This window comes from Anas acuta, chromosome 14, assembly GCF_963932015.1.
Source record: "Anas acuta chromosome 14, bAnaAcu1.1, whole genome shotgun sequence".
Taxonomy (NCBI): Eukaryota; Metazoa; Chordata; class Aves; order Anseriformes; family Anatidae; genus Anas; species Anas acuta.
Genome location: NC_088992.1, coordinates 19,410,277 through 19,467,469, shown reverse-complemented (window position 1 = coordinate 19,467,469; position 57,193 = coordinate 19,410,277). Strand labels below are relative to the sequence as shown.

General features: G+C 43.4%; 1 long non-coding RNA gene across 5 annotated transcripts; it reads left to right on the top strand.

The window, feature by feature from the left end:
* Positions 1-4,917: 4,917 nt before the first annotated feature.
* LOC137864205 (uncharacterized) lies at positions 4,918-54,858 on the top strand. 5 transcript variants are annotated; one of them, XR_011101373.1, is made up of 6 exons: positions 11,540-11,992; positions 12,110-12,226; positions 13,218-15,857; positions 17,386-17,593; positions 47,652-47,778; positions 49,466-54,858. It is a non-coding gene; the product is annotated as an uncharacterized lncRNA (long non-coding RNA). The 5 variants fall into 5 exon arrangements; XR_011101372.1 differs by lacking the exon at positions 17,386-17,593; XR_011101369.1 differs by lacking the exon at positions 17,386-17,593 and having other exon boundaries at positions 47,652-54,858.
* Positions 54,859-57,193: the final 2,335 nt, after the last annotated feature.

Here is a 57,193-nt window from a genome sequence, read left to right as displayed (position 1 = left end):
GAGGCCGATGTGACAATGTTTTCAGAGAAATTTCTTCTCATCTTGGGTCTCAGGCAGAGAAGGATGGCAGCTGAGGAGGAGGTGTTGGCATTTCTATTTCTAGTAGCACAGTACTCATCTGAATGTGTGAGAAGCCTGTGTTCAAATTTCAAGATGCTTGATGGGCCCTTGAAATCCCAGTCCCAGCTGAGTTACTCTGGAGGACTTCGAGCTGCTTCTCCCCAGTGGAACTGCATAGGAGTTTGGAGGAGCCCTGGTGGTCCTGTGGTCAGGCTGCTTGTACAGGAAGGAAAGCTGTCTGGTTAGGTAACAGGCCCCTGCATGGAGAAAATATATCCTGTGGTCCTTTCCCTCCCTGTTCCTGCTCTGCTGGTGCTCCCTGGTCCAAGGTCCATTTACCTGGTTCTGGATGTCCGAGTGCCTGGTGCCTATGGTAGAGGGTTTTGCTGTTGGCTGTCCCTCCTGCTCAGGGCTGACTCACATCCTGCCTTCATAACTCATTTGAAACCTTCCTGTTTTTAATTTCTGACTGCAAAGCATCTAGCAAAGCCATATGTGAAGCTGGTTAGAGAAACTGTACTCTGCTGCCTCATCCTGCTTTGCATCACTTCTTCACTCAAGCTGGCTGGTAGGGCGGCAGGAGATATTTTATCAATTGAGTTGTGGCCCTCACGTCGGTGTGAGCTGTCTGAAGGAGCTGGGTGCATGCATTCCCTGTGCTTGGTGGTGCTGTGGCCAGGGCTGGGGCAGAAGCAGCGCTGTGGGTGTGCTGGAGTTCATGGGGCCTCTGACTGTGTGGTGCCTGGCTTTCACGGCCTTGCTTTCCTAGATGTAAAAGCCGCTCACTGCAAAATAATTAAGAGTGATAAACCTGAGTGGAATCACTTTGGCAAGGTTCAAGACACTAGGACGGATATGCTGCCTGTTGTAGGGGACCCTGCGCAAAGCTGTAGGACCTGCAGGCTGTTCTGGTAGCATTTGAGCCCTCTGTGCAGCTACAGAGCAAAATGCTTCCTTTAGGACAAGAAATATGGGCATGTTCGCACACGCATGTGCACAAACAAATTAAGGGTGGGCGGTGGGGGTTAATGGTGCTTCTGTATGAATCTCTGCAGGCATTTCCTACTCAGAATGCTTCCCAGTTCAGACAAGCATGTCATGGAGGGTAACTGCAGCTCTGCTGTCTTGGCACGTTACCCCTTTCGTGAGCTCTGTCTGCCAGCAGAGTCCTGTGACTTCTGGAGGCTGCACAGGCCACCAGAAGCCCATCAGGAGCATGTGGAAGGGCTGCTCCTACCATCCCCTTTCTTCTCTGCTCCCCAAACAAGCCTGATGGAGCTCTTTGCTGCTCACACAAGAATTGGGAGCACCATCTACTAGTCTATACATCTGTCACAGTGCAAAATAAGATTTTGTTAATCAAATTGTATCTGGTTTGTGTTATGCCTTTGCAAATGTTTGAAGTTTTCTATGAAAGGTGTGTGGTTTATAAAGAATTTTCTAGGTTTCTTTATCAGCCTACTCTCTTGGGCCCATGCTCTTAGATGGTTGTATTGGATATTAAAATAATGATACAGAAATCAGTAGGAGAACTCAAAATCTGTAACTTCTTTCAACTTTAAGAAAGTTGAAGAATTTTCTTAAAGATTTTTTTTTTTCAGTAATATATAGTATATATTTGTTTAAGGCTCTGTATCACAGAACAAGACCTGCAGAATTCATCACCTCTCAAGGGAAACCAAGTGAAAACTGGCTTTCTCAGTGTTGAGAGAGTTTCTCAATTCCAGTTTCTTCAAAGGTAATATAGATTTTCCACAGCAAGCTTCAGCTCCTCTTGGAATTCATAACTTAGTTTTATCTCACTATTTGCAACAAAAATATTATAAGCAGGAATGGAAGATTTATGAATAGAAGTGAATATATGTCTACTGTGCTTTCTGAAGGCTGTTTTTGTGAAAGATCTAACATACAAGACCTGATTTATCTCTGCCTGTATACTGCTGTAAAAGCTTTTGCTTAAATAGCTTTACTTGTGAGAGACCCTCCCTTCTGAGACGGCCTTCCTCCCTGGTGAAAGAGGGAAATCAGCACTCTCTGTTTAAGCTGAATACAGTGAACAGCAATAAATAAAGCAGAGAAGCTGGAGCTGCTGGGTGGTGATGACAGCAGCACTTGGGCTGTGCTTTGATAACCTTACAAAGCGCTGCCTCTCCGCATATTGTGTTTCTGAGAGTGCTGCACCCAGGGCTGTATTGTTATCTTGTTTGGTTTAACATAATATTGCCTCAAGAAATTCCAGCCACTGAATTAGAGTGAGGTCTAGACTTCCTGTCAAAAAATAAATTCTGCTAGTCAAAACTTTCCAGATGAGATGTGAAGATGATAGTAACCATCCTGACTGATGTCAGCTGTTGAGAACAATGCACAGTGTATTGTCTTCCTTTTCCCTTCTCAGACACTGTACAACATTTTTTTTCCCTTTACCTTTAGTATTTGCTTTAGCTTCACAGAGCAAACTGGAGAATCTGTCCTTTTCCCACGTAAATGTCCAGACTTTGCTGGTCACTCTTTTGCTTTTGTCTGGAAGATTGGCTGAGGACTGAGGAGGTGTGATTCTTTCCCTGAGGGGCTCTCTGCTGCTGCTGAGCTACTTTCTGCTGTTAGGTTAACCAGCTGACAAGCACATAGTGGTGAAATCTCCCTCTTGTTAACCAGGAAATCCAGATAATTTCTAACAGATTATACAAACCAATGAGGGTGTATTGGTTGGCTGGGAGCAGATGAATTTAGCTCAGTGTTGCTTACTATGACGTTTTTTAAACCTGGCGCTGGGGTGAGATGTATTTTGAAAGTTATATCAGTGAGCACTGCACATGCTGCCAAACTCCTGACTGAAATATAACTGTTCCTCTCTTGTGCAACAACTCATGCAAGTTCATTCAAGCATCCTTATTGATAAGTCCTACCAGGGTCTTTGCTTCTTCATGTCCAAACTTGACCATCACTGGAACTACACCAGAAAGTTCAGGGCAGCACCTGAGAATGTGGACATGATATTTCATTAGAGAATGCCAGACCTTCCATGCTGCTGAAACACAAAATCTTAGCTCTAGATGCTTTTGAAACTTTGAGATGTTTTCCGTCTGGGTCTGGACTCAGTGCCAATGGATCTCCCTTCTGTTGTTAACTACTGCTATTTATTTTGATAGAGGCATTAAAACAGTGAGTACTTTTGTGTCTGAAATCTCTCTGCTTCTGTGAACTATATTTTGTGCATTACCCAAGTTACAGGGCTAATGTTAGCCTAGTTAGCTTAATTATCCTAGTTACAGGGCAAATTTTGTGCATTAGCCTAGTTAGGTCTAGCTTACTAGGCCTTGGGATGAAACAAAAAATGATAGAAGCTTTTGTTTTGAATATGGACAACCTGAGACTTCCCAGAGACCAGCAGGAATGTGGAACAAGTATCTTTACAATTTTTCTCTTCTCCAGAGTAGCTGGTCCATACATGAGCTTAGTTTTTGTGGTAACCCTAAGGGTGAGCGCAGTAGCAAACATCAGAGATCTCATTGAAAGCATTAAAAATGTGTTTTATTATCAGGGAGAGGAACAAAGTGTAAGCCTGAACTGCTTGCGCACCTGCAATGCATGGGAAGATGTTCTCTGCTGCTTCTGGACTCATAGGCAGAGTGGGTTTCTCCAAGTTCATCAGAACTTGTGTGTGAAGGAGTACCTCCCGCAGTGTCCTAAAAGCTCTATGGCTAGCCTGAGATGAAGGACTGGTGGCAATGGAGTGGGAGTGATTTCCTTTGGTGAACCAGTGCTGATCTGAAGTGGAAACTATTGGGGATTCAGGCTGTGGAGCTAGAGGTTTAATCTTCCAGGGCTAAATCAGAGATCAGAGCCTGACCCTACTCTTCATGCTGCTACCCTGCAATGGGTGGCTGAGTTTGGAAATATCCCTCTAATGCCTGGTGTCTACATTGAACAAGCAAGCATTGCCACGCTTGCCAGCCTTAAGAGAAAAGCTTGTGGGATGAGTGGGCACCAGTTTCAAGTAATCCCTCTCTCAGAAACAATCTGTCTCGAGTCAATGGTGAGCAGCGTCAGGATGGGGTAAGCAATCCGTGCTGCTGCTTCTGCTGCATTGTTTGTGGATAAAAGGCATTTAGGTAACCAGACATATAATTCCAGTCCGTTTTTAATAAGCCTCAGTTACACACATACATATACATACATACACATACACATACCTGATGCAGGTATGGAAGCTTGGAGCTTAGCTGGTTTGCTTGCCAGCTTTAAATACCAGTTATGTTATTTTGGATACCAATGGTGTTAGACTATAAGTCTAATCTCTTCTTTGTCAGGGTCTCACTTTTTATTTAGATTTTAAAACTGTATTCAAATGAGGTTTTGACCGAAACTGAATCACTATGTACTTGAAAGCTAAAGAGTTTATCAGGCATCTGATAATGTTTTCAGGATTTCCCCAGATTAGACCGCGGAGTGTACAGACAGGAAGCTGAAGTATTGAGCGCCTGACCAGAGCTTCCTCCAGTGCAAGAGTGGGGGTTTCTCTGACTTGAATTTTTAGCTCTGCATGCATGGTCTGAGCCTTGAAGTCCAAAGGATAAAAAGCACTCAAATCTCCTAGCTGGGTCCTCCGAGCATGGAGAATGGAGCACTGCTCTTAAGGCCTGCTTGCAAGGTCAGCAAAATAGTTCTCACCTCTCCCTGCTGTTGCATTACCTTCCTGGCTCTTTATCAAGCTGGGAATCAGAAAGGGACTTTCCAGAGCTATAAACATATGAGCTGAAGAGATGGGATGAACCCTTATGCAAATGAGTCTTGATTCCCTTCCCTTTATAAAGTTAAAATGTTTTTGAGAGAGCAACAGATCATCCAGAATGTGGGTGTCCGAGGTTATTACCTTCAAGTGGCTGCATCTCTCTCCGTTCTGTCTGTCTGTCTGCCTTTTTTTTCTGACTGTCTTTCCATTGTAGAGAGCAAAGCGGAGTGATGTAAAATAGAAAATGAGAAATGCAAACCTGTGGTGATTGAAGAAGAGGAAGGAAAATGAAAGAGAAAAAGCTGAAGAGTGGGAAAAAGATAAAATAAAATGAATTTTGGGGATTCCGCTGTGAGTAAGAGCTGAAAAAAATGTAAGCTGATTTATTACATGCTTATCTTCTGCCTGAGAGCCCGTGTGCTTTGTGTATATGAAAGGTAAATTGCACGTTAAAGATTTAATCAAAACGCCAAATTCTTCCTCAATTCCTCCAACTGTAAACCAGAGTAATTCTGTCAACTTTGATGAATTTACATTTTGTAAACAGCAGCAGATTCAAGATAACTCAAAATAACTTAAATATTTTATGTTTATGCTAAAGTGATCAAAAAAAAAAATTAGAATGACTTTTAAATACTGCTCTGTCAGGGAAACTATATGTTTTCTAATCCTACTTTTCACCAGGCAGGAGTTTTTTTGCTATTGTCATTGCAGTGCTGTTATGACTTTATTGTGAATCCAGTGACAATATAGAAATAAGGTGTGATGATATTATGTACATATGTATTTTCCTTGCATTATGATTTATGTATATTCATTTTTATTTTAAACCTGTATCTTAACAACTTTTTAAATAGGGAGAAGGCATGAGTCAATTGATGTAAGTATTTTTCTCTCTCGCCATCAAGTGCCAATGATTTTGATGATGGCAAGTATATGACTGCAGCCAAAGGGTTTAACTGGCTATGCTTGGTTTTCTTTCACATTGATCCTTTACTCTTTTCAAGATGGTTTGTTTATTTTTTCTTTTATATGCTCTGAGCTTAGCTGGGCATCCAGAAGTTTGTTTTGTATTTTGGGAAAAGAGGCAAATGAAATGCCATGGGTTTCCTCAGAATATCCAGATTCTTTGTCGGGTTGGAAAGATGCAGAGACAGGTTTCTGGAGTTTGCAGGATAAGACATCTTCCATACCTCCCTCTCCTCACCTGATTAGTGCCAGTTACTCTTTTTTCTGAATAGTTTGAAAAATACAATTTTGAGTGAAATGAAATCATTTGCAAAGCTGAATGGAGCAGTACAAATAGTACTGGGTAAATAATCAGAATTGAACCTTATTTTTTTTTCTTTTAAAATACTATTTTAATTTTCTTATTTGTTCTTGTGAAAGAGTAATAGCAGAAAAGTATTTTGTTTTAGGCCCGCAAATAGCTTCTAGTGCACCTAAAATGATTGGGTTTTGTTTTCAGAAAATGATGATAATAAAAATCATTCCAGATTCAGCTAAATGACATTTTCTTTTGCCTTTTTCCATTTTGGCTAGTGGATGAAAACATGGCTAATTGCCATAGCCAAGGGTGCAGACCATTATGAGGACAGCTATATTTCACATTCATCTGGGAGAATACTGAGATTTTATATTCTGTGGGAAATGGTGATGCAAAAAATGAATTCTTTTGATGATTAAAATGTATCCTTTTATGTGTTTTTACTGGTCAGATCGAACACATTATCCAGCTTTTCCCACAATTACAAAAGAAAAGACAAAAGTCAGCTTTCATTATTGAAATAGATTTTGTGGAAGTTTTTGAACAAATTCCCTAGCGTCATGAGCAATGCTGCAGCTACTCTCTTTGCTGCAGTGTTTCAGGTATCAGTCCTCCATCTCAATTTGCTTCAGGTGCTCCGAGCAGTTTTGTGTTGGACAGCAGAGCCCAGAGCTTCGGAGGAACAGGATGTGAGGGCTGCTAGGACAGCAGGACAAGGCTGCAGTGGGGATATGTTGCCAGGACAGAGGTCGCAAATGTGTCCATGGTGGCCCACGGCCTTCTTGGGGGGATTCATTAAGCAGAAGCCTGGAAAATGCAGCTGCTAAAAACTGTTTCAAAGCTGCATATGGGGTTAGGAGGCTTTGATCATGCAGAATATCCAAGACTCCACTGGCAACTTGAGAGATTGGATGTTAAGTCTGTGTACACATCAAAGAACGTCTTTACTTTTCACTGTAATCCTTTGTAGTAGTCAACATACTTGGCTAAATATTCGAGAGACGATTATGCTGAATCTGAATGGCACCTAGAATTATTTTCTTTAAAACCAGCTCTGGTGAGTTCAAGGGGAGCCAGCCTTAAAATTCTGGCGAGCCAGCAAGCATATCCCAGAGGAGGGCAGCTTCGCTCCCCGGAGGCTGTCTGTATCAGTGGTTCTCAGCCTTTTCTAATGGAGCCTTTCTGAAAAAAAACACTCCTGGACCATTTCCCATGCCCAACAAGGAGCTGTCTGCACCTGCAGGCAGTCACTGGCAGCATCCAGAAACCGGCTCCCGGCTCTGTCTGCCAGCACTGCTGCCTCTGCCAGCAGGCTGGGAATAGAAGAATTTTTTTATTTTTTTTTTAATCTTCTAAATGAGCTCGTTCACAGAGCAGTTCCTGGTGTCTGACAGAAAGCAGTGGTCTGCAGCCCACAGGCTGCTTAACAGATCTACCTAGCCCGCAGTGGCTAGGGTGCCTTCACTGGGTGGTGATGCAGTGCTCTCAGGCTGTTTTATTAACTCTCGTGCACCTTTCTCTGAAATAACAGTTGCCAGTTTCCCCAGTAGTTGAGCTGTTTCATTGTTCTAATATTATACTAGTTGATTTCAGTGAATTAATATCAAAATGGGCTATGAATGAATTGAAAGCATGTTTGCTCTTCAGAGACTACTTTATTTTCAGTAACTATGGTATAGTTATAATAGGAAATATAAATACAGCAATCTTTTATATTTTAAGCATTTATATGCTGAACCTGTTTTAATCAAAAATTATCTCTGGCCACTAATGGATTGCTAACATAATTATTATAACGTGCTTTTCCGAATAAAATTCTTGCTGGATGATCATCACATTCCTTTTTGAAATAATGGGAGGGTTACTAAAAAGTTGATTAATGTTTGCCTGTTTTTTTAACTGTTTGCATAGAACCTAATCATTTTGGGTTAGTAATACATAGCATAGTAGTTATGCAGTGACAAAGATCTGTGCAATTTCAACAGTTGAATCATTGCCAGTTCTTTTTATTAAAAATGTGGCAACTGGAAGGGAGCGAGCAATGGCCATCTACTTTTTCCTGTTTACTTTTTCCCCCTCTTCCTATATTTTTGGATGTTTACGTGACGTCTGAAGTGTATGGCTTGACCAGTCATTTCAAGCTCTCGGTTCCGCTACTTTTATCAGGAATTGGTTCAGCAGAGCAGTTCATAGTACCACCCTGCATTTTCACGTGTTGGGAGACAGCATGCGTGTCACTTCCAGTGCCTGTGACATGCGTGTGTGGTGGTCAGATATCCAAACTGAGGAAGAAAGTGTTGTTGGATTTGGGAACAACTCCACATTCAAAGAGGTAGGCCTTTTCCTTCACCCTCACTGTCAGTCACTGACATGAAATGTTCTGCTGCTTTAGAGGAAAAACTTACTGCTGAAATTAGAAGAAATGAATAGGGATGGAGTTTCACAGATTTGCAAGGGCTTTTAACTTCTCAATTCTCATTACCCTTGTTAGCATGCTGAAAACTGCCTTTCTGGCAGGCCCTGCTGTTTCTTGCAACATCTGGGTAGTGTCAGTCAGTACAGCAGTTACTGCAGTTGTGTCAGTGTAAAACATGCATGTTTTAGAGTGTTTACATTCCCTGCGCTGTGTTTCCTCCTGTCATCTGAGAATATGTAAAAAGAATTTTGGACCACATAGATGTCTGCATTTTTCAGTACAAAAAACTTGCTGAAATTGTGTTCCATATAGAGCTGTGACCTACCGTGGCTTGCTATAAATGTAACTGTACGCTATACAGATAACTAAAATACCTACTTTTAGAAGGTTTTGTAATTATTGCTGATGGCAAGAAAGTTAAAAATATGAAATAATTTTTTTATGATATGATCCATATTATTGTTTTAAGCAGCTAAGTGGTCATACATGGCAGTCTTAAGTGTGAATATATGTTTTTCATAGTGATTTATGTGCTTTGCCATGTGCTTTCTCTTTAAATTACTGAAAAAATGCAAAAAATGTCAGTTTTAGGTCAAAAAAATGAAATGGAATATGCAATCATTTTTATCTTTCATAAAGGAAAATGGTCTGATGCACAAAGCACTGTGTTGTTGGAAAATGTGATTAAAATGGAGACAACAGAACTGAACCCCCAGATAAGCAGGGTGGAATAATTCTACAAGGGAGGAAATTGAATGTTTGTTTTTTGTGACTTGGGCATTGGCAGCAGAAATATAACTACTGCTTGAAATTAAAAATGCATCCAGAAAACAACTGGGAGTTTCAGAATGCATTTTGGGAACAAATGCAGTTCCTTTTGCCAAGACCAAAATATGTGTGTGGGCCAATACTGATTTCTTCATGAAACTGATTTTTTTGTTTGTTTGTTTCAAACACAAATTAACAATTTCCGATTTTTTTTAATTTTTTTTTTGTTTGGTTGGGGAACAATGAAAATGTCTCTATAGTTTCTGGGCTGTGAAGGCATGGTGGACCTGCATTTACCATCTTGAATGGTTCAAGAGAAGGAGTACCTACAGGGAGTTCCTCATCTGACATTGCTGATAGTCTTCACGAGCATGGTGAGAGTCCAGGAAGTAATCTTGGAGCAGGGTGTGTTTAGCACTAGTGTATCTCTTTGATGTGACCTGGTATTAGAACTGTTTAGCTCAAGAGCAAAGCTTAGGTGGGCCTTTTCTTTGCAATTGCACCAAAGGTTTGCTCTTGCATTTTTTCAGTATTGAACATGATTTTTATAAAACTAGGAAACACTTACGGCTTCTCTACATGTGAGCACTCTTTGCCTGCAAACATGGATATTAGCTTTACTGAAAAGGATTAACAAAACTGAAGGTGTATTAAGGTATAGGAGGTGTTTGCCTTGTACCTAAGCAGCTGTGCCAGGACCTCCTTGCTGATCCTTACTTCGTGAACAGAGCAGCTCCACGGGCAGTGTGAATGATGGAAGAAAACCCAGCCAGTGTAGAAAAGGCCTGATTGCTGTGGTGCCTGTCCTGTAACCTGAGAGGAGCCCAGCACGTCGTGCACCTCCTATGAAGCAGGCACGTGGGGAAGAAATCAGAATTACCACGGGAAGCATGGGGTCAGGGAACTCTTCCTCTCTGTGAAAGTTCAGGAAAGAGGAAAATTGAATAATGTATTGTTTTTTTTTTTTTTAAATGGAGAAGCCAGGAAGAGTCGGATCAGAGGTTTAAAGATTAACAGACGAGGTTTTAAATGTGAGGTCTAGGTTCATCATGCTGAGCAGTAGTTTCTTGCTGACCTGTGAACTACAAACAAACGTGCCAGCCAGTGTGAGGCTGCTACACAGCTGGGCTGTCATGCAGGCTGAGTGAGGTCTGCCCAGCGTTTTGCCCTCTTGCTTCAACTAGCCAGATGTCAGCATGGCTGTGAGATGCGTGTTTTTCCACTAGCTGTGGGAAAAATGTATTTAAGTAAGGGTCAAGAAGATGCATTATGTTCCTAATGAAATGTGACCATATTCATATTTTATTTCAAGTTCCCCATCAGTGTTAATTAATTAGCGCCCATGATGAGCTCATCTAAATAGTATCTGGATTTCATGAGAAGCTGTGGTAGGTCATTGGTTAAGCATTAAAATCTCACTCCTCAATGTTTGTTCAGACAAACGTAGATGTATTAGAAAGAAAGGTAGTAATGGCAACATGGAGAATAAAAATACAGGATGGTAAGGAAAATGCAGTGAATTTACACATTCCATTAACTTGATGGCTTTAGGATCATTATGTTCATTTCCTGTTAAAACATATTTAATACAAAAGGAAACTTATGGAAGAATAGTCTTCAGGCACTTAACATTACTTAATCACTCTAAAAAGATTTGCCTTTTGGTGTAGCAGTAAAACTTTATATGATGATTGCCTATTAAGTATCTGTCCTTTAGGGATGGTAATTTCTACTGTAATAAGATCTCCAAGTTGTAAGGTACTAAGTGACCCTGCTGGAATAGGAAACAATAATGTTTTTTCAAAAAAGTAGATTTATGGCCTGGTGAGAGACTCAGCTCCTTGCTGCTCTTGCAAAGGCAGAACTGTGTAATTTTTATGAGCTTTCTTCTTGTTTGCAAAAGCATGAATTTAATTCTTAAACAAATGAATTCTCAGAGGGTGGGCTACCCTCCAGGACTGACACTAAAATGACAGAGGATGGTGCACATGAAGTTGATAATGGGTCAAAGCAGAACGCGTTGACACTGGCATCATGTATTTTTAAGATCAAAGAGAACTAACGCAGTGTGACAGCATTAAATGCAGCAGGCAGACTAAAAGAGAATTTGACCTTTTCTCCTACTTAATTATAAAAACCCTTTTAAGTCAACTTACCTTGAAAATGACTGGAGTTGTGAAGATATACCTGTCCATACCTGCTGTTTAGGAATTTCAGTAGGACACAGGCAGTGCTGATAGGGAACCTGGCTGGGCTCTCCTCCCTGAGGATACCTTTGGGACGAGTCCCTCTGCAGAGCTTTGGGACAGAGTGGAGCTGCCCACCACAGCAGCAGGCATTGGAGGTTCCCAAGTCTGGGATGGTAATCTTAGAACAAGTACTCATCCCCAGCCCTGCTTTGGGGGTATCTGCTCTCCATGCTTGGCTCTCTAGGAAGGCAAGCCATTCACCTGAGGGCTGGGAGAGGTGATTTCAGCTTCGCCCGAGCATGGGGAACACCCAATGCCCAGCTGCCCTTACGGCCTGGGCCAGGGCTGCTGGGGCACAGCTGCAGGCAGTACTTGAATTTGCCTGCTTGGGGCTACCTCAGGTCCATTTACTGTGTTTTGAAGAGGATGATTTACCATTTTCCTGTCTTTAGTGTCTGATTGGTTAGTGCAATGCAAACAGGTGTGAAAGTTGGGTGTCTCCTGGCTCTGTGTGCTGACCACACCATGCCAACTTCTCCTGGGCGCTGCACAGAAATGCCGTGCGTTGAACACAGGCTCTGGAATCTGTCCCAAGGGCACTTCTTTTTGACCCTTTCTCTGTTTTACCATATTGTGTTTTTATTTATGGTCATTTTGTTATTTTTTTCTTGTTTTAGATTGGAAGAGTTACTACCACAGGAGGGCTGCTGGCAAATATCTTGCTTATCAGAACTGATCTTCTTAGCAAGCAGTGCCAATCACAAAAAAACAGACAAACAACATTTATCACTATGGTATCCTATTCCAAAGTTGCAGATAAATCAGCATAGTACTTGAGGGTCTTAACAAGAAGTTACTTTTGTTAATTTTTTTCTTTAATAAAGTCCCATGGAGTCACAGGGGGGCTGAACTGGTCTAAGGGTACCACAAGACACTTGCTTTGCAAAAATGTTTGCTCGGAGGTTTCCCTCTCAGAAAGACAAATGGTTAAGAAAACATTTTTAATTTCTGTTATTTGGTTGACTGGCTTAATAGACTAAGAAAACAATTAGAGCAGTAAAGACGCGGGCACACTGTTGGATGCCACAGAAGCTGAGCTGTTGGATGTGGTGCCAAGCACCATGCTCTGCGCTGAGGCTCTGCCCGTCAGGCTGCGGGTGGCACCAATTTAGCTGAAAAAGTGACACTGGGTGTTAGCAAGAATTATTAGCTTCAATTTTCTTAGATGTTTGTTGTTTATTTGAGGTGAAGGTTTTATAGATAAATTCAAGAGATGCTCCTAATTAAATTAAATGATTTAGGAAAGCCAATAGTGATTGCTGTAGGATGGGCTGTCAAAGAACAAGTTTTTCACATTTGTGCAGAGCTGGCTGCTCAGGCAGTTACATGGCAGTCATGGCCTGGCTGGTGAGCCTTCCTGGGAGCTTGGAATTCCTGTCACTGCTGGGCAAATTTTTTTTTTTTTTTTGGTTGGAAAAAGTTGGGCTTTTTCTAATCTAAAAATTGGAAATACTTTGCAGCTTTGAATCAAATTACTTTCTCAAGGAAAAGCTATAAATTCCTGGATACTTGATAAAATTTTGTTCCAATGTTCTTATTTCAAAAATTTGCACTTATAAAAATTATACTTATTTGTAATTTAAAAAAGCAGTACTAAAACAAAACAATTCATTTTCTTTGAATTTCTCTTTGAATCATTCTGTTAAGTAAATTTGCTTACATTTTGTTTTCAAGTGTAAGAGATTTAACCTGAAAACACCTTGACATCCAAATATTTTATCTCAGATGAAATATTGCTTTTCACTGAACCTAAGGAGATTTTTTGTGACACCTCATCTCACTGGAACATAAAAAAATAGGTTTAAAATGTTCCAAATAAATCTGAAATTGATTTTTTTTTTGTAATCTGAACAGTTTGTGTGTGGTGCTGTGCAGACATAGCATCTTAATGACAGCCTTTGAAGAGATGAGTACATTATCCAACATCTCACCCAATCTGTTTTTCCTGAAAAACTCTGTTTGGGGTATGAAGTTTGACACCAGTGACTTCTCCTACATTTGTATAGAAATAATGAGGTGTTTCAAGGCTGGGATGTCAGCTTTGATCTTCAGTGCACTTGAGCAGCATCTTAAATGCAGGCCAAAACTCCTGTTTTTGGGTGAGGCTGTCACCCTGGGACAAGGCTGTCACATCAGGCAAGGCTGTGTCACAGCACAATTGCACCGTGACAGCACTGAGGCCTCCTGCTTGCCTTTTTGCCACCCAGACATCGATGACTCTGCAGCGTTGCACCCGTGTCCGAGCTTGTTCTTCTGAACTTCTGGAAGGTTTATTTTATTAACAGAGATTTCTGTGTGACTCTGGACTTCTCTGTCTGTGTTGTCTTACTTTAATAAAAAAGGAAAAGGAAATGTGTAACTTACCCCTTTGAAATTCTCAAACAAAGGCTCCCAGAAAAGCGCTGGGTGTTGTATTGTTGTACTACTTAGCTATAAATTTCATTTTTTTATTACTAGGAATTCTGCTATGTGTTAGGGCACCTTCTGTCTATGTATGTGGCTGCTTCTGGTGCCAAAAGAAAACATAAAATAGCTCTTTTCTCGATATATATGTCCTCAAGCTATTATTCTGCATCTGACCTATTGTCTGGATAGAGTTAACTTTGGCTGCAGCGAAGATTTCACTCTTCTGTTTTACAGCACCTGGAGGAAAGCCAGGCACTGGGAAGAGAAAGCAGGAGTATGAGATACTGCTGCGTGTCAGAACGGCCTTGAAATGAATGTCGTGTATTCTCAGCTTTGAGAACTGAATTCCATGGGTTGTAATTGAATCCTCTGTCAGACCCATGGGGCTCAGTTCTTCAGCTTGGATATTTCTGTCTTCACATACACTGGAGATCAAAGAAGCACTTGATCATGCGCTGACTCTTCCGAACGGTGATAACAGCAAATAGGAAAGAGAAAGAATAACTGATGTGAATCATTCTGACAGGAGGTTTCACTGCAAAGGCCGGGCACTCTCATGTTAAGTAGCTGTATAATGACTGAACCCTTTCTTAGCTGATTGTGGTGCTGCTCGCTGCTTAATTTGATCATTTCTTCTCAGTTTAATCAAGGTTGCATACAAATTACTGAGATAATCTTGAACGAATTATGGTCCCCAAATATTGTGAGGTGGTGCAGTGATGCTAAAGGTGTCTCTGGTGTGCAGCAACATGCTGGACCCACCAGGTCTGCCAGCTGCTGGTCTGCTGTGGCCTCCTGCCTAGGCTCGCAGCTGTGCAGTTTGTTTCTTTTGTTTTGTCCTATGCCAAATACCCATTTCCAGCTAAAAATAAAATTAAATTGTCACAGCTGTGACAAAAGAATATTCATTTGCATCAGCACCCTTGCATAAACACAGTTTTTCTTTCCTGAGGATGGTTATATGCTCCCAAAGTGCTTGGGTTAGGGAGCTTCTACTGTAATCAGTGGTGGCAATGCATGTGCTGCTTGAAGGCTTGACAGTGCCAAGTATACCCTAGAAAGTACATTCACTCAAACCATGGGCTGGTAAACATAATGATTCTTTCTCGGGAGATCTACGTTCGATTTTTTTTTTTTCCTTTCAGGCACCAGAAAAATAACCTGTGGTCTCCAAACATGTGAAGTATAATTACCAATGAGCTTTCTACCTGTTTCCTGCAATAATAACCCCTTCCTAAATTATGTTTTCAAACTCAGTAAAATTGATCAGGTATAAAAAATGGATCAGGGATAAAAAGCACAGGGATATTAAAATCCCACAGGTGCAGGAGGAGCGCATTCAGCTAAGTAGTTTAAAACTGTCATGCGCCTTTTATTCAAAAAATGTATTTATGCTAAAAATAATCAGATATAATCACTGTTGCCTGTGGATACAGATGTACCTTTGTACTGATGTGCTTTTTGTTATAAATTTGTATTCTAGGGGTTGAAGAGTTTCTTTGTGTCTGCCTGAAATATACTATGCTCACCAGTCATGAGATGATGGTTCTTGGAAAAGCTTACCAGCTCCACCAGCTCCTGCTGGGACAATATCTATTAAACAAGAAGAGGGAGAAACGCACAAAGAAAAGGAGAATTTTGAAGTTTCATTTCTGCCATCTTCCCTGTCAGGAAGAGGAAATGAAATTGGAGGTCATAGTTAGCAGAATCTGCAAAAGATGAGAGAGCAAAGCAGCAGCTGCACAGAACTCAAAGCAGGCAGTGTGGTGGATGTTAGGCAGCTGCAGGCACAAAACTGCATTGGCTTCCCCACTGCAAAGCCCAGCCTCCAGGCAGTGATGCAGCAGAGGTGATGTATATGTGATGGCATCCTCGCAAGGCCCCTGCTGAAATCAAGATGGTCTTTGGTACGGGAGTTTTGCAGTTCTCTCTCTCCAAGGGCAGTCCTCAAAACACAGAGTAAGTAATGCTGTTTTTGCTCAAAAGTTTACAGTTGTGAACTAACAATAGTGCTGCCTGTGTCTAGCTGAAAGTCTTGAAACTTCTGTCCAGCTTTTGAACTCCAGCTCTCCGTGAATATTGGGCTTGTATGTAGGAAAGAGTTGTGCGGCCCATGTGGAATGAAAAATTCGTATTTGTGTTCTGAGCTAGAAGGTGTTCTGATCATACCTGTTCATGTGGCAACTGGGCAAGGGAAGAGCTGTTCCCAGAGTTAGTGACTCTCAAGCCTGTTTCTTCTCAAAGCTCTCAGGTGTTTTGTGTGCTCCACAGCTGCTGCCCAAGGGAGGACAGACTGCAGCAGTCATGGACAGGGCTGTTTTGAAAGCAGAAGCACGCCTGCTGTTCAGCGTTGGTGTGACCACTCAGTGTGCTCTTCCCTTGCTGCAGGCTACTGCAGTTACTTTTGCATCTTGCTTGCCCTACATGACAAGGCATTTTCTTTCTGGATATTTCTGCTTCTTTTTGTTAAACCAGACAATTAAGCTTTCAAGTCCCAAGCTGTGCTGACAGCACTGCATCTTTCCAGCAGAATTAAAAGTATTTTTAACATGCAGATCCAAGTCAATGTGCCTTATGCCTGTCTACCTGTGCTGTCTTGCAATGCATGCACTGATCCTGCTCTGCTGTAACCCAATGGACTGCAGGCAGCCCCAGGCTGCCCAGCTCCCCACAGTGCTGCTGCTGTGTCACAGTGCTGAAGGCGACTCGGATTCAGTTCCCGATATGCCCTCGTGTGTGTGAGCTGACTGAGGGGAATCCTTGCTGAATTTGCCACTTCTGAGCATGAACACCAGCAGCACCAGGTTCACGGCTCTCACAGTGGCATCTCTGCTGAAGGATTCTCTTAGCTTCCGCTCCCTGACTTAAGAAACTGATCTCTTCAATCTAGGCCTCTAAATATTTAATTTCAGAGTGAAATTTTGATTTTTCATTTTATTTTTTTTCTCTTTGCAGAATCATTCAGGTAAATTCAGTTGTATTTGTTACTACAGCTGTAGATTTGAAACTTGATTTGGGGGCAAGTAAAGCTTTTACTAAAGGCATTACCCCTCTCTGTATCTTTTTCAAGCTGATCTATGCCACCTTCTGGTGCATACTCACAGATCTTAGTCTGTGTATTTTGTTCTGAATAAAGCAATGGGCTGAGTTCTCCTGCTGCAGCTGTATCAGAGCAGCCTGACCACCTGCATTTTGCAGATGAATAAACGGAGAGTCCAGACCCTTAAAGTGAGGAACCCTAAATTCTGCTGCATGCCTGTTGCATTTCAGTTGTGGCTTTCTGCTTTCTATTCCCAACATACAAATTAAGACAAACACCTCCACCCTTCGTCTGCTATTCCGAGCATGCAAGGTCACATTATGCCTCCCTCTCCCTCAGCCAAAGCTCTGTCCCCACTTGGTGATCCCTGCCTTCTCTGGGGCATCTCTCCTGAGATTTCCCTCAAATATCTTGTGGGATTTTTATTTTATTTATTTATTTTTGTAGCTTATTCCTCAGGACTCCCGCTTCAGGGTAGCTTGAATCTGGTGGGGAAAAAAAATTACAAAAATGCTGGATGGGCTCGTGTGCTGCTTCAACAGCAGAATGGAAACAAAAGGTGGAGCAACATGGAGAGAGAGGCAGCCAGATAGCTAGGAGCTGCTGCTGCAGCAGTAACTCAGGGCTGGAGGTGCTCACATGTTTTGCATTGCAGGTAAGGTGAGAAAAGTGTCCTGTGGCATCAGCCACCTCTCCCTTTTGCTGCGTCCCACCCCACCACCTTAAGCCTCTGCCTTTCTTCTTGATGCTGTGCATGCCTTGTCTGGTGAATGCTGATGAGAGAGGAGTGAGTGCAGGCTGCAGGCAGGTGTTTATGCTCAGCAAATGATCTTAGGCCTTTTCAAATGAGTGACTGCACATTGCACACTCCTCTAGAGCTGGCTTTGCTTGCTACCCTTTGGTACCCCAAGATGAGGTAGCTGCTGCCAACTGCAGTTCATCTTTTTTTTGGCTAGCATCCTCTTTTGCTTCCAGGAAAATGATGAGTTTATGTCAGGTTCAGTAATCCTGATGTCTGCACAGCTGAGAGAAATAGCACTTTAATGTGTGCATGTGTATATATGGAAACTACAGCTTTGACAAGATTCTCTTCTGCCTTGGTAAAGAAACAGCAGTACTTAAAAGCCGTGGAGTTGTAATATGCTGGCTAAGGTCACCAGTTTTCAGTGATTCACAATCTGCTATTCTGGCAGTCCAACCATATAGCAGTTTTTTTTTTTTTTTTTTTTAATCCTCTGTTTCTTAACAAACAATACAAAACAAAACAGCTCTACCTCAGAAAAGCTGACTGGAAGGTCTCTCCCTTTGACAGGGTGCATGTACTCAAGTCCAGAAAGCTCTGCTCGCTGGCATCCCTCATGATGCTCCACCAGCCTATTTTTGCACTGGCAAGGAGGTGCTCTTTCAGTTTACATTAGGTGAGAGTTACTTGGAAAGATATTTGGTGGATTGTCTCTTTGGTGTTCACCCTTACTTTCCACTTTCTGCACGCTCACTGCTGAGCTGGGGAGGAGCTGGGCACAGGCAGCTGAAACGTGCTGTGGCACTGAGATGCTGCTGGCTGCCACTAACCGTCCAACTTCCAACGTGAGGGACAGGTTCCACCTTTTTTCCTTTTCTGTGCTAAAGGTAGGTCTTACACTGCCTCAGCATTTAAGGGTAGTATTTGGAAATGGTCAAATAATGTAAGTTGTTAAAAGAACCTGAAAAGAAGAACCTGACTTCAATTTTTCATATTTTATTTTCAGGCTTTTTCCAACTTTTCTCACATTTATTTTCCTCTGTCTTTATTTTACCTCCCTTCTCCCTCCCCAGCTTTGTTGTACAGTATTTTCAACAGGTGGTAAACATTTTGGACCAAGCACATGTAAAACCATTGGGAAAGGTGGCTGTTTCATTTCAAGATACAAGGAAACTTTAAAATCAGATTTAAAATAAACAGAAGTTGCCCATTAGATTTGTCTGGATGCGTTAGTATCTGCTGCTTACCCGTACACCTCTGTGGCCGTACAGGAATGGGCATGGCAGCAGAGCCCTTAGTTGCATGGTGCTGCTGAAGGAGCGGGCAGAGCCTGAAGAGTGCTGTGCAGGTGTCTCTTAGGAGCAGATCACAGGCAAATGAATCAATTTGTAGAAGAATAGTCTTTACCAGGATGATTCATGCAGATTCATAAGAATGTATGAAATAATGGTCATTAATTTGTTTAGGGAAAAAAACAGCCATGCATTTGCACTCTCTATAGATATAAATTCAATTACTATTGTGCTTGCATCTCCTTGTACTCCTGTGAGAAATTTTATTCTTTATTTATTCTCATTTTATAGACTGAGACACAGGGACATACTTGGCTGAGGATACAACATGAATCTATCTGAAGTTTTCTAGGAATTTTGCCATAGTTAATATCACTGATGAAAGGCTTGAATGTAAAGAAGGCCATTGATGCTTTCCATAGCCTGGCCCACCTCTGAATAGATGCACACGGATGTCCAGTTTTAGCTTGTACTGCTGCTCAGAAATTTGCTCTGCCTATTCCTGCTGGTGAGAGACCTTGCGAGAGAGGGAAATGCCTCCTGATGCCCACGAATCATGAGCACCACAGGAGGCAGGACCACCTAAACCACAGCCCCACTTCAAAAGCATCCTGCTAGCATTTGACACCTTGCTTGTTTTTCCACATTCCCTCCTTTCTTTGCTCTCTTTTACAAACTCAGACTAGGATAGGTTGTTCCTGGATACAGAGATCTGCAGCTGTTGTGGCTTTTTGGGGCACGTTGCTGCCAATCCATCGGTTCATGCAGAAAGCCCTCCAGAGCAGATCTCCAGCCTTCAGTGTCTGGGCTTTTGCAGTGGAAATTTTTATCTTTTCCAGCGTGAAAACAAAGCTCTTCTCTTGACTGAGATTTCATGCAGCGCTGACAGCATTTGCTGGGGTGCTGCCAAATAATGAAGGGCAATATTTTCTTAAAAAAGCAGAAAGCATATTAAAAGTTTCTAGGCTGTGTTTGTGAAGATCTCAGAGTTGCCTGATTAGGAGCTTGAAGTTGGTCAGACTCCTTTCAGCTTCCCCACTTCACCCTCCGTTCTGCATGATGCTGCAGCTGTTCTGATGAAAAACAGTTATTTAAAAATTTGCTTGTAGCTATGGCAACCTTCATGCACTGTATTTCAATTGAAACTCTAAAACAGCAGCAGAAGTTTCTTAATAGGATATTTATGAAGATTTTAGTCTTTGTACATTTTAAAATGGAAATATTCCATTTTTAAGGAGGTTATCAAAATCTCATTAATTTTGGAACTGCATTTTTGTTGTGAGAGCTCCTGCTTTTTTATTATTATTATTATTTTTTATTTTGGTCTCATTTTTGTTTAAGTTCCCTCTGGTTGCTTTAACTCCTGAGAGCCCACAACCTGGGGCACTTAGCAGCCAGCTGCTTGCTCCTCCTGGCCTCCCACTGTTGCTAGCAGATGGCTGTGTTTGTAATGGTACAGTGGAAGAACATGGAAACTGTTCTTTTATGGATTGGGCTGGCTGGGCTGGAGTATTGCCAGTCTTTGCCTTCCCACAGTAAATAACCCAGGTAGCTTATTTTACCCTTTGCCCATGCAGTTTTCAGGTGTCAGCCTGCTCTGGGAGAAGCAAATAGGTGAACTAACAGTTGTCTTGTTTAGCATCTCAGTGATATTTCAACATTTCTTCTCAAAGACACAAACTTTTGGGGGTACTCACATTTTGGCTATGCACAGCCACAATAGGTTTTAGCCTCACAGGCAGCTTGGTGTGTTAGCTGTACCTTGGAAGCGTTAAATTCATAAAGCTGCTAATTTTCTTTTTTCTTCCCTCTTCTTTTTCTCTGCACATACGCACCTTCAAAATCATGTGGATAAAAATAAGCCTTGCTGAGACGTGCACTCTGCTGCCTTAAACCCCCTGAGCTGTGGTGTTATGTTCTGGTGCCTCCGAAGTGTGGATTAGGTCTCATTAATACTGGTTCTTGACCAATGGTTTTGACACAAACTTGTCAAAGGGATTTGCGTAATTACAGCTGAAAGAGCAAGGGCTTTTTGCTAGGAAGCTCCCAGCACTGTGGCGGAGAACTTTGCTTTCAGCAATAGGGCTCATGGCCTCCAGCTGCTGTGGGAACATGTCTGCCCTGTCACCCCTGCATTTTATTTTACTTTATTTTATTTTATTTTATTTTATTTTATTTTATTTTATTTTATTTTATTTTATTTTATTTTATTTTATTTTATTTTATTTTATTTTATTTTATTTTATTTTATTTTATTTTATTTTATTTTATTATTTTTGTCACCTGGGCAGGTTTGAAGCTGGTGGTTTGCTGCTGGAAAACAACACAGGTGGACAGGCATACTCCTCAGTTTGGTCTATTATGCAGACTTGTGTTTTGGCACCTTTTGTTCATACCACTGGACATATTCCTTACCCACACAGTGAAATGTGCTTTTTTTTGGAAATGTATCACAATAGGTAATGATGAGCCAGCTGAGGAGGTGTTCTCAAGGTATTCAAACAGGATTTTTTTTTTTTATACTAATCTGTATAAGAAGAGTTGAATCGATGACATCTCACAATACATCTAAGAGAAAACATCCAAGAGATGGGAAATGTTCAACATCCTGCAGCTCTCCCACTCTGCACTTCAGGTGACTGGCATTGTCTCCATGCTCCTCCCTGCACAATGAGCATCCAGTGTCTGATCCACATGCCACATCTATTGCTGTTACCAGAAGAGATGGGACCAGGACACTGATGAATATATGCCTATTAGATAGGTAGGGCTCTAGATGGGGAATTGCATGACTGAAAGAGAGTAGATTAAATGATGAAATTTTGCAGTCCATTGACTGTACTAAAGCAACCATGCTTTGCTTGGGATTGTGAAGCACTAATGGAGGCTGGAAAAGCGGCCAAAGGGTCTGAAATTATATCTGTATTTTGAGGAGAAACTTCTGGTTCTATAAGAAATCAGAAGGATCAGGAAAAAAAAAAAAAAAGTGCATTCGAAAGGAATCATCTACTCCAGACCATGCAATGTGCTCCAAGGCATTAATAGACATAAAGGAGATGCAGGCCTTGGGTTTGGGGATGGATCTAGGCTTCAACAGTTCTCTGATGTACCATTTCCATGTTTCAGTACACCTACATCTCACAGGAGTTGCACAGCCCTGCATCTGTGGAGGTGAACTCGAAGGGATGAGCTGCATGCGCTCAGCCCTGCTGAGCACTGATACAGACCAGCACAACACAGAAGAGGCTGGAGCCTCGGGGCTGCAGGGATGTCATCTAGTCACATCCATCCTCTCTTCCACTGGATCTTGTGCTAAGAATAACTTGGCCAGCCCTGAGGATTAAAGCTCTTCTGCATTTTCTGGAAATTGCCATGTGCAGCATGTAGGCATACAGGATCTCATTGCCCTGTCATCCGTATGCTGTGGGTGTGGCAGGATTAATGCCAAGCTGGGGATTAAAATAGCACTAACACCCTCTACTTTGGGACATTGTACTGAAGCTAAGCAGTTATACAACAAGCCAAATATTTCTGGCTTAAGAGAAAATATTTTGATTCACAAAGAAGCAGTAAGGCAGCTAAGTTAGAGCTATGGCATACCTTCCTATCTTTTGCTGTTTTGTTGGTTGGTTGTAAAGTCAAATTGGCTTCTTTTAGCAGCTGGACAAAGTGAACGCAATCACAACAGGGAATAATCCTGGGAAATTTGCATCAATAGGGTTTGTACCTTGTATATGTTAACTTCTGGGGCTTTGGTAACTTTGAAATTCCTCTCTGTAAATTTCTTAGCCTGTAACGCTTTATTGCTCCTTCCTGGCTAGCCACATGGGAAGCTCTGGCCCTGAATTTCTACTGTTTTGTTTTGTTTTCCTTTTGTTTTCCTTCAGCGATTTGTCTTTTTCCCTTTAACCTTACAACTCACATCCTCTGGGAAAAAACAAAAACAAAAACAAAACAAAACAAAAAACAGCTATCTGAACTTCTGGTTAAATATAACCAGCCTCATATAACCCCCTTTTGAAGTCCTACAAATCTTCAGATAAAGCCTAGTTATGTGCCACAAGCTCCCCAAACCAGCCGAGAACCTAAAAACGTGCACGTTTATTTGAGCAGAATCAAAGGCCTGAGGAGCCGCCGCAGCTCCGGCCCCTGCCAGCAGGCCCCGCTGCTTCAGAAGGGGCTGGAGCGGGGTACGGCCGTAACTCGAAAAGTCTTAAATCCATTTCACGTTTGAGGTTTTTTGCTGCCTTGGCTCAGAGCAGCCAGAAAAGCTGAGAAGCTCGTTTTGCTCACTAGAGGGCAGGAACGTCACGGCAAAAGCTGCGGCGGCCGGGCCGGGCCCAGCCAGGCCCGCGCAGGCCTGAGGGGTGCGCCGCGTCTGGACGGGTCTGGCGGGGCGCGGAGGGAAGGGGCGCGGATGGGATTTGGGAAAACCACAGACAGTGAACATTTGCCAGTTAATTCTACAGATGGAATTCTTAAAGGGGGAGAGCGTTTGCTTCAGGGATCTGAGATTTTGCAGAGAATTCACCCGTGGCATTGGGACAAGAGGGCAAAGTCACTAAAGGGGTGTTCTCTGAACCATTACTTCCATTGCTCTGCACTGGGAATTTGTCCCTTTCCTCCCCTGGACTCTGCAGGAAAAGAAATTCAGTGCTCTCAGGCTTGTTTAATCAAAACAGCTCTGCAGTTGCCTCTGCTTCAGGGGCTGTCTACATTGAGGGTTGCTCATCTGAACCTTAAACATTTGTGCTGTCTCCTTCCCCCATCCTTAAGAAGCCTGGTTTGCAGCAGTGCGTGGCTTACTTTCGTTAAGCTGACTGCAGAACTACTTGGAAGGGCAAACACAGCTCTCCAGATTTATTAAAATGCATTGCTTGCTTTTTGTCAGCAGTGCTGAAGCTGTTAAGAACAACAGGGCAAACACCTTAATAGTCAAGCCAAGAGCCTGTGTAGTGTTTATCTCACACACACACTAAGTTTGGATATGGCTCAGCTGTTGCTCTACAGGCAGTGGTGGTATTAGTTTTGAATAGTGGTGGAATTAATTGCAGCTGGGCCTGTCTAGAAGCCTGGATAGCTGCACAGCTCAGTACTAGGCTGCAGAGCTGATTGATCCCAGGCTTGGTGCAGAGCATCTTCACGAGTGCAGAGCTGGAATGGGGGCTGAACTGATTCTGGCAAAAGGAAGTCTTTGGTAGCCTCAGGCAGACGCAGGGGCTGAAGGACTCTGACACCATGTGGGGATGAAGTGCCTTGAGAGCGTGTTGTGTGCCTGCCACTGGCCAGACATACTTGTAAAATAAAGGGGACGATGGCAGCTCTGCACGCGCTTGGCTGGGAGAGCACACTACAGAAATAGAAACAACTCACCCAACTACCACGCTCCTGTAGGTAGAGCCACCTTTCCACAATGCATAGAAGCACCCCAAAATGCTCATTCGCCATGCACAAAACAGTTTTATTTTCTGCCTGTGCTGCAAAACTACTCCAGTTAGTTAATAATGTTAATGGTGGGGTTATTTTGTATGTCTGAAAAGCTATGGCCACTGTCCAACTCAGTGAGGTCTTCTTTTTATGTGAACTAGGACATCTAAGTATTGCAAATATAAGGCAGGGAGATAAAGAGCCTCACTGAATAGCTCCACTGAAAGAGGATGAAGGATAGCACTGAGTTGCCTAAATACAGATACATCAGTGGATGTAGATGGATCTCACCTTTGAGAACTGGTCTGAGTATCTAGTGACCAGCTGCAGCTTGCATCCCATCTCAAAAGGTAGAGCCATTTGTTTAAAATGCTAAACATTTATTTAAGAGTTGCTTCAGTAATGACTCATGGAGGAGACTGCAATGAATCACTACTCAAATTGTCTACAATGTGAAGAATTTAGTGCAGAAAAAAGTGTAATGAAAAAGCTGTGAGGTCCAAGGTGATCACAGCCCAAACTGCTGTAATCATTTTAACATGCTAACTGCTACAGTTAGCTAACAGGCTCAGCCTTGCTGCTGATGGTATTTTCCACTGGATAATTGTTATCCTTCCTTTTGTTATCCTTCCTTTATATTGGTATTGTCCAGTGTCCAAACATAGAGTAGCACATTGTTTCCTTTCAGTGCTTTTGTATGTAAAATGTGTTAATCTGTGCTAAGCAGCAGAGCATCTTTTATAGGATGATGTTCTGGCACCTGCTTTGACCCATAGCAGTTGCAACTTTCTGGAGCTGTTTGAAGGGGAAGCCTGTGTACTAGTCACAGAAAGCACAACTGCAGGGATCCGGCTACCCAGAGGTGCCCAGGTGCCTCTGGCTGGTGGGACTCTTCTGTCAAAGGATCACAGGATGGCACAGACATGCTGAAGTCATGCTGGTGATGTTGTGGATGGAGCCTGTTTCAAAAGGAAATACTTTCATCGTGATAGATCAATTACTGGACCAAACAGGTGGGCAATTTCTGAGGTCAATTTTGAGTCTTTTAAGAACAGCTACTATGGAGAAGTTGGCCCTAAAAACAGCAAGGGGATTAGTATCCCTGGTTCTAACCAGTGAAGTGAGCAGACTCAGCAGCAGGTATCCAAGGTATAGGCAACTCCATGAAGCCATAGAGGCAGTTCTGCTCCTTTCTGTATCGTTGAGTAACCAGTTCTCAGCTTTCTGCCCCACAAGTTACAGGTGGCTCACACAGCCTTCAGCAGTGGAGCAAACAGCCTCCACCACCTCCAGTGGTACTGAAAAGACATGCTGCCTTGGAAGCTGTGAGGGAAGGAGGGAATTGGCAGCCAGCTCTGTCTGCCATAGGCACAGCTGCCTGGTACAACCCATCTCCTGCCATCTTCTGCAGTCAGCTCCAGCTTGGGCCAATCCATGGCTGTGAGAAGGACCAGAGTGAAAGGCAGGGCTGTCTGCTATCCTACTTCATAATTTTTTTTGCTCAGAATTCAGCAAACGTTGAACATCTAATCTTGATTCAAGCCAGGGAGTGTATCGCAGCTCCAAAGTAACTAAGTAGAGAGACCAGCCATTTCAGGGTAATATGCGTAACCTGTTGGATGGTGTCGGGGAGGGCAAAACCTCAATTTCCCACAGTCAGTGATGACATAATTACATCATAACTGACAAAGCTGCTGCTTTTAGGAGGATAAATTTCCCAAGGGCAATACTAAGATGACGAGCTTTCAGTTCTGATGTGCCATTTGCTGTTTCTCCTTGTGTTGATTTTTATAGCAGTTTCTGTGGAAAAAGTAGCTGCTCAGTAAAATTAATGTGGCAGAATCAGACCCTAAGATGGGGTCTAGGATTTCATCAGTGAGCTTTTCACATATTTGAAAAATCATATTCATGTTAGGACAGAGCATTTATCAACTACCAATTTGCTTCCCAGCCCACATCACAAAAACTTCACCTGGGGATCCTTACACTGCTCCCAGAAGCTATTGACAGAAGCTCCTTGGAGCTAAAGCAGAAGAGACAATTTACTGGGACTAAAGTTTAAAAAATACTTCTTTCTAATACAAATTATCTATGATGAATTATCACAAGAGATCTCCAAATATAGATTAGGTTAGGATATAAGCTCAACAATTTATACCCAGCAACCCTTAATGGCTGTGCATATGCAGCCCCCTTGCTCTGCGACCCAGGAGAATGGCTTCTTAATATTTCTCTTAAAGACTTACTGTTTTTGTTGGGTTTCCTGTAAATTCACAGGGTTTCATTTGCAGCCAAATTGCAACAAAAACCACATAATGATTAGGAAGCCTTGCACGTAGATACAGAAAATGCAGTCACAAGATTGCTAAATAGAAATCGCTCCATCTTTAAATGATCATGAGCTGTCAGCTGTTTCTTTGTTTGGTTATTACAGACACATATAAAACATTTGATTGAATGCTCAAGTTTTCACCATATAGAATCTAGACGGATGTCTGACAAAATAGCAAACACTCCTCATTCCACCCCTCCTCAAAAGCCCCTTCCTGCTTCGGCTGAATTTCTCCCTGTATTGAAGCCAGTGTTTCATGGACTAAATTGGACAAAGCAAGCAAACAATTTTCCTTGCATTGATTTCCAAATCAAATCGTTGTTAATCACATCAATATTCCCAGCCGATTCAACAGCCTCCGAGGCCAGCTTTCCATCTCAAACAAGCTCCTCTGCATGGATGCCACAGACCCCTCTGTGTGTGCTGAGATGTGCTATTAATTATTGCTGGAAACATTCAGGTCTGATTCCCTCACCTTTTCTTTCTCCCCTCCTCCCCCTCACACAGCAAGGAAGAAACAGAAATCTCGCTCTACCTGACACTGAATTTCTGACCTCTGTTGGTGATGTTAAGGAGCAGCTGCCCTGTGCTAAAACACAGATCTTGTGCCTCACTGGCTTGCCTGTAAGCAACTGCAATAAATACCTCAGTCTCCAGGAAGCATGGCAGACACTTCATGGTGGACAGCCACTAATTTCTGGGGCTAAACTCTGCTATTTTGTGGTACAAGCCTCAGAGGATTTGAGCACCTGCCTCCTCACTGTGCTGACTGTAAACCAGAAACCCGGTCCTGCAGACATGGACCAAGGGATTGATTCCAAAGCCACAGGCATCTCTTTATGTTCAGTGAGCCACCTCTCATGCTTTACGTTAAGGCAGAGCCCGTGCTTTGGGAAGGTGGACGGCGGCACGAGCAGTACCAGTGTGGGCAGCACAGAGGGGCAAGTGAGTCAGCTCCTGCCCCACGGCCGGACTTCCTGAGGTTGGAGCTCTCCTGTGGCAATGGACAACTCCTTCCCTCCTTTGCCAAAGAGACTGCAGCAAGAAAGAAAAGGCGACGGGCTCGAACATGGGCGCTTCCAACAACCCCAGCAATCCACACACACACAGACATGCAGAGCCCATCGTGCTCTGAGTAGAGGAGCCCGTCTGAGACTGATGAGGCTGATGGTCAGTCTGAAGAGGGGACGGAAGGCCACACTTGGCCACCAAGATTCTTCCTGCCAGTGAGCCACAGCTCACCAGAGCGCTGTGTGCACGTGGGCACAGCAGGTTGGGAGCGCAGGTTGGGAGAGCATATGCTGCCCATTCAACATGTAATAAATTTACCGTGTCAGTAAGCAAGACTTTGGGATTGCATCTCTTAGGAAGGGCACATTAATTAAAAGCATGAACTAATTAACCTTCCTGCTCTTTGCCTGCTCCTCTGGAAGGGCAATGAGGCTCACCCCACTGAACTCTACTGCCATGGATTTGCTGGTCCCCATGCACTGCTCTGGGGTGGCTAGGGTCTGAGGGATCCACTGCATCGTGAGGCCAGTGATGGCTGATGGTGCTGCCTGTAAAAGTGTTCTCTTGCCAAAGTTGTCTGTGGTCTGGCTACAGAATGGCCTGAGATCAGCCTCTGGAATGTAGAGTGGGGCCACCAGCTGAGGCTGAGGCTGGCATGGGGTTTTGAAAGGTCTAGAGATGCCCTGGAGATGGTGTCCTGGTTTCAGTTAGAACAGAATTAATTTTCTTCCTAGTAGCTGGTGGAATGCTGTGTTTTGGCTTAGGATGAGAAGAGTGCTGATAACACCCCGATGTTTTAATTGTTGCAGAGCAGTGCTTATACCAAGCCAAGGACATCTCAGCCTTTTGCTCTGTCCTGCCAACGGGCAGGCTGGGGGTGCAGTAAGAGCTGGGAGGGGACGAGGGATGGCAACGAGGTGAGGCAGAGAGAGCTCTAGAAAGAGATCCCAGCTTCTCTTGAGATGGTGAAGCTCAATTTAGGGAGTGCTATGTAACAGACAGCCCTCTGAACTACCCCTTAGCAGTGTGGCTTTGCATAGCCTTAGAGAAGCTTTAGCAAAGGGTAAAGAAATCAGGGTTAACTTCAGATCTGCCCAGCTTATCCTGCCAAAAACTGCTGCACTGCTTCCTCTGCAGACAGCAGAGGATGTGCACGGCCTGCTGGAAGCATCGTGAGGTTCTCTGGTGGTTGCACAGTCAGCTCATGTTGGTGCTACAGCTGGCTTCATCCTGTGAGAACTATTCTTAATTCTCTTGCTGTCACATTTTCCTATCTGTTCACTGTATACTAAATTGCATGTTCTTTGATAATAAAGGTTTTCTCCTTCAGAAGTTCCTGTTTGCACAGTGGCTTCTGTATTATGCTATTTTCTGAATAATCATTTTCTTAATGTGAAACTGAAAAGAGACCCCAAGCAGCTACCATGAGGAAAGGAAGATTCTCACAGAACAAATCACCACGGTTTCAGTTAAATTTCCCTGTAAATGCCTGTTACTTCTGCAGCTTCCTGGGAAGGCAGTGCAAGGAGAATTATCCTGCTCTGGTTTTACCTGCTGACCGTACAAAACAGTTTCCTCAGCATGCTGTCAGGTGGTGGGGTGGAGCCGATGCAGTCACTGTATTCTGTTTAATAGAGCTGATATTCAAATCAAATGATGTCACTTGTCACAGGTATAATTTCATCCTTCTACAGCATTTGCCAGGAACGGCGTAATGACCTCATTGTTAGATACTGTGCTTGGCTCATTGCTTTAAAATGTGTTAGCACTTTGTTTGCAATAGGTTTGGTGGCTTAAACAGTCTAGGTGCTGAATTTTTAGTGGTAATAATAAGGTATTTTATTTGTATTTGAAGGAGGATCAGGAAGTACAGGTGCCCTGTGAGAAAGCTTGTCTATGTGAGACCAAGTTCAGTTTTGCAGCCCTGACGGACCATGCCAGCACCCTTTTTTTAGGTGACTGAAAATGTCATAGTTACTGCAGGTGATTTGTCATTTAGTGAAGTTATGGAACATACTTTGGGGGCTCTGACAGCACATGGGTGAGTTTTCCCTTCAGAGAGTCCAGCCAGCAACAGGGTCTAATCTCAATGCAAAGGGAGAAAAATCCTGCCTGTGCTGGAAGCATCTTTAAATCAATGACAGTGATGTTTCCTGGGAGGGTGCTAAATAGACACAGCTCTAATGTGTGTAATTAACAGTGAAATTGAAACCCGAGCTAGTGTCCCATAATTATCCTGTGAAGACTGTTCAGAAAAAAAAAGAAAAGAAAAAAAAAAAAAAGAGAGAAAAGTTTAGAAGCTTCACAGTATTCCCATATTGCGGCTGGGGTCTGGGCTTCCCCCTGGGCAGGACTCCCTGGTGGTGTGTTGGGAAGGAAGGCAAAGTTTTAAGGGAGGGACATTTGAGGGGATCTGGAGAGGAGAGGAGAGATTTTATTTTTAAAGCTGTACACACAAGATTCTGCTTCCTCTGAAACTGGAAATTGTCTCACAGCAACATATGCTAATTCATGAGATTAATTTCATTCATTGAAATGTGCAGTAGAGTAATTTCACCCTACTTTTGAATGCAAATTGTAATTCAGCCTTAACTATGGTGGTGTTCCCATTGCACGGGGCTGAAAAACCTCTATAATTTTTACTTCGTTATTGCTTTTAACAAAATATTTCTTCAATAAGCTTCCTCTCATCTGGCAGCAGCCTGGGTGCAATAGGTTGCATTTTAGTGTTGCAGAGGGGTTGGCTCCCCTGGTCAGGGAGTTGTCACCAACAGGGCTGGGGGTCTCCTGGACACCTGGGGGCTGCAGCAAGGGCACAGCGTGACTTAGAATTCCCTTCCTGTTTTGTTCCATGGTCGAGCTGTTTTGTGCAACTTGCAGCAGAGGCCTATTAAGGCATACCCAATATCTGGTATATTTTCATTTTGATTTAGATGAGAAATTAATTAAAAAATGGGAGAATTTTACAGAATAACAGGATTGTCTAGGTTGGAAGAGACCTCCAAGATCACCTAGTCCAACCTCTGACCTAACATTAACCAGTCCTCCGCTAAACCATATCCCTAAGCTGTACATCTAAACATCTTTTAAAGACCTCCAGGGATGGTGACTCAAGCACTTCCCTGGGCAGCCTATTCCAGCGCCTAACAACCCTTTCAGTAAATCCTAATATCCAACCTAAACCTCCCCTGGTGCAACTTTAGCCCATTCCCTCTCATCCTGTCACCAGGCATGTGGGAGAATAGACCAACTGCCACCTCGCTACAGCCTCCTTTAATGTACCTATAGAGAGCAATAATGTTGCTCCTGAGTCTTCTCTTCTCCAGGCTGAACAAGCCCAGCTCCCTCAGCCGTTCCTCATAACATTTGTTCTCCAGACCCCTCACCATCTTCGTTGCCCTTCTCTGGACTTGCTCGAGCACCTCGATGTCCTTCTTGTAGTGAGGGGCCCAAAACTGAAAAAAATCCTTGAGGTGTGGCCTCACCAGAGCCGAGTACAGGGGGACGATCACCTCCCTAGCCCTGCTGGTCACACTGCTTCTTATACAAGCCAGGATGCCGTTGGCCTTCTTGGCCACCTGAGCACACTGCTGGCTCATATTCAGCTGACTATCCACCATCACTCCCAGGTCCTTCTCTGCCTGGCAGCTTTCCAACCACTCATGTCCCAGCCTGTAGCTCTGCTTGGGGTTATTGCACCCCAGGTGCGGGACCCAGAACTTGGCCTTGTTGAACTTCATGCAGTTGACCTCAGCCCATCAGTGCAGCCTACCCAGATCCTCCTGCAGAGCCTTCCTACCCTCGAGCAGATCGACACACGCACCTAACTTGGTGTCTGCAAACTTACTGTGGGTGCACTCGATTCCAGATCATCCAGATCATTGATAAAGATATTAAAGAGGACCGGCCCCAGTACCGATCCCTGGGGAATGCCACTAGTACCCGGCCTCCAGCTGGATTTAACTCCATTCACCACAACTCTTTGGGCCCGGCTATCCAGCCAGCTTTTAACTCAACGAAGCGTGCGCCAGTCCAAGCCATGAGCTGCCAGTTTCTTGAGGAGAATGCTGTGGGAGACGGTGTCAAAAGCCTTGTTGAAGTCAAGGTAGACCACATCCACAGCCTTTCCCTCGTCCACCCAGCGCGTCACTTTGTCATAGGAGGAGATCAGGTTCATCAAGCAGGACCTGCCTTTCATAAACCCATGCTGACTTGGCCTGATCGCCTGCTTGCCCTGCAAGTGCTGCGTGATGACTCTCAAGAGGATCTGCTCCATGAGCTTCCCTGGTACTGAGGTCAAACTGACAGGCCTGTAGTTTCCCGGGTCTACCCTCTGGCCCTTCTTCTAGATGGACGTCATGTTTGCTCGCCGCCAGTCAACTGGGACCTCCCCTGATAGCCAGGAGTGCTGATAAATGATGGAAAGCAGCTTGGCCAGCTCCTCTGCCAGTTCTCTCAGTACCCTTGGGTGTATCCTATCCAGGCCCATCGACTTGTGTACATCTAAGTGCTGTAGCAGGTCACCAACCATTTCCTCGTGGATTGTGAGGACCACATTCTGCTCCCCATCCCCTTCCACCAGCTCAGGGTACTGGGTATCCAGAGAACAACCGGTCATGCTGCTAAAGACTGAGGTAAAGAAGGCATTATGAACCTCCACCTTTTCCTCATTTCTTGTATCTAAGCTTCCCTCCGCATTGAGTTTCCCCCCATTTTCCTTAGTCTTCCTTTTTGTGTTGATGTATTTATAAAATCATTTTTGTTATCTTTAATGGCAGTAGCCAGTTTGAGCTCCAGATGAGCTTTGGCCTTTCTAATTTTGTCCCTGCACAGCCTTGCAACATCCTTATAGTCCTCCCGAGTGGCCCGCCTTCTTTTCCAAAGATTTTCCAACCCTCTTTTTTCTCCTAAGCCATAGCCACAACTCTCTGTTCAGCCAGGCCATGCTTACTCTTCTTCCATTCCGGCTCATCTTTGGGCTTGTGGGGACAGACTGTTCCTGCACCATTAAGATTTCCTTCTTGAGGAGTACCCAGCCTTCCTGGACTCCTCTGCCCTTCAGAACCGCCTCCCAAGGGACTCTACCAACCAGTGTCCTGAGCAGCACAAAGTCAGCCCTGCAGAAGTCCAAGACTGCAGTTTTACTGATCCCCCTCCAGACTTTGCCAAGAATAGAGAACTTCACCGTTTCGTGATCACTCTGCCCAAGACAGCTCCCGGCCACCACATCTCCCACCAGTCCTTCTCTGTTTGTGAAGAGAAGGTCCAGCGGAGCACCTCCCCTGGTAGGCTCACTAACCAGCTGCGTCAGGAAACTATCTTCCATGCTCTGCAGAAACCTCCTAGACTGCTTTCTCTGGGCTGTGTTGTGCTTCCAGGATATGTCTGGGAAGTTGAAGTCCCCCACAAGCACAAGCACAAGCACTGACGTTTTCACAACTTCTGCCAGCTGCCTGTAGAATTCCTCATTCATCTCCTCATCCTGGTTCGGCGGTCTATAACAGACCCCGACCAGGATGCTTGCCTTGTTGGCCTTCCCGCCGATCCTAACCCACAGGGACTCAACCTCATCATTCCCAGCCTCAAGTTCCACAACATCAAAACTCTTTCTGATATGGAGAGCCACACCACCACCCCTTCCATGCTGCCTGTCCCTTCTGAAGAGCCTATAGCCAGACATTGAGGCACTCCAGTCATGAGACTGGTCCCACCACGTTTCCGTGATGGCAACCAAGTCATAGCCTGCCTGCTGCACGATGGCTTCCAGCTCCTCATGTTTGTTGCCCATGCTGCGTGCATTAGTGGAGTCATCTGCAGTCAACTGCATCACTTCAGTTGGGCCATTGCCTTCTTCTCTGGCCTAGCCATTGTTCCTCCTGACACACCTCCAACAAGCCTTATTTCGGCCCCATCCCCCTTCTTACCTCGTTTAAAGCCCTCTCAATGAGCCATGTCAGCTTCTGGGCTAATTTTTAAATATTTTTATTTTTTTAAATCTATTTTTAAATTTTTAATATTTAAATTTTATTTTAATTTACTTTTAAATTTTAAAATCTATTTTATTTTTTAAGCTATTTGCTTCTATTATGATTTGCAATTTGAATTAATGATTCTTCCAGCAAAAATAAGCTACCCTAATAGTAACATCTTTATAACCCTGAGGCTTTTGTTTGGGCTCCTTATGGAAATGCTGCATTGCAACCATCAGTACTGAACTCAAACTAAGCATCATAAGCATTGAAAGAAAAAGAGGAATAGGAATAGAGAATGGAGAGGGGGAAGGGGAGTTAAAATGGAGTTTGCTTGCCCCCCTCCACCCCATTAGATTGATTCTTAAAAATTGTTTTGATAACTTTAATTTCCTTACAATAGAATTGCCTGTGTTTTTATCTGTGTTGTTCTCTCTGTGTGAGGCTAATGACTGCCTGAAATCATTCACTGAAAGTAATTGTTTGGACGTCTCTCCGTATACGTTATAAGGTGTAAGATTTTAGTTATTGTTCAGCTCACATCTGGAACTGACTCCAGCCAGTGTCTGCCACAAGTCAATAGCCTCACTCTATATTCCACTTGCATCTTTTCCTTTTCTGAGGTCGTTCTGTCTGGCTTTATATTGCCGGGTGGTGCAGCCACAGGAGGAATTGTGTGCAAGAGTGTGAGTGCTCTGGTTTGAGGTAGGCAGCTGGTGTGAGGAATTAAAGCTCCTGTTGTGACAGAGATGGCAACAAAAGCAGAAAACTTCCTCGTGCAGTAGGAAAAACTATCTCTGTGATAACTGAGACATTCAGAGGTGACACCTGGCTATCGATTGATGGGTTTCACACTAATTTCCAAAGTGGTGGTAATGTCAGCCTAGTTCAGGTCTTGATGCTTCCTTGCCCAGGGGTGTGTGGCAATGCCGCTTCGCACTGCTGCTGGCTGGTGGTGTTTGTTCCCACCTATGCTTTAGCATAATGGACACAGAAAGTACAGCAAGTAGAAAATCCTTTATTGATGACTTTCCCTCCCATTTCCAAATCTTGGGGGCTTTATTGTTGCTGATCGCATACACCAAGGAAAACCAAGCATATTTCCTGCTGGAAGGAGCTGCTAGTGCCTCACTGTCTGCCAGGCAGTGGGATCTGTGCCCTCAGCAATGCCAGTTCCCTGCCATGAAATGTCCTCGCTGCAACCTCCACCACCCAGTAGGAGCCAACGGGCTGTGGCTGCACCGTCTGTGGGTGCTTTTGGTAAGCAGGCAGCTCCAGGTGATAAGCTGCACTTAAGACCGGTATCGGTAAATTACAAGAAAATCTCTCAACCTTAAAATTACTTATGGTAAAAAGCTCTGATTTGCAGATATCAATGTCTAACAGACCAAACCATTTCCAGAGTTTAAGAATAAACCTGGCATACACTGATGGGACTGGTTATGGGGTGGGGGACAGTGGGGAGACTGGGACAAAATAGAGGAGCTGTTGTTAAAGGAGTGGCATCTTAGCAAACATGGTCTTACTCTTCATTTCTCAGTACTTACGTCACAGTGCAGCTTCCTGCCATTATTAGAGCAATTAAAATGCAATTACTTTTTCATGTTTGTTTCAGTTTTGAATAATTAAAGCCATTTTACACCAAGGGTGATCCATAAAGGAAGGCATTTTGCATGTGAAAATCAGTAAAGGGTGGAAGACGGTGGGGTATCGGCAGTCAGCAGAGAGCAACTGAGACTGGTAATGCTACAGTAAGCTGCCTCCTTTGCGCAGCTCTACAGGATCATGGAAAGACGCCAATTGCTGGATTTCAGTGCTTTATCTTGATTAAACGGCTGTTTCAATTTGGTATTCACTCCTTTCATATTTGTAATCACTTCAAGATTTCCATTTTATAGTATTCGCTTATTTAACTGCTTGTTTCCTGCCAAGTCTAAAAAAAGAAAGGCTTTTCCCTCCCTTCTCCTTTCACAGTTTCAATAAAGGCAAGAGTTTACACAAAATTACTTCTATATTTAAAGGTTGCTGATGTAAATCTCTGGTTGCTTTAAATAGTCAAAGCTGATAGCTGTGGCAGGGAAGTATTAAAGCCCTGTGTGAGTGCCTCCCCTCCCCAGATTCTCAGGAAGATTTTGGGGATTGCTCTGATTCCTTTTCAGGTGTGTGCTGAATGGTTTCTACCATTATTGTCCCCTTGGCAAAAGTAGTGAAATGATTTAGGATCCTCTGACACAAAGGCATTGAACTGTCTGAGATACAAGTATCAAAGGTCTAACAGGCAGCCTCTTGTGGCCAACCCTGACCTCACCTGTCCCAGCCCATGGAAAACTCAGAGATCACCACTAGGAAAGATTCCTGCATATGCAAATGTTATCTCTCAGCTCACCTAGGATGTATGTTTAAGCCTAACAGCTAGGACCAGACCCATGCAGCTCATTTTGCCCCTCCCCAGAATTGCACCATGTTCTAAACTGGGTTTAACTACTGCATTTTGAGGACAAATAGCGTTTGTGTTGCTAAGGGGCTAACTAGCTTGTGAATCCAGTCTTAGAGAAACTTGTTATAAAACACTTTTCCTTTCTTGTTCTGCACTGCTAACTGGTTTTAGTACAGATAGGGAAGGGAAAGGCAGGCAGACAGGCCAAACAGTGCACTTGCAGGAAAATGAAACTGGTCCACAAACTTGGCTGGGTGCAAAAAATTACTGAAGGAGAAGGCAGATGGGACACAGGCCTGCAGTAGGTAATCCACAGACAGTAGGGGTTAATCCAGACAGTGGGGGTGCTAAAGATTCCTGTTGCCTGCACTCAGTTGCAGAGCTGTAGTGTGGGTTTTACTAGACCAGTTCCTAGCATATGTGGATATGAGAGTCTACTAGGCTGGTGGGAAAGTGACTGCCCAAAGAAACCGATGGTCTCATGTTAGATATGCTGCTTGATCAAATAAGGGACAGATAATACAAGGAGAAATTTAAAATTTACAGAAAGAGTAGTCCAGATAGAAATGCTAGGGTCCAAGGGCTCCTTACAATGTTTGGGTTTTTCCCTTTCAAAAAGCAGTAATGCATTTATGGCCCTGGTGATCTCTGAGAGCTGGCAAACTCTCCCAATCCGTTGTATGTATTTTCTTTAGCCTTCTAAATCTCAGTGATATGAATCAATCATATGTGAGCAGCTCTGTAAAAATCTCACATTCTTTCCGCTATGTTTCACCCATATTCCTGTCCTGGTTTCAGTTAGGAGAGAGTTAATTTTCCTCCTAGTAGCTGGTAGGGTGCTATGTTTTGGATTAGGATGAGAAGAGTGCTGATAACATGCTGATGTTTTAATTGTTGCAGAGCAGTGCTTACACCAAGACAAGGACATTTCAGCTTCTCACTCTGTCCTGCCAGCAGGCAGGCTGGGGGTGCAGCAAGAGCTGGGAGGGGACAGACCCAGGACACCTGACCCAAACTGGCCACAGGAGTATTCCATCCCATCTGGGGTCATGCTGAACAGTATATAGGGGTGGCTGGCTGGGGTGGAGGGGCTGGCTGCTCAGGGATAGGCTGGGCATTGGTCAGCGGGTGGTTAGCTATTGCATTGTGCACCCCTTGTTTTGTATTTATTATTATTATTATTATTATTATTATTATTATTATTATTATTATTATTATTATTATTATTATTATTATTATTATTATTATTATTATTATTATTATTATTATATTCTCTGTCCTAATAAACTGTCTTTATCTCAACTCACAGGCTTCACTTTCCCATTTCTCTTCCCCATCCCAGAGAGGGAGGGGGGAGGGTGAGCAAATGGCTGTGTGGTGTTTAGCTGCCGGCCGGGTTAAACCACAACAATTCCCTTCTCCAATCAATAGAAAAAAAGCCAATTTCAATCTTCATTCATAATTGGTACAGAAAAAAAGTTTGATGTTTGAAAAGAAAGTTTCCATAATTTCTCCATAACCTCAACCCTCCCCCCATCCCTCCAAATACCCAGTTTCAGACCAGATCTGGTAATAAGAGAGATCTGGCAAGAAGACACTGGTTCTCATGAGGTTTCTGACATCACAGGAAACATGACCATCCTTGCCTTTTGTCATAACTGAAAAGCCTCATGGGGTGTGTTTGAGCAGAAAAACCTTCTGAGACTTACAGAGTTGGAAGAGTTGAATGGCCAAGCAAAATCTTGACCATTTCAGCAGCACAGTCACCTCTTGCTTAGAGGAGACGTCATATCTTCACCTCCATTTCACACAACTCAGCTCCCTGCCAGTTCTTTTCCAGTTCTGCAGAGTGGCATAAGGCTTCATTACATCAGACCCCCAGGAAACTGTAACCTGTGCTTTATACCATGTGTAGGCTGCAGGGGTTGCCAGTGAGAAGATCAATGTTTAAAGAGTCTATGAGATTTCAAGGATGTTTTGATTTAGAGACAGAAGTTCTGGATTTTCACATCTCTTTCTGGCATTGCAAGCAACGCAAAAAACATAGACACAGTAGCATCTCCAAATCTGGGTGACCTGTGTCACTTGTAACCATTAATGAATTCCCCAACCTTTCTGCACACCAGAGATTTGACTTTGCTGTGATTTTTGAGCCAGGGAGTAAAGTTAAAGAGCAGATAAATGCAGAGGTTTGCATTTGACTGAGTAGCAGAGTGATCTGAGCCCAGTCCTGCCCCAAAGGAGGCAGTGTACTTGCAGCCCTGCAGACTCTGAGCATGACCAACAGAAAAGGAGATGCCGTGAGTAAAGGCAGTCCCACTGCTGTGGCAATGCCAGGCACTCTAGGTGAACGTCAGAGCAAAGCTTGTTTTTTTTTTTTCCTGCATATTAAAATTATGGCTAGCTGATGCCTTTGCTTGGTTTCATGGGGCCCACTGGCAGAGGTGCAGAACAGCCTCACCAATTGTCATCATCACAAGCAATACCATACTGTATTCACTGCTTGCTTTTACAGTGAAGCAAAGTTTTATCCTGCCTGGTTTTACACTGAAACCATAATTCGGTCCTCTATGCCACTGTTACTGCAGGGTATGGAGCTTCTCAAGGTCACAGAATGGGGTGGCATTTCCTTGCAGGCTGCCATGCACTGGACCTGCTGCAGTGCAACAGGAGTAAGGGGCCACAGGAGGAGGGTGGAAAATTACCTGCCAAGTCATTTGGATTTCATACGAGTGGTCCCACCCAGTTCCCTCCACTGCAGAAGTTTTCTCTGAACACGTATTCCTGCAGCTTGTAGCTGATTCGACTTGCTTTCCCTCCTGCAATTTCTCCTGTCCTTGAATTTGATCGAACCGAGTTGTAAGCAGCATGGTATTCAGGGCTTGGAGGATATAATTTTGTGAGCTACGCTCTGAAAAATTAAAAGAGTTGACCTCGCTATTTCTCTCCTCACCCTTCACCCCCCAGCCCCTAACATGCAGTAAGACTTGGGTTTGGGAGTTGCTGAATTTTTATTATCTTATGCAATTTTTCTCTGCAGATTGATTTCTGTGAAACACCTTGGGGTATTTGCTAATATAAACATTGCTCCAGTGGCACAAGCTGTTTGTTTACATCGATAGGAGGAAAAGAGCCCTTATTACTGATATTTTGACTTCTTCCCTCAAGCCTTTCCCTGGGAGCCAGCACGTAGGCAATATTGATACCTGCTTGTTTAATTTAGGGCCAATTTTCTTTATAGATGGATGTGACGATGCATAAATAATACACCACTTTGCTGCATGGATTGTTTATTCCTGCCTTCATTGGCATGCATAGCACACAGGCAAACTGAAAGCTTCTCTGGATGGGTATTGTCAGATTACTTGCCAGGTTTTTCCCTAGAGAAAATCATCAGACACACAGAGCTGGAGTTTTTAAAGTCCTTTTATTTCATCCTTTCAATGCACTCCGTGCTGGAACAGCAAAGCACAGGCTGAATCAGCACTCCCATTAAAATTCCTTATTTTGGGGAGTTTATAAGTTGCTGGTGAAAGAATAAGAGCTGGACACGACTGCAGGAGCTGAGCTCCAGAGACAAAGACATTTGCACAAAATTTTAAAAAGCACACAAAGAAGAATGACAAATGCTCTTTGTATAAAGCAAATCATTGTTCCAGGTGGCAGTCTGGCTGCAGAAGGTGGGCACTGGAAGAATCCCGCTGTTTAATTTGGAGGATTTGGCCATCTGTGTGAGGTGTCCTCCTGCCTGTCCTGCCCTGGGCTGGGCTCAGTGCGCTCAGGGGCAGCTCAGGGCTGGTCAGAGGGCTTGGGCATGGCATGGGCAGCAGTGGGTATCCTTTGCTTCCCAGAGGGCTCTTGAGCTCCAGGGGGAAATAAATGCCTGGACAGCTTGTTTGCTGTGGTGCTTATCATAATGCATAACATATTCTACTTAAATAGATTATGAAAGGCCCAATTCTCCCACTAATTGCAAAATTCTCAAGAATTTCATTATGAGCACACTTTAAATGTACGTTTTAGAGTCTTAATCACTTGACATGCCATATGCCATTCCCCTAATCTAATACTGCGAGCAAAACCCACTCCTGAGTATTTTATGTTGAACTAGATAGTTGATAATAATATTCAGTTCTTTCCTACCACCGAGAAGTAACCTCTGCATTTTTTTTCCTATAGAAATACATTATTAAATCTGCTGAAATGAGGAGTGAAAGGGACTGGATTTAGAAATGTGTGTTGTAAGTTTGGATACTAGGTACTGCCCTGCTCTTACTCTGAGGTCAGTCCTGGTGTTTTCTGGAAATGGGGAATAGTGACCAACCCCCTGTCTCTGCCTGCAGAATACTGGTTTGTAAAATTAGCATATATTAAGTTTGCATTAGATTTTTGGCAGTGCCTCACTGGTTGTGTAATGCATGGAAGGATGCTCAGCATCCAGATGCTGGAGTGGCACATTCTTTGGAAAGCTAATATAAGTACGGGGATTTTCCTCAGCTGACTGCATGGTGTTTGCTGTTAGCTGTTTCAGATCAGTGAAAGCCTACCTTTTCTCCCAACACCTACAGATGACAAAGGAACACACTATTGATTTGATTTTTTTTTCTGTTTTTAATGTTTGTTATTACATTTTATAAAAATACAAGCAAGGAAATACAGGCCTGAGAGGCTGGGCTGAAGCAAGCCTATTACCCAGAGGAAATTATAGTTTTCTCGCATGTGTTAGTGGGGGAAAAAAAAAGGAAAGCAAAAGATATTTTGTTAAATGAGATTTGGATGGTCTGCTAGATTTTTATTTATTTATTTATTTATTTATTTATTTAGGTTAGTAATTAATTGCCAGGGTAAGCTGTAATAATAAAATCAGCATGGTAAAAAGATAATGAGTGCTGATGGATAGTTGGATGTAAATTTAAATGAGTGATGGGGCTGGCCTTGTAAGAGTAAGGTGTCTTAGTTAATGGGCAGAAAAGGCTAAGAAAACTAAATATATAAAGTATATTGAATAAGGCATGTGAGCCAAGTAAAATGCTGTAGTATTTTGGACCTATTTTCCTCTGCATGGTGGCCACCAACATGTTGCAGTCCTGTGCCAGCAGCCCTGGAGAGGTGAGTAGGTCGTAGGTGTGAAGGTGTGTGGTGGGGTTAAGCTGGTGGGTTCTGCATCTTGAGGGGAGGCAACTGGTGTGACTTCAGCAGCACGACTATGCTCACACACACTGCTTGGTTTTGGATGAGTACACATGGGGAGGGCTGGGAGCAACTAGTCAGGGGGAGGGCTGGGAGTACCGGCTGCATTCTTCTTTTTAGGCCCACAAATTCTGCATCCAAGTTCGATGATCAGGCTCCCTCCACTGCCAGCAGAAGCAGGCAAACTGCTGCTATGGCAGTTAAGAGCATCCTGCCTGGTTTCTGCTCTGAATCACACTGTGGGCTGTGGAGGCTTGGGCAACCAAACGTACGTGTCAGACACGAAGGGTGTGAATAAGCCCCGCAGTCAACAGCTGTCTTCTTGGGCTGTATGTATCACAGCTTGGGAAAAAGCTGGTCTGGTTGTTCTTGCCTTCCCTCATCCTCCTTGACTCAGAGCTCCTAACTAGATCAGTGCAAGGAAGTTAAAGCAGTCCCCAGAGCTGGCCAGGTTTTCCTACCCACCCCAAACCTCTCTGGCAGGCAACTGCTAGCAACAGAAGGAGAAACTAGCTAGAGTTAGTGTGTCAGACCAGTGTCTTCTGTCACACACAGCTCCTGACAAACACAAAAGGTATTTTTCATCTAGGCTGACTTTACTCAGGAGTGCTGCTTGCTGTGAAGCTGTTTGGCTCCTTTTAACAATGTGGAGCAAACCCCATGATCTCTGAGTGTCACCCAGTGCTACAGCACCCACCAGCAGTGTCCTGACTCCCAGCCTCGCCTGTGGTGATGACCTGGTTCAGGTGGTCGAGGTCTGCTTGTGGTGATAACCGCACCGAGGAGCAATGGGAATGTGGCTAAAGCACCACTGCAAAAGTATTCATTGTTTCAGAATTGTAAAATCTAGGAAAAAAATCCAAGATCAAACAGAAAAATGCATTAGAAACATTAAACATTATCTCTTGCAAAGCACTCAGAAGTTTTGATACACAGGAATAAAGGCTTCTTGTACAGCCTGGACTGTTACAGCAGCGCTTTCAGCTCCCTGTCATCTGCTCACATTCAGCTCTGTGTAGTTTTCCTTGTTTTCCCCCAAATTAGTGTGCCCAGGATGACAAACAGCTGGTAAGGACCAGGGCTGTGTAAGGAGGAGGCCTGAGCTGGTTTGCCAAGGTGGCATCCTCTGGCCAAGGGGCTGCAGAAGGGTGGCAGCCAGGGGACCAGGAGGCCGCCCTTTCCTTACAACACCCTGCAACAACCACATTTTTTCATAGTGAAAGAGTACATGTTTGACAGCATGTTTGCACAGAGGAGGCAAATAGAGGACCAAGTGTTCTAGGATGAATACTTTGTGCCTGCTCTGACCACTCTGTCTTCTCCTATGGCCCCAGCAGGACTGAGAGATGCCCAGGGCCTTGGTGTGGCCAAAGGCTGCAGTGGGCTCAGCTGCAGGAGCTGGGGTATCACCAGCCCCTCACTGGCAGAGGCTGCAGCTAGCCCATGTTGCAGGGATGTGGTGAATCGCTCATCACAGCCTGTGGCAGCAGGGACTGTCTGAATGAGGCTCAGCCCCCAGCGGGAGTCAAGAGCAGGAGACTTGTGCGATTATGTGCCAAAATGGATGTGGGCAAGATGCCTAGCATGTGGTAGGGGGCTTGAGAAATTGCTCGAGATGTGCAGCCAGCCCTGGCACATCTCTTGAATGAGAACCATCTTTTTTTGCTGGGTTAATCTATCATACTTGAAAAATTCCAAAAGGCTGTATCTTTCCCTCTAACTATCTTTATCATTTTAATTTAAAAGCTTTTTAAAATTATTACCCAAATAAATGATAAGTAGTAACAGGGTAAACTGCTCTGAGCTCTCCTTTAGTGCAAACAATGCAAAGCGACTGTGTTCTATTTACAGAAAATTAATGAACATAAAAAAGATGAACTGCATGTCATTCTGGTGATTGTAAGTTGTTTTTCATGCAATGAGGTTTGCAGTTTTATATATTAAATTCTGGGACAAAAGAAACATCTCTGCAATATTAATAGTTGTAATATATGATTTTATGTGAAAGGAATAGAAATAACATTTATTTTATTTAATGAAGACTAATGAAGTTGTTATGATCTTTCCATTACAGTTTCAACAAGTTTTTCTAATCAGGAAGATCCTGCTTTCTGAGAGCTAATTTTTCATTTTAAGTGTCTAAAATGCCAGCAGAATAGTGAAATGCAGAAGCAGTATTATAGGATGCTAGAAATCTTTGAGTTCTAATGGGAAATTGATGCATTTCAGGGTTTTTGTTTTGGTTAAAAGAAAAAAGCTCAGGCTGCCTTAGAAAAGTTTGCTTTTTTATTGGTGCTTTATTGATTAGATAAACATGGCAGACACAGGCAGAGACTTTAGCTGGATGGCAAAAATGGTCTGTTTCCTGAATCTGGTCAGGGCAGGATACTGTGCAGTTTAAAATAAAGGACAGGGTGTTGAGAAATGTAGAGACTGAAAGAGGTAATCACTGCGGGTCCTCCAGAGGCACTGAAATCAGCAACATTTCTTTGAAAAGTACCCTTGGCTCTTCAAGCCGAGGTTAAGTCTGCAAATATTGGAAAGCAATTAGGACCAAATTTGGGGAGGGTATTTGTCTTTCAATTCGCAAAGCAGCATGGCTGAAGGGACCTGGATGTTTTAGGGATGACGGGGATGTCATAGATCTGGACAACTGTGTACATGGTGGTAATATCTATAAAGGCATTGACAATCCCTCTGGTGTGGACATTTAAACAAGTTCATAGGCAGGAGAGGGTGCGTAAGGCAGCAGGGCCGGAGCTCCTTAAGTGGGGAAATAATTTAAATCTGGGCAAATAAGCCAGTAAAAGAAATGTGGAGGAAGGGAAAAAGGAGAGCTCTGTCCTTCTGTTGGCACCTGCAACTACGCTCCTGGAAACACTGTGGAAATGCCCAGAGAGTCCTTGCTTGCTATTGGGACTCTTCTATGTGGACCTCTCCCATATTGCTCCGTAAGCTGCTGTGTTTCAGATCATGTGCAACAGCGTTGCTTTCAGAAGGAAAAAGAAAAAAAAAAAAAAGTAGAAGTTTCCCAGAAGTGTGTTATCTTAATTTCTGTTATATATATCTGATGCTGTGTTGGTGCTGCTACATAAATCTGCTGTCTAACACCTTCTCATACCATTATTGGGTTGTTGAGCCTTCAACATTTCTCACACCTGACAGCTTCTTAGAATGCATCAATTATTTTCCTACCTGTGTTCACGGTTTTGCTGTCATCTGGGGAAAAAAAAAAAAAAAGTGGAGGGGGGAGGGCAGAGAAAAGAAAAGAAAGGATTGATTTTACTTTTGGTTTAAATTGAAGAGCTGGTCATTTATAGCCTTTATATAAGCACAAACATGATAACTACCAGATACAATGGTGAAATCTGAACTGGGGAACTGCTACTTTCAGACTTGCAGGTGTGAAGCAGAAGCAGGACAACAAGCTCACGGTGAACATAATAGGAAAATAACACTGCCTGTTATTGCCATTTCTAGCTACACTGATGCACTGGAGCACACATATACACCCATGGATACAGACTGAAAATGTTTCTGTCCTATAATATTTTATTGTTATACAGTGGGTAAAATTTCCAGGCATCAGTTATCAGAAATGACTGGCTTTTCTCCCATTTGCCCTTTTGTTCCATAGCAATTTGATTTGATTTTATAGAACCTTTGCCATATGCCTTGTGTCTCAGCAGCTTTTCATTTACCTGCTCTGAGCATTAGACACTATCTCTCTTCCAGCTTAACACTGGAATGAAAAGCAGGAGGTGGCAGGTCAGCGAGACCTTCATGGCACCTCTTGCTGTCCCCTGTTTTTCTGGAAAGGCACCATGTCATGTAATAACAGATAGGTTCTTGTCATGCTTACTCAGAAGTTCTGATGTCTCACCAGCCTTTAAAACAAACAAATAAACAACAACACCACAAAAAAACCTAAGGCTTCTTGTCCCCCTATTTACTTTGTGCTTTTCCTCAGCAGTGTTACCCACACATCTACTTAACTTCTTTCTTGCCCTTGCATGCATAAAATAGAAAGCTGTCTATTTTAATAAGTACAGACTTTTCTGCCTAATTGAGATTAACATGATGAACCTGGGTGGCTTTCAGGAATTGCTAATCTCTCTTTGCTGGGTCAGGTTTTGATTAGTTATTTTAACACTTCCATATTTGCAGTGCAACGTCATGGGACAGACCTATTTATGCTGTCCTGCCCTTCAAGGGAGCCTGAGAGAGAAAAAAAAGCATGCACACACGCTCCATCTATCTCCCTCGGGTTTACATCCTTTGTCAGACTCTGGTGTTAGCCAGAACTGTGTCCTTGTGCCGTCAGGAACCATTGTGACCCAGGCCCTTCCTCGTGCCTGCTTGGGTGATGCTAGAGGCCTGCAGGCCTTGCTGCCCTCTGGGTAAAATGCTGCCATGAAATGACTCCAGAGGAGGTAGATAATACACTAATTTTGCAGTGGTTACCACTACCAGGAACCTTTGGCAAGTCACCCTTGCCCGTGCCCTGGCCACCCCCAGAAACACAAGGGGGTTTCTAGATCTGCCCCACTGACCACAAGTGGTGTGTTATTTCTTTTTCACACTGAAGCTGTTCATAGGTGGTGAGGGGTGACCGTGCTCTCCCTCATAAAGCTCCAGGTGCGGGGCCCCAGGTGGAGCAGCACTGTGACCTCTAGGCCGCACCGTGCTCCCTGCAGGCCTCGCTTGGCCTCGGCCTTACTGCAGCCTCCAGCGGCTGGAGCCCAGGGCCCTGGGGAGCAGGACGGGCACCAGGAGAACTCTGGCCTGCACCGCTGCTCCCCAGGCTCTTGGGCCCAGGGCGGGAAGAAATGGGAGCCAGGGGGAAACACGAGAATGATTTACGTGCCTTTGTTTTTTGCACAAATCTTGACCTAAAAAGGGCTCAGCTGTCACTCCATTTGGCAACAGCAAATAATTATGTAAAGGAAAACATCACTGTACTTTTGACTTTGCTGCTTGTCGTATCGGTCGGAGACCGATAGATGGACCACTTGGACTATGTGAGGTAGTCACAAGGGGGGGTACTGCGCAAAGCTCGAAGGGCTTCTCTGGCTCCAGCTAAGCTCGTTATTTTTTCCCCGAAAAATAGAGTGAGAATTGAGAAGGAGAGAGAAAATTAGCAGGAGAAAAAGCTACTCCTCTTTGTTGAATAGACAGTTTAATTTATTCCTGAGCACAATGTACCTGAAGAATGATAAGAAACAACTTTGATATCATGTTAATAAATAAAAAAGAGGTTATATAACCTAATTTTCTCTGGCTCTTACAGCAGTTTCTATTTTATCAGCTTTCATTTAACCAGAGCAAAATTAATAAGATGGGAAAAGTAGGGCTACCTGAAATACTACAAGATTTCTTAAAAAGAATGTGTCTTTAAGCTTATTATTTTGTGTGCAGGTTGCTGCGTGGCTCCTCAGGAGGGCTCATCTATAGGAAAAGCTGGTGTTGGCCAAATGACACCAGGGATTGTCCTGAGGTCCCATGGTGGAGCGAGCTGGCCCCCTCATCTGGGGGCTGGTGTGGAGGATGCGTCTTGGACATGGGGACAGCAGGGGAGGAAAAACGTCCCTGGCACCCCAGCCTTGCCACAGGGCAAACTCATGCTCCCAAGCATTGCAACCTTCCCCAGCTCAAATCATGCCCTCAGCTCCCTCCAATATACTGGGTCTCCTTTCACTCCCATGCTCCTACACTGTGCAGGTTTGGGCAACTTCCCTGCCATTTTTGTCTCTTTGCAGATGCTGCAGGTGCAGCCCCCAGAACTGTTCCCTGCTGGCAGGTGGCTGGCAAGTGGCTGCACCTTCCCTGCAGATGGGCACACTGAGGAGCCCGGAAAAGTGACTGGGGATTTTTTTTTTATTATTATTATTATTTTTATTTTTTAAGCTTGCCAGAGCATGGTTGTGGTCATTCAGGTGAATAGAAGGACTACAGACTACAGTGTTGAAGAAAGATGCTGTAATTGCTTGTTGTTCTTCCCATAGGAGCCGTGATAAACCATGGTAAGAGTCCAAAATTTCAAAGGCAGCCGATTAAAATGGATTAAACGGATTTACTCTATGTGAGAGCACAACAAGCCCTTTAGTTAGTAATTTCCTTTCATGCACCCATCTGGTTACCCAGGAACAAATAGTAAGGAGACAAATAGTAAGGAGAAAAGAAAACAAAAGATTAAATAAGCAGGTTTTTTGTTGTTTTGTTTTTCTGTTTTTTTTTTTTTTTTTTTTTGTTTTGTTTTGTTTTGTTTTGTTTGTTTGTTTTGATTTACAGATTTCTATTCTGTTTCATTTAGAAATGGACCAATACTACAGCTGCAACTAGAGGAGATTATGACACCTACTCTCTTCCCTGAAGTGTCTGACCTTCACAAGCCAGAACACAAAGCCCATCAGTCTGACACCAGCTGAAGGTGGCTTCAGGTATGGCTTCAGAATTTTGGCTCTGGATGCATTTTAACATCAGTCTGGAAGGACCAGAGGATACAAGGGTTTAGGTATAAAATTCATTTTTTTAAAAAAAAAAAAAAAAAGTATTGGTAGGTATTTTTTTTTTTTTTTTTTTTGTCTCTTGTCACACTGCAAATGGGGGTGTACATGTAGAAAAAAAACAAACAAACAAACCACAAAACAACAGCAACAAAACAACAACAAAAACCTGTAAGGAATCTTCATTTGCAGCAGTTTTACTTTTGATAAGTACAGCTAACACTAATCCAATGAGGAAGGTGTCATTGCCTTCTAATTAACTGGAGGGTGAGGGCAAGGGGGAATTACATTAATGTGGAAGCAGCCTGCAAAGTTGCTGCATGCTACAATAAAATATTTTGCACTAGAATTTTCTGAGAGGCTTAAATTAGCCAGTGAAAGGTAGAAGGTCCTACACACTTCAGCTTCTACTCGTGTTGTGTTGTGCTTTTCTGCCCTTCTCCTTGGGCTGAGTTTAAACGCTCCTGGTGACAAGAAGCCCTGATGTCATGAGTGACTGGGAGCTGGCTTGGCTCCTCCAGATGACAATGCCCGTCTGTCAGCCACTAGTCCCAGGGCTCAAATAACTCTTGCAATCGTCTAACATGGATCTAAGCCTCTTATTTTACATGTTATAACCATGCAGCTGGAAGCAAACATATATGCAAGTCGCACATCAATAAACAGTGACTAATGCGACCTGATTCCTTTGGCATTAGGCATTTATACTGGTATATTTTTGTACATTGCAAATACAAAATGGGAATGGCAAAATAAATTAGACAATATTAGAGGTTTTGTCACTACATATACTTTTTTTTTTCTTTTTTTTTTTTTTTTTTTCAAGAGGAGGAAATTCTTTGGTTGTGCAGCATGTTGAGAGGTGCTAGGCTTAGAGAGGCAATGAGTGCTTTTGACTTGCTTCCTGCAGCCTTTATTGTTGTCACACCACTCTAATAATGCAAAAACTTGAGTGTGTGTGGTTCAGCCAGTTGTTACATAGTTCTCTCTTTGGACCTTTATGTGCCAGTCTTAGTGTTTGTCCCAAAGCACCATGTGACACACAGATACAGGGTTACACTCCGACCCTTCCTCGAGCACTCCTGCTGTCAGGCCAAGGGCACCTATGGCCTGAAATGTCTGAGACATTGACTGAGACATTGACTGAAACAGGCTGGGGGGCATTCCTCCTGTCAGAGCTATGCTGCAACATAACTGTTGTAGCTGATTTGCCTTCACTTTGCCAACAAGCTTTCCACCTCAAATAAAATAATGCCATAGCATAGCAATCAGCAGATATGCTTTGCTCTAGATTGTGGAATTGGAATATATTGCAGATGGTATTTACTTAAAAGACAAGTAAATTTTTATTTCTGTCTCTGCTTGGAGCAGACCTAATTAAAAGCCAGGCAGAGTGTTTTATTCTTCACTTGATATATTACAATTAGTGGCAACATCTGTGCTGCATGATTTATTATTTGTGTGCAATGTTGTAAAATAGTTTCCCAACATTATAACCTGGTGCACAAAATAAATAAATAAATAAACAACATTAAAATTATAATCTAATTTGTAGTAAGATAATGTAAAAGAATGCAATATAATTTCTTGTGTTTAAACTGTCTTTCTTATCCCATTCCAGCAGTCCACGGAAACTGTTCTGGGGTGAAGTGGGGGGGACTTTTCACCATGTATAATGGTCTGTTAAATACAGGCTGCAACTTCAGCTGAACTTAGTTTTGGGACATTGGAACTGGAGAAATGCCCCACGGACATCCTTGAATCAACAAGATTTGAGCCAAACAAGACTTCAGGGTATCATAGTCACCGCCCTGAGTCACACAGGGAACAAGGTCTGTCTCTGTACCTTACACTATGTGGTGGGGATAGCACCTAAAGAAGTAATAACTCTTCTGGCATAACATAATAATTTATCACAGCTTTTCATCCCCAGTAGCTACCTAATGCAGAACACGGTGGGAGTCCTCTTTGCCAGGACAAGATAAAAAGACTGCTCACTGCCATGCAAGTGTCCAACTGTAGTGATCTTTCTTCTGCACTGGTGTTGCATTCAGCCCCTCTCTCCCTTTCCACTTATCTCCCACCTCAGCCAAATTATTAAGTATTGCCGTTCACTTCCATCTATCCATGTGTTAAATCCCAGGGGTGGTTACATCCTCCTGAGAGGCACAGTGATTCCAAAAGACCCTTAGTCTGCACTTCAATGTACACGGCCGGGAAGGTAAAGAAACATGGGAGCTGGAGTAGCTGCTTATCCTGTAGTCTGCAGTATGAGCTCTACTTATCCACTGAGTGACTCACACTGTTAGGAGACTAATTAAGAAGAGGAATACCTCTGTGTGTATTATAAATAGCCCAAAGGAGGACATAGCCTATTTCAGGACAAAGTCAAAGGAAGAGCTTAATCATTGTCATTGGCAGCTTAAATCAGCCGGTGTGACTTTGCCCAGAGGAGTGCAGGAATAGCTGCGAAGAGAAACTCCTTCTGGGTGCTTTGCTGCTGGTTCTCCTTCTCTGCAGCTGTCTTACCTGACTTAAACTCCAGCCTGGCATCAATAATGCAATGTCAGCATGTTAGCAGACATGCTGTGAATAAGCTTGTGGCCAAGATACTTCAGATCATGTATGTTTAATCTTGGGGCGATGGATTTGGATGGTGTACAAGGGAGTAGCCTTTTTTGCCACTGCAGCCGAGTTTATCAGGGGCTGTGAACTGATCTGAGCCACTAGATGCCAGAAGTATGGCCCTGCAGCTGGCAAGCAGAAGTGGAGACACATCAATAGCAGGCCTCTTTTGGAAAAAAAAAATAAATTAATACTCCCCCCCACTTCCCCCCCCCCCCCCCCCCGCAATTCCCCTTCCTCCCCCCACCCTGCTGTTAGCCTGGAGATATTCAATGAGAATTTTTCTACTTTTGTGTGCTTTTAACCTTAGCTGTGAGCTGTTTCTCCAGCTCTGAGGGTTGATTGCCTTTCCAATTCAACTTAAGCTGGCAGAATATCTTTGTACAGGCCATTACAACCACCAGTCATCTAAATTACATAATTTGCATTGATTTAATTAATACAAAGAGTTTTTATCCATTTAGAACAGATTTTCTGTTGCTGTTGTGCACACACTTGGGGACAAAGTGATGTCAGGCTTTCTTTTGCCTTCCAGACATCTCCATCCCCACTGTGGGGCTCGCGTGTCAGTGCAGCATGTCAGAACACAGGAAGATATGTGACTATGCAATCACCTCAAATGTGCATTTCCCACCCACAAGCAATCATTCTAATAATGTTATATTTTCTTAGCATGCTTGCTACTTTTCTCCTATTGATAAGATGAAATATAAATACCTGCTGCTGTGACATAATCACTAAAGAAATATTAAACTGGAACTCATAATCTCATCAACCTATGGACTGTAAAGTAGTAATACAACAAATTGAAGTATTTTCCTCCAAAGTGAAGCCTTTTGGCTCCCAAGTGGAACCCTCCCAGCTTTGCTTCAGCATCACTTTTATCCACAGTTAGTGGATAAAAAAGTAGGAAATTGTACTTAATTGTGTCAGTGAAAGAGGGTTGAATTAAGAAAGGGATTTTTTTTTTTTTTTTTTGATGATAGGGATATTTTCTATTACAGATGGAAGGTGGAACTGAAAACTCTGGAAAGCCAGATCGAATGCCATACAGATAGATTCCCTCAGAGATTAATTAGGTTTTCAGGAAAAAAAATAAATCAAACTGTGTTTTTCACTGTTTCTTTTGCTAGATCCCATATTATGCTCTTGGCAATCCCAAGGGGAAGTCTCTGCTGCTGTCTGTCTCAATCTACTTTGTTCTCTTGCCCTCTGTTCAGTCCCAGGCTGCTTCTGCCTAACAAGAGTGCAAAGAGATGATAACAAAAAAACCTCACTGCCTATGGGGAACAGCTATCGTTATGGGACATGATCACTTTACCTTTTATTACACTCTGTACTGAGGCAGCAAGACTATTGCTGTTCAGTTCTTTGCACTGCAATCTGCATTGTTCGGTGATGTTAGGACAAAATGAGTTACTCCTTCTTGCTCATTAAAAATATCTTGTGTCTGGAAGGGAGCTAGGAAAGAAGGGAGAGAGAGAAAGCGCCATTATGAGCATGAATAGCCTCTCTGATCTGGCTTGGTTTCACCCTAGCCTGTGGAGTAGAAAATGTTCTGACTGGCTGCAGCAGAGCCAGAATTCAATAGCTTTTAATTACCATCAGTCATTATATATGTTTGTTATATAGCCAGCATAAGAAAAACTCAATAAAATTCTTGTTTCATGAAGCTATGGGAACTCTGGAGCATAAATAAATGGTGTTGGACCTCATGGCACATGACACATCTTCTTAAGGGGGAAACAATTCATATTTAACTACTGTAGCAGTAACAGTGCTTTTATTTTAGACACCTACTGCACACTGACACTAACCCACTGTGCAGACCTGACACGCAGAGCTGGCACATACCCGTGTGCCATCAAACCTGCCACACTGTGCTGGATGTGGTGTCTCAACTCTGCTCATCACTTGGTTGCAATGAGAAAGAGTGATCAAGACAGAAATGCAAATTATATAACACTCAGAGAATATACAATGTCTTCAATTATGTTTGTTTGAATGAATTTGGGAATAAAATCTGCAAGAAGTGTAGTGCTGCTGGCCCTCCTGTAGAAGAAGGAATGGCGAGGCAGCCTGCTGGGTTTACGAAGGATGCACAAAGCCCTGTTTCCCCTGCACAGCAGGCTCAGGTGTGAAGCGTCACTGGCTTTTTTATGGCTCCACAAGTGGCTGTTGGGGGCAGCTTGCTCTGAGAAAGTCCTGCCGTGAGCTTCGGCTTGTGCTCCTGGCTGCATTCATGCTGCAGCTTTGCAACGCAGCGTGCAACCAAGACATGGTATGTAAGTCTCTCACAGGAATCAGCTCCTCGGTCCGTCCTTTCTTTTTTCTGCCCTTCTTCCTGGTCCTGTCAGATGCACTCACCCCTGTGGGAGCTGGAGGAGCCCAGCACAATGAGTGCCTGAATGCTAGAGAAGAAACCATGAAATATGACATTTATTTCAGGCTGCTGAGAGAGGGATAGCTGTGCTGCCTGTTGTGATGTTTAACAAAATGTCTGTCTGTCCTGTGTCAGCAAACACCAAAGGTAACCACCTGTTCCTGTCCATCTGTCCTGGCTGAGCAGCCCAAGCCAGATATCCAGCCAGGTCTTAGGTCACCTAGCACCTCTTTTTCTTGGAGGCTGAAGAAACCACAGCCCTCCCAGAAGCAGAAGAAAGTCTCACTGCCTGACCTACATCATGGTCAGGTTTTCTGGCTGTTCCTGCTGGCAGTTCTGCCCAGGTAACTGGAAGCTTCTTCCTCTTACACTCAAAGGGAAAGGAAGGGAAAAAACTGACTGGGACATGTGCTTTATCAACATATAGAAAAGAAGTTGGTTGGTGCCAGACAAGCCAGCAGACACCCATCCTGCCCCACAGATATACAAGTGAGGTATCCATGAAGATTAAGAAACAAAATTTAAGAAAAAGTTAAGTTCTGCACTTGCCTGGTTTGTGACCCGTATATATGCACCGACCTGCCTGCCCTTTCCCTCTCTCCATGGCATCACCACCATGCTGGGAAGGGAGCAGGGGGACTTGTTTGCCCTGGTATCAACCAGAGATATGCCTCTGAAAAACAAGGCAGCCAGGACATCACTTGTGTCTCCACTGGGTGCAAACAAGGGGCGCTGCTGGCCCCAGGGTGTGTGTGTGTGTGGGGGGGGGTGTGTGTGTGTGTGTGTCTGTGTGTGTGTGTGTGTGTGTGTGTGTGTGTGCGTGCGCATGTGCTGCTCTCCAACAGCAAAGCATCCAGCCTGCTGAAGCTCAGTTTTAAAGCAGGTTAAGCCTAAGAATCACAGGAGACGAGGAAAAGAGAAATGAAAGGTTTAGGGGGTAGAACCATTGCCAAATTTCTGTAAAATATTTTTTTCCACTCTCACTGCTATTAAAGTCATTTTTTTCTTTAACACTCAAAGCAATTCCTCTTTTCCAGGCTTAGATTTGATTTAAAGTGCTGTTAGCTCAGTTTTGGATTAGCTGGTTCAGACAAGCCTCCAGGCAGATCCCATTAGCACCCACTCTTCCCCCACCTTGTGAAGCCTTCATGTGACCTGCAGGGCTGGAGCTGAGACAGGCAGAGCCTGCAGCTGCGAGCACCCACGTAGGGCCCAACAGGCTCACCCACAGAGGCCACGTAGGTAAAGACAAAATACAAATGACTAGGCAGTGCACTGCATATGTGCCCCCTCATCTCTTTTTCTAGGATGTTTACATCTATTTCCCTTACTTTTAGCAAATGTGACGATACATTACATGCCTGATAATCCTTTGAAAAGTTCCTCATCTAGTTACTAACATTTTTCTTTCTTTGAAAGCTTGTAATTGTAATACACAATAAATGTTTGTTCATTGTCTTTTGTATTATAAAAACAAGGAGTTCTGTTTGAGGAACGGGAGTTGTGAAAACTCCCTGCTGAAGTAAGGAGCTGTATAATGCTTGGCTAGACACTATGAAAATTCTTTTGCTTAATGTAACAAAAAAGAGAACCCCCCTCCCCTTCTCTCCTTCTGCATCTCAGTTGTCTCTTTTGTTTAAAGACACTGCTGCAAAGCTCATGTAACCATCTCCTGATAAGTTGCTAAACTAGCGTATCAACACCCTGCCTTCCTGTCTCACGCTGGGCCAACATGAGCAAATAAAAAAAAAGTTGAACCACAACGCCGAGGAAGACTACGGCCTTCATCTTCACGACCACCAGAGGGACAGAGACGACCCCCTAGCAACAGCGCGCGCAGCCGCAGAATATACCAGGATGTGCTGCGTAATCCTGAAATCACCAAGATATAAAAAGGGACCCTGGCGGGGGTGAGGTGCGCACCGTTGGTGGAGCCGAGACTCCCCGGCTGCCCAGCGCTGTTTTGCTTGCTGTTGCTTACTCAATAAATTCCTTTCTATTATTAATGCAATGCTCTCTGAAAATTAATTAAGGGGGCAACTTATAACAATAATGAGGCCAGCTGTGTCCTGGGGTGCATCAAGAATGGCATTGCTAGCCTGTTGAGGGAAGGGATTGTCCCATGCTGGTGCAGCCTCACCTCGAGTACTGTGTGCAGTTTTGGGCACCACAGCATAGAACTATAAAACTATTAGAGAGCATTCAAAGGTGGTGAAGGGTCTGGAGGGGAAAGCATATGAAGAGCGGCTGAGGTCCCTTGATTTGTTTGGCCCAGAGCAGAGCAGGCCGAGGGGAGGCCTCATGGCAGCCTGCAGCTCCCTCACAGGGGAGCGGAGGGGCAGGTGCTGAGCTCTGCTCTCTGGGGACAGCGACAGGACCCGAGAGAATGGCATGGAGCTGGGACAGAGGAGCGTCAGGCTGGGTGTTAGAAAAAGCACTGAGAGGGTTGTCGGGCACTGCAACAGACTCCCTGTGGCTGTTGTCACAGCACCAAGCCTGCTGGACTTCAAGAACTGTTTGGACAGTGCTATCAGAAATCAGAAATACGGTTGATTTTTAGGTAGTGCTCTGTGGAGCCGAGAGTAGGACTCCATGATCCTTGTGGGTCCCTTCCAGCTTGGGATATTCTATTCTATGAAGTCAAATACAACCTAGAAAACCACTGCAAGGGACACTATTTTCAGCTGTGCCATGGAGGGCCTAGGCCTCCTTCTGTGAGGTTGGACTGCTCAAGACTCTTCCTTATAAATTATTAGGTCTAATTTAGCTTTTATTATTTTGGTTTTTCCTAATTTTAATGTATACACCAAAGGCACTGGCTGATTGACATGATGCTGCCCACAGCCAATGCATTAGCTGAAATTAGACTAAGTTTTGCTGACCATCCTTTCTATTAATTCTGGTTAAGCTCTTCCATGTACAGAGAAAGATATGCTCCATCCAGGCACTTTGGCAGCAGTATTTCAATATGAAGTTACTGCATTTCAACACTAGAGAAATGGAACTGTTTGTAGGAAGATGCATACTGCTGCTTGTGGCTACAGCTGGAATTAGGGACTGTGGTCAGCATTCACAGAAGTATAATGGAGTTTTGGTGTAGAATGATGTCAGAAAAAGAATGAAAGAGAAGTAGAATCCAGCTCCTCTGGCTGAATTGAGAGTTTATGGCAAAGCAGCTCAAATAAAAGGATATACTTTAATGTTTTTGTGACTGTCTTAACTCACAATACATCACACAGCTCTTGGGCGCAGGCAGTAGAGTCAGAATTAAGGCAGATTATGGTGCACCATGCAGCTTCATGCCTCAGGCTACAGGTGGTCTGGCAGAGCAGGGCAGGTGAACTTACTGAAGAATAAGGAGTTGTACATACTAAGAAACATTAAATAGTATGGGTGAAACATAATATAGGAATCTTTCCTCTCTGTTAACGTAAAAAACTAGAAAAACATGGAACTTACCAAAAAGTATAATAATAGTATAATAGTATGAAAGTATAACATATACATAGATAAATATGTATAAACTCATACATATATGTATATTAATCTTACATGTATGTATGTATATATTCAAAAGCAAAGATAGTGGAAATGCACACCATTGCTTCCAAGGGTTACAGTATTTTGTGACAGCTTAAATCCTCGCAACATATAACAGCCAGGATGAGAATTATTTTCCTTCTATATAGTGTTAATTTCTTAATGTCAAATATGATGCTTTTGACACTTATAAACAGTACTAATTTATAAATTAATTTATTTATAGACTTCTCTGTAGAGGTCAGCACCATCAAATCTAAATGCCTTTGAAAAGTTGCTAGGTGACAGTGTCATACCTCAGTCTGATGAAAAAATAAGAGCTTGTAATGTTGATGCAGTGACATTAACCAAACATTCTGCTTTCATTTTGATAGTTTTGTTTTGTTTTGTTTTTTAATCCTTGTAGGTTTGTTGTGAACTGCAAACAAGCTCAAATTACCCTTTTCACCAGTTATAACTTACTTCATAACTAAATGGGTTCATAAAGTTAATGAAAATTTTTCCATGTTGTTTTTATAGAAAGCAAAGTCAAATATTTGCATAAGCACAATATTCATAGCCCATTCCAGAAAAAGCAAACAAACAAACAAGAATTCCACCAAAACAACAACAGCAACAACAAAGTTTTCATACTACCTAACTTGAATTGCATTTATTGACAATGTTGCTAGTTCCTTGTTTTCCTGTCTGCACTGGAAAAGTGGTACAAATGACATGAAGAACATATCATCTTTGTAATGCTCATTCATGTTACAGAACCACAGAATCACAGATTGTCTAGATTGGAAGAGACCTCCAAGA